This window comes from Carex rostrata, chromosome 20, assembly GCF_964058835.1.
Source record: "Carex rostrata chromosome 20, lpCarRost1.2, whole genome shotgun sequence".
Lineage (NCBI taxonomy): Eukaryota > Viridiplantae > Streptophyta > Magnoliopsida > Poales > Cyperaceae > Carex > Carex rostrata.
Genome location: NC_135937.1, coordinates 4,206,397 through 4,271,641, shown reverse-complemented (window position 1 = coordinate 4,271,641; position 65,245 = coordinate 4,206,397). Strand labels below are relative to the sequence as shown.

Below are 65,245 nucleotides of genomic sequence, written 5' to 3'. Positions count from 1 at the left end.
CCAGAGATTCACAAAAAGTAAAAGGATGAAACTCTTTCTTTTATAGATACTAGGATTAATTTTCTGTTTATTATACTTTTAGGACTAAAGACAAGTGTTTAGAAACGTGCGTCTTACTTTTGAGTACTTAATCCTCTTTATGTTATTTTTATTCCTCTTTATGTTATTTAAGAAAATATTGGCCGAAATGAACTTCTAAAACAAATAAGCCTAATCTAAACTACTTCATAATACTTAGGCAGATAGGCCCAAAGATCCTCCACCAGAGCGCTCAATTAGTTAATTGACAAAAGTTCATTAGATAAACGAATGCTATGTGTTATTTATTTACCATTCATTTTTGTTGCTAGTGAAATACATTTTTATTTACCTATGCATGTAGCCAAACAACTACCTTAATTGTCTTTCTCTGCCTTGAGACTTGAAAAACTACCTGGTGCTAGTTACTGCCAAAGTCTTCCACTAGGCTATCAATGCTCCACATCGGTTCCTAATGTCGTTCACCTATCTTCAATCTAAAAATCTAAACAATTAAATTTTATTCTTTTATCCTTTTGTTTTTGTATTGTTATCTACTTATCTTATGTTTTTGTGTTGTTGTTGTTGTTCCTGCCATCCGTGTTTATAAAAATATAATAAATTACCAGATTTCTACTCTATATATGATACATGAGTAACCATAATTACTGCTTAATGTCAGCTAATGCAATATTTTTTCCCTAATCAATAATCATTTAACTCAGTTACAAGCTTGATCATGTCACAAACCCAATTAATTAAACAACAAAGGACCCAAACGATGTACCTCTTACTGGCAACATACAAGCCCTGTACCAACACATAGTAACGGAAAATGTGACATTACAAAACTTTTCTAAAACAAATTTGCCACTCATTTTTGCAGCCTTTCAGTTTCTTAGCTAATTTGTGTTGGAAAAATATTAACTATCCAACTAATTTAAATCTGAAATTTAATCAATAAAATAAATAACAATTATATTAAAAATACAATCAAGAATATAATTAAAACTTATTATCTGGAGCTGTAAAATGCGGACCTAAGGCAACTTCCCGTCTTAAGCTTATGATTAATCGGTTAAGCTTGCCCCAAGTTACACTGGTATTCCTCTACCTGCGGGCACAACCGTGGTAGAGGTTGATGTAGCTTCTTTCAACAATGATAGCAGAATAATATGTTTTCTATAAAGAAAATATTTATTTGTGGGAGAATAGAAATTGAATTTATGAATTATAGAGCTAAGAGAAAGAGAAAGAGAGTATGTGAATTGTTCAAATAACATTAACACAATAAGTTTGTGCATTCATGGCAATTAAGATAATATTCATTCTAATATTACCGTTTTTATATTAAAAGAAAATAAACGGTCATTATGAATGAATGGTCAGCATATGCAAATCAACTCAAACAGAAATTGATTTTAATGCTTGCGCATGCTATTCTCAACTGCTTCAATTGATTAGAATAAATACAGAGAGTATTGATGCCATGCACAGCTCATAGTCAATATGTATTGAATTTGATTTTCTGAGGCAATGGATAATGATCATTTATGTAGAAACTAGATCAAAAGAATTAATTCACAATTAGCTCTATAAATCATAAAGTTAAAAACCATTAATATTAAAATAAATATTATTTAAATTTTGAGTTTTAAAATAAATTTCTAACAATTTGAAGATGTTTTGATGGTTTAACGCATAGACTTTAGACAGTTTTTTCTTTTTTTTTTGAAACTTTGATAGAGGCTATCAGATCAATTACATCTGTTTATTTGTCAGAACAACTTTAGACAGTTTTTTTTTTAAAATAAAACTGTTGTACACCCAGAACCATCATAATACCTCAATCAAATTTTCTAGACCAGATGTCCATGGAATATGTTGGCTTCAACATGCATAAAGTGAATTTGTTATTTTATTTCTTGCAAATTAATAAAAAAAAAATGAATGGTCAACCATTTGCTACAGCCTACAGGTAAAGCACCTCAAATGTACTAAACTATCTTCAAAGAGCACATGGTGACTTTCTATTATAAAACATGTTCTAATTACAATATAACAAAAAATAAACAAACTTTAGGTACAAAGCTCAATGGGCAACTTAGATGAAATATTTCGTATTTTGCGCAATTATTTATAATTTGCAAAAATATTCCCAAAATGATTCTAAAATTTCCGTCACGTTCTTATTTTTTTTTTAAATTAATCCAAATTTTTCCTAAATGCAATATAAAATTTAAAAGTTTACAAAAAAAATAAACATGACCTAAATACAGATACAATTCTTAAATCTTTCTACGTTTAATCCTCCTAAGATTGAATAAAGCATTGTCCCTAATGCATATACTCACAAAGAGAAAGAGAGGAAGAAAGATGAAATAGAACTCACCGAGTGGTACGTTCGTCGATGTCTTGGATCTTGGCATCCATTTCATCGATCATTTCATCCATGGCATCCAATCGAGTAGCGATGGTTACAAACTGCTTCTCCATGTTGTCACTCATGTTGTTCAACATTTCTTTGAGCACGTTAAGTGTTGGTTCGGTTGACGGCCATTGTTCGGACAATTTTCAAGTTGTCAAAAGGATCCTAGCTTCCTTATGACGTACATGTGGACTAGACCTTCAAGATATATTGTGATTCGTCCCTTGACGATTGCTAGGGGTGTACAAAAATACTGCCGACCCACCCGACCCGTCTGACCCGTCCGACCCAACCCGTATTTTACCGGGTTGAGATGTTACTGGGTCGGGTACGGGTTGAATTTTGACAAACCCGTTACTCTGGGTCGGGTCATAAATTTGCTCTTAATAACCCGTTTATATCCGGACCCGGTCTCAAATCTACGTTTATACATTTTTACCACATTTTTTTTTTGATTCAAAAGGCCCGTAGGCTTTCACTAACTCATTCATACAATCTTCAAAGCTATCTACATCCATACCTATTCCATCCATTCACCCTACCCAAATTTACTAGTGAATGTGCCTTAATCAAATCCTCATGCTCCATGTTGCAGTATACAACCCTGAATTTAGATTGTGACTCTACCCTATATTTCCAAGCTTGCCAAATTTCTAGAAAAGACCTCCAGTCAGAGATATTCGGGAGCCTTGCATTGATGGACATAACCATTTCCCTTGAATCTGACAAGGCCAGCTCTTCACCATTTGCCAATTCTTGTAAATTTTTGAAACCTTCTAGAATGGCTTGAGCCTCTGCCTGAGCCGGAGTGTGTGCCTGCACAGCCTTTGACACCCACTTGACCATATCACCATTCTTCAATAAGCATATTCCTATGCCTGCACGGCCCCCTTCATCCCAGGAACCATCAACAAAGCATGTGAAGTTGCATACCTGATCAGAGAGTAGGGAGCCATCAGCCTGTACCAGCAGCACTCTGGGTCGATTTTGTCGGGCAACGTTATTTCTATTTTATTTATGTTTGTCACTTTTATTTGTACTTTAATAAAAATAGTAAAAAGGTATATAATATATTTTCAATCAAAATTATAACTCGTTTAACCCGTCTAACCCGCATAACCCGTAATAACCCGTATAAAAAAAATAGATGGGTTGGGTTGGGTTATGGGTGGGTCAAGTAAAATTTTTTTTTAACCCGGTGTAATCGGGTTGGATTCAAATTTTAATAAAATATCATCAACCCGTCCGTTGTACACCCCTAACGATTGCTCGATTCCCTTCGTATGCATTTACACCAATAAGAGTAGCAATTTTCATTATCACTCCTATGAAGATGCTACTCTTTGCCTTGCTATCTGTAGCTATCTGGTGTATGTGATCAGCAAGAAACAAACCTACATCTAGTTGCAGCGTGCCTCTTAGAAGTATAAACGGTCGGATACGGATAAGATAATGATCAAATTATATCCGCAAACGTTATAATTTTTCAAATATGGATACAGAGTCTTGAATACAGATACAGATACAGATACAGATACAGATACAGATCAGATGATAAACAGATTTGGATACAGATCAAATATCGGACGGATACAAATATGAATATAATTCGGATAATTAAAAATAAATTACTAATATACATTTTAATAAAGTGTAACATCTAAATACAACTTCATTTAAAGCATATAGGATTAATAAAAAAACAAAAAAGTCTTGAAAGCTCCATCAATAATGCCAATTCAAGCGACTTCATCTTCTTCTAAACCATCAACATCTCGAGCTTCTACTTTTTTAACAAAATCATACATCGATGCTATACGTCCTAAATATATAAGTAATCAATCATAAGCATACATGTATATGTAGTTCAATAAATCATATATGTTTATTAATTATCATTATTCAATTGATTTATTGATTACCATTAATGAAGTACTCTGTCGAAATTGACACTGTTTATTTCATCTTAACATGTAGTGGTAACAAACAGAGAGATGGAGGTAACAAAAAAAATTCTAAGATCTGAGAAACTATTCTCTAAATTGCACCTATATTAAAATAGGTATGAATTTTGACATAACAAAAGAGATTACATGTTCTCTATTTCAAAAATTAAATAAGAAAAAAGTACATTTGTTGCGGCCTCTAATCCAATTTTGTATGTAAACTAAAGCTTTAACAGCCTTCGAGTCGAGCTTACTTCTATATGGATTGACTACACGACATCCTGTACTAAAAGCCGACTCCAATGCAACTGTAGAAACATGAACAACCAACACATCGCGAGCAATTTTAGAAAGAATGTGATACTCTTTGCCTTCCATTTTCCACCAACGAAGAACTTTAAATGGTTGACCTTTAGGACATTAAGTAGGTATTTCAAGATATTGATCTAAATCACACTTAGTATTCCATAACTGACTTATTTCTAACATGAAATAACATAACTCACCATCTTCTTCATCATCACTGAGATTGCCCGAGACATCACAGGGCATAGACTGTTTGTACCACTTCACTCAAAATATTTTTGTACCTCGATGCGTACTCTCCATATAACTCCCTCAAGACTTGGTTAAACTCAATCAATTCATTTACACTGCTATTATTATAAGTTCTTGGATAGTAAAACTCAATCAACCTCATCTTACAACGAGAATCTAAAAATAAGGCTATGGCTAATACAATATTTGATTGGTCCCAATACTTATCAAACTTTTGCTTCATGGAATTACTCATTGTAACAACAGTTGCATTTTCATTTCTAAGCCATGCCTCAATTTCAACTTAATTTCACAAAACAATTTAAATTAGAGGTTGGATATTATCTTGCCATCTGGAGATACTACTAGAGTGCTCCAAACACCTTAAACTTGAGTGTTGTATTAGGGTTGTAAATGCCCTATTATGTTACTATATAGAGTCACTACTAGAGTCCTCCAAACATGTTCAATTGGAGTGTTGTATTATGGTTGTGAACACCCTTTTATCTTGCCATATAGAGACATTCCTAGACCGCACCAAACACCTTCAATTGGAGTGTTGTATTAGGATTGCAAATGCCATATTATCTTGTCAACTAGAGACACCAGAAGAGTGATCCAAAAACCATCAATTGGAGTGTTGTATTAGGGTTGTAAATGCCCTATTATCTTGCCATCTGGTGACACTACTAGAGTGCTCCAAACACATTAAATTAAAGTGTTGTATTAGGGTTATAAATGCCCTATTATCTTTCCATCTGGAGACACTACTAGAGTGCTCCAAACACCTTCAATTGGAGTGTTGTTTTAGCAATGTAAATGCCTATTATCTTGCCATCTGGAGACATTACTAGAGTGAACGAAACACCTTCAATTGGAGTGTTGTATTAGGGTTGTAAATGCCTTATTATCTTGCTATATAAAGTTACTATTAGAGTGCTCCAAACACCTCAATTGGAGTATTGTATTAGGGTTGTAATATGCCCTATTATCTTGCCATCTAGAGACACTACTAGAGTGCTCCAAACACCTTCAATTAGAGTGTTGTATTAGGGTTGTAAATGCCCTATTATTTTGCCATCTGGAGACGCTATTAGAGCGCTCTAAACACCTTCAATTGTAGTATTGTACTAGGGTTGCAACTGCCCTATTATCTTTCCATATAGAGTCACACTAATAGAGTGCTTCAAACACCTTCAATTGGAGTGTTGTATTAGGGTTCTAAAGGACCAATTATATTGCCATCTAGAGACCCTACTCTAGTGCTCTAAACACCTCCAATTGGAGTGTTGTAAATGCCCTATTATCTTGCTATATAGAGTCACTACTAGAGTGCTTCAAACACCTTCAATTGAAGTGTTGTATTAGGGTTGCAACAACGCTATGATCTTGCTATATAGAGTCACTACTAGACTACTCCAAACACCTTCAATTGGAGTGTTGTATTAAGGTTGCAAATGCCTTATTATCTTGCCATCTGGAGACACTATTCGAGTGATCCAAACACCTTCAATTAGAGTATTGTATTAGGGTTGTAAATGCCCTATTATTTTGCCATATGGAGACACTACTAGAGTGTTCCAAAAACCTTCAAATGGAGTGTTGTATTAGGGATGTAAATGCCCCATTATCTTGACATCTGGAGATACCACTTGAGTGCTCCAAATGCCTTCAACTGGAGAGTTGTATTAGGGTTGTAAATGCCATATTGTCTTGCTATATAGAGTCACTACTAGAGAGCTCCAAACACCTTCAATTAGAGTGTTGTATTAGAGTTGCAACTACCATATTATCTTGCTTAAAATACCTTCAATTCGAGTGTTGTATTATGGTTGTAAATGCCCTATTATCTTGTCATCTAAAGATCCTACTCTAGTGCTCCATACACCTTCAATTGGAGTGTTGTATTAGGGTTGTAAACGCCCTTTTATCTTGCCATATGGAGACATTAATAGACTATTCCAAACACCTTCAATTGGAGTGTTGTATTAGAGTTGTAAATGCCATGCTATCTTGTCATCTAGAGACACTAATTGGAGTGTTGTTTTTAGGGTTGTAAATGCCCTATTATCTTGCCATCTGGAAACACTACTCGAGTGCTCCAAACACTTTCAATTGAAAAGTTGTATTAGAGTTGCAAATGCCCTATTATCTAGCCATCCGGAGACACTACGAGAGTGCTCCTAACACCTTCGATTGGAGTGTTGTATTAGGGTTGCAACTATCCTATTATCTTGCTATATAGAGTCACTGCTAGAGTACTTCAAACACTTTCAATTGGAGTGTTGTATTAAGGTTGTAAATGCCCTATTATCTTGCCATCTGAAGACACTACTAGAGTATTCCAAACACCTTCAATTGGAGTGTTGTATTAGGGTTGTAAATGCCCTTTTATTTTGCCATGTAGTGACATTACTAGGGTACTCCGAACACCTTCAATTGTAGTGTTGTATTAGGGTTGTAAATGCCCTATTATCTTGCCATCTGGAGTCACTACTAGAGTGCTCCAAACACCTTCAATTGGAATGTTTTATTAGGGTTGTAAATTCCCTATTATCTTGCTATATAGATTCACTACTAGAGTGCTTCAATCACCTTCAATTGGAGTATTGTATTAGGGTTGCAACAGCCCTATGATCTTGCTATGTAGAGTCACTACTAGAGTGATCCAAACACCTTCAATTGGAGTGTTGTTTTACAGTTGTAAATGCCATATTATCTTGCTATTTGAAGACACTACTAGAGTATTCCAAACACCGTCAATTGGAGTGTTGTATTAGGGTTGTAAACGCCCTTTTATCTTGCCATGTAGAGACATTACTAGAGTACTCCGAACACCTTCAATTGTAGTGTTGTATTAGGGTTGTAAATGCCTTATTATCTTGCCATCTGGAGTCACTACTAGAGTGCTCCAAACACCTTCAATTGGAGTGTTTTATAAGGGTTGTAAATGCCCTATTATCTTACCGTCTGGAAACACTACTAAAGTGCTCCAAACACCTTCAATTGAAGTATTGTATTAGGGTTTTAGCTACCATATTGTCTTGCACTACTATAGTGCTCCAAACACCAGTTGGAGTGTTGTATTAGGGTTGTGAATGCCACATTATCTTGCCATCTGGAGACACCAATCGAGTGATCCAAACTCCTCCAATTCGAGTATTGTATTAGGGTTGAAAATACCCTATTATCTTGCTATATAGAGTCATTACTAGAATGCTCCAAACATGTTCAATTGGAGTGTTGTACTAGGGTTGTAAATGCCCTATTATCTTGCCATCACACCACTAGAGTGCTACAAACACTTCAATTGGAGTGTTGTATTAGGGTTGTTAATGCCCTATTATCTTGCTATATAGAGTCATTACTAGAATGTTCCAAACATGTTCAATTGGAGTGTTGTACTAGGGTTGTAAATGCCCTATTATCTTGCCATTCGGAGACACCACTACAATGCTCCAAACACCTTCAAGTGAAGTGTTGTATTGGGGTTGTAAATGCCCTATTATCTTGCCATCTAGAGACACTACTAGAGTGCTCCGAACACCTTCAATTGGAGTGTCGTATTAGGATTGTAAATGCCCTATTATCTTGTCATCTGGAGACACTACTAGAGTACCCCAAATACCTTCAAGTGGAGTGTTGTATTAGAGTTCTAAATGCCCTATTATCTTGCCATCTAGAGACACTACTAGTGTGCTCCAAACACCTTCAATTGGAGTGTTGTATTGGGGTTGTAAATGCCTTATTATCTTGTTATATAGAGTCACTACTAGAGTGCTACAAACACCTTAAATTGGAGTGTTGTATTAGGGTTGTAAATTCCCTATTATCTTTTCATCTGGAGACATTACTCGAGTGCTCCAAACACTTTCAATTGGAGTATTGTATTAGGGTTGTAAATGCCCTATTCCCTTGCCATCTAGAGACACTACTAGAGTGCTCCAATTGTATTAAATTGGAGTGTTGTATTAGGGTTGTCAATATCGTATTATATTGCAATATACCAAACACCTTCAATTAGAGTGTTGTATTAGGATTGCAAATGCCCTATTATCTTGTCAACTAGAGACACTAGAAGGGTGATCCAAACACCTTCAATTGGAGTGTTGTTTTAGGTTTGTAAATGCCCTATTATCTTGCCATCTGTAGACATTACTAGAGTGTCCGAAACACCTTCAATTGGAGTGTTGTATTAGGGTTGTAAATGACCTATTATCTTTCTAGATAGAGTCACTACTAGAGTGCTCCAAACACCTTCAATTGGAGTGTTGTATTTGGGTTGTAAACGCCCTTTTATCTTGCCATATAAAGACAATACTAGACTGCTCCAAACACCATTAATTGGAGTATTGTACAAGGGTTGTTAATGCCCTATTATCTAGCCATATAGAGACACTACTAGAGTGCTCCAAACACCATCAATTGGAGTGTTTTTTTAGGGCTGTAAATGCCATATTATCTTGCCATCTAGACACATTACTAGAGTGCTCGAAACACCTTTAATTGGATTATTGTATTAGGGTTGTTAAAGCCCTATTATCTTGCTGTATAGAAAAACATGTTCAATTGGAGTGTTGTACTAGGGTTGTAAATGCCCGATTATCTTCCCATTTGGAGACACCACTAGAGTGCTCCAAATACTTTGAATTGGAGTGTTGTATTGGGGTTGCAAATGCCTCATTATCTTGTCATCTGGAGACACTGCGCGTGTTCTCCAAACACCTTCAATTGTAGTATTGTATTATGGTTGTAAATGCCCTATAATCTTGCCATCTGGAAACACCACCAGAGTGCTTCATACACCTTCAATTGGAGTGTTGTGTTAGGGTTCCAAATTCCCAATTATCTTGCCATCTAGAGACACTACAAAAGTGCTACGTACCCCTTTCAACTGGAGTGTTGTATTTGGGTTGTAAACGCCCTATTATATTGCCATATCGAGACACTACTAGAGTGCTCCCAACACCTTCGATTGGAGTGTTCTATTAGGTTTGTAAATGCTCTATTATCTTGCTATCTGGAGATACTATTAGAGTGCCCACAATACCTTCAATTGGAGTGTTCTATTAGGGTTGCAACTGCTCTATTATCTTTCTATATACTAGAGACCTCCAAACACCTTCAATTGAAGTGTTGTATTAGTGTTGTAATTGCCTTATTATCTTGCCATCTGGAGACACTTCTAGAGTGCTCCAAACACTTTCAATTGGAGTGTTGTATTAGGGTTGCACTGCCCTATTATCTTGCTATATACTACAGTGTTTCAAACGTTTGCAATTGCCCAATTATCTTGCTGTATAAAAGAGTGCTTCAAATACCTTCAATTGGAGTGTTGTATTACGGTCGTAAATGCCTTATTATCTTGCCATCTGGAGACACTACTAGAGTGCTCCAAACACCTTCAATTGAAGTGTTGTATTAGGGTTGTAAATGCCCTATTGTCTTGCCATCTGGAGACGCTATAAGAGTGCTCCAAACACCTTCAATTGGGGTATTTTATTAGGATTGCTACTGCCCTCTTATCTTTCTATATAGAGTCACTACTAGAATGCCTCAATCACCTTCAATTGGAGTGTTGTATTAGGGTTGTAAATGTCCTATTTTCTTGTCATCTAGAGACACTACTAGAGTGCTCCGAACACCTTCAATTGGAGTGTTGTATTAGGGTTGAAAATGCCCTATTATCTCGCTATATAGAGTCACTACTGGAGTGCTTCAGACACCTTCAATTAGAGTGTTGTATTTGGGTAGTAAATGCTATATTATCTTGCCATCTGGAGACACTACTAGAGTGCTCCCAACAACTTCAATTAGGGTGTTGTATTAGGGTTGCAACTGCCCAATTATCTTGCTATAAACTATAGTGCTCCAAACACCTTCAACTGAAGTGTTGTATTAGGGTTGTAAATCCCTATTATCTTGCCATCTGGCGACTCTAAAAAAGTACTCCAAACACCTTCAATTGGAGTGTTGTATTAGGGTTGCAACTGCCCTATTATCTTGCTATATAGAGATCCTACTAGAGTGCTTCAATCACTTTCAATTGGGGTGTTGTATTAGGGTTGTAAATGCCTTATTATCTTGCAATCTGAAGATACTACTAGAGTGCTCCGAACAGCTTCAATTGGAGTGTTGTATTAGGGTTGCATATTCCTTATTATCTTGCTATATAGAGTCACTACTAGAGTGCTTCAGACACCTTCAATTGGAGTGTTGTATTTGGGTCGTAAATGCTCTATAATGTTGCCATATGGAGACACTACTAGAGTGCTCTATACAGTTTCAATTGGAGTGTTGTATTCGGCTGTAAATGCCATATTATATTGCCATCTGGTAACATGACTCGAGTGCTCCAAACATCTTCAATTGGGGTGTTGTTTTGGGTTGTCAAAGCCCAATTATCTTGCCATCTAAAGACATTACTAGTGTGCTCCAAACAACTTCAATTGGAGTGTTGTATTACGGTTGTAAATGCCCTAATATCTTGCTCTATAGAGTCACAACACAGTGCTCGAAACACCTTCAATTGGTGTGTTGTATTAGGGTTGTAAATGCAGTATTATCTTGCCATCTGGAGACACTACTGGAGTGCTCCAAACAATTTCAATTAAAGTGTTGTATTAGGGTTGTAAATGCAGTATTTTCTTGCCATCTGGAGACACTACTCAAGTGCCCCAAACACCTTTAATTCGAGTGTTGTTGTAGGGTTTTAAAAGCCCTATTATCTTGCCTTCTGTAGACACTATTATAGTTCTCCACACACCTTCAATTGGAGTGTTGTTTTAGGGTTGTGAATGCACTTTTATCTTGCCATCTGGAGACACTACTAGAGTGCTCCAAACACCTTCAATTGGAATGTTTTATTAGGGTTGTAAATTCCCTATTATCTTGCTATATAGAGTCACTACTAGAGTGCTTCAGACACCTTCAATTGGAGTGTTGTATTTGGGTCGTAAATGCTCTTTTATCTTGCCATCTGGAGACACTACTGGAGTGCTCCATACACCTTCAATTGGAGTGTTGTATTAGGTTCTAAATGCCCTATTATATTGCCATCTGGTGACACGACTCGAATGCTCCAAACACCTTCAATTGGGGTGTTTTTTTAGGGTTATAAAAGCCCAATTATCTTGCCATCTAAAGACATTAATAGAGGCAGTCCAAACACCTTCAACTGGAGAGTTGTATTATGGTTGTAAATGCCCTATTAACTTGCTATATAGAGTCACAGCTACAATGCTCGAAACAACTTCAATTGGAGTGTTGTATTAGGGTTGTAAATGCCCTATTATCTTGCCATCTGTAGACACTACTGGAGTGCTCCAAACAATTTCAATTGGAGAGTTGTATTAGGGTTGTAAATGCCGTATTATCTTGCATTCTTGAGACACAACTCGAGTGTTCCAAACACCTTCAATTGGAGTGTTGTTTTAGGGTTGTAAAAGCCCTATTATCTTGCCATCGACACTACTAGAGTGCTCCCAACAACGTCAATTGGAGTGTTGTATTAAGGTTGCAACTGCCCTATTATCTTGCTATATACTAGAGTGCTCCAAACACTTTGAATTGAAGTGTTTTATTAGGGTTGTAAATGCCCTATTATCTTGCTATCTGTAGACACTACAAGAGTGCTCCAAACACCATCAATTGGAATGTTGTATTAGGGTTGCAATTGCCCTATTATCTTGCTATATACTACAGTGTTTCAAACACTTTCAATTGGAGTGTTGTATTAGGGTTGCAACTCCCCTATTATCTTGTTGTATAATAGAGTGCTCCAAACACCTTCAATTGGACTGTTGTATTAGGGTTGTAGCTACCCTATTATCTTGCTATATAGAGTCAGCACTAGAGTGCTTCAAACACCATCAATTGGAGTGTTCTATTAGGGTTGTAATGGTCGTATTATCTTGCAATCGGGAGACACTACTAGATTGCTCCAAACACCTTCAATTGGAGTGTAGTATTAGGGTTGTAAATGACCTATTATATTGCCATCTGGAGTCACGACTCGAGTGCTCCAAACACCTTCAATTGAAGCGTTGTTTTAGGGTTGTACATGCCTTATTATCTTGTCATATGGAGACACTACTAGAGTGGTCCGAACACCTTCAATTGAAGTGTTATATTAGGGTTGCAAATGCCCTATTATCTTGCTATATAGAGTCACTAGTAGAGTGCTTAAGACACCTTCAATTGGAGTGTTGTATTTGGGTCGTAAATGCTATATTATCTTGCTATATAGTGTCACTACTAGAGTGCTCCGTACACCTTCAATTGGAGTGTTGTATTAGGTTGTAAATGCCCTATTATCTTGCCATATGGGGACACGACTCGAGTGCTCCAAACACCTTCAATTGGAGTGCTGTATTAGGATAGCAAATGCTCTATTCTCTTGCTATATAGAGTTAGTACTAGAGCGCTCCAAACACCTTCGATTGGAGTGTTGTATTAGGGTTGTAAATTTTCTATTATCTTGCCATCTAGAGACACTACTCGAGTGCTCCAAACATCTTCAATTGGAGTATTGTATTTGGGTTGTAAATGCCTCATTATCCTGCCATTTGGAGACACTCCTATAATGCTCCAAACACCGTCAATTGGAGTGTTGTATTAGGGTTGTAAATGCCCTATTATTTTGCCATCTGGAGTCACGACTTGAGTGCTCCAAACACCTTCAATTGAAGCGTTGTTTTAGGGTTGTACAAGCCCTATTATCTTGTCATATGGAGACACTACTAGAGTGCTCCGAACACCTTCAATTGGAGTGTTATATTAAGGTTGCAAATGCCCTATTATCTTGCTATATAGAGTCACTACTAGAGTGCTTAAGACACCTTCAATTGTAGTGTTGTATTTGGGTCGTAAATGCTATATTATCTTGCTATATAGTGTCACTACTAGAGTGCTCCGTACACCTTCAATTGGAGTGTTGTATTAGGATAGTAAATGGCCTATTCTCTTGCTATATAGAGTTAGTACTAGAGCGCTCCAAACACCTTCGATTGGAGTGTTGTATTAGGGTTGTAAATGCCCTATTATCTTGCCATATGGAGACACTATTAGAGGGCTCCAAACACCTTCATTTGGAGTGCTGTATTAGGATAGTAAATGCCCTATTCTCTTGCTATATAGAGTTAGTACTAGAGCACTCCAAACACCTTCGATTGGAGTGTTGTATTAGGGTTGTAAATTTTCTATTATCTTGCCATCTAGAGACACCACTCGAGTGCTCCAAACATCTTCAATGAGAGTATTGTATTTGGGTTGTAAATGCCCAATTATCCTGCCATTTGGAGACAATCCTATAGTGCTCCAAACACCTTCAATTGGAGTATTGTATTAGGGTTTTAAATGTCGTATTATATTGCCATCTGGAGTCACGACTCGAGTGCTCCAAACACCTTCAATTGAAGCGTTGTTTTAGGGTTGTACAAGCCTTATTATCTTGTCATATGGAGACACTACTAGAGTGCTCCGAACACCTTCAATTGGAGTGTTATATTAGGGTTGCAAATGCCCTATTATCTTGCTATATATAGTCACTACTAGAGTGCTTAAGACACCTTCAATTGGAGTGTTGTATTTGGGTCGTAAATGCTATATTATCTTGCTATATAGTGTCACTACTAGAGTGCTCCGTACACCTTCAATTGGAGTGTTGTTTTAGGTTGTAAATGCCCTATTATTTTGCCATCTGGTGACATGACTCGAGTGCTCCAAACACCTTCAATTGGAGTGCTGTATTAGGATAGTAAATGCCCTATTCTCTTGCTATATAGAATTATTACTAGAGCGCTCCAAACACCTTCGATTGGAGTGTTGTATTAAGGTTGTAAATTTCCTATTATCTTGCCATCTAGAGACACTACTCGAGTGCTCCGAACATCTTCAATTGGAGTATTGTATTTGGGTTGTAAATGCCTCATTATCCTACCATTTGGAGACACTCCTATAGTGCTCCAAACACCTTCAATTGGAGTGTTGTATTAGGGATGTAAATGCCCTATTATATTGCCATCTGGAGTCACGACTCGAGTGCTCCAAACACCTTCAATTGAAGCGTTGTTTTAGGGTTGTACAAGCCCTATTATCTTGTCATATGGAGACACTACTAGAGTGCTCCGAACACCTTTCAATTGGAGTGTTATATTAGGGTTGCAAATGCCCTATTATCTTGCTATATAAAGTCACTACTAGAGTGCTTAAGACACCTTCAATTGGAGTGTTGTATTTGGGTCGTAAATGCTATATTATCTTGCTATATAGTGTCACTACTAGAGTGCTCCGTACACCTTCAATTGGAGTGTTGTATTAGGTTGTAAATGCCCTATTATTTTGCCATCTGGTGAAACGACTCGAGTGCTCCAAACACCTTCAATTGGGGTGTTGTTTTATGGTTGTAAAAGTCCAATTATCTTGCCATCTAAAGACATTACTAGAGTACTCCAAACACCTTCAACTGGAGAGTTGTATTATGATTTTAATTGCCCTATTATCTTGCTATGTATAGTCACAACTACAGTGCTCGAAACATCTTCAATTGGAGTGTTGTATTAGGGTTGTAAATACCTTATTATCTTGCCATCTGGAGACAATACTGGAGTGCTCCAAACAATTTTAATTGGAGTGTTGTATTAGGGTTGTAAATGCAGTATTATCTTGTCATCTAGAGATACTACTTGAGTGCTCCAAACACCTTCAATTGGAGTGTTGTTTTAGGGTTGTAAAAGCCCTATTATCTTGCAATCTGGAGACACTACTAGAGTGCTCCTAACAACTTCAATTGGAGTGTTGTATTAATGTTGCATCTGCCCTATTATCTTGTTAAATACTAGAGTGCTCCAAACACCTTGAATTGAAGTGTTATATTTGTAAATGTCATATTATCTTGCCATCTGTAGACACTACCAAGAGTACTCCAAACACCTTCAATTGGAGTGTTGTATTTGCAACTGCCCTATTATATTGCTATATATATAGTCACTACTGGAGTGCTTCAATTACCTTCAATTGGGGTGTTGTATTAGGGTTGTAAATGCCTTATTATCTTGCAATCCGAAGATACTAAGTATAGGTGTTGTATTAGGGTTGTAAATGCCTTATTACCTTCAATTGGTCAGACTCAATTTTTGTTTTCCCACCAATTTACATTGTTTAGGGAAAATTATGGGAAGAAAGGAAGGAACGTCTTGGGAAGAAACTAAGTATCCGAACCGGTCTACTATTTAGAAATGAAATTATGGTGGAACCCACCAGATCCTATTTTAAACTCAAACATCCAAACATGCCCTAATGTTATTCCATTGTGGGACTAAGCACATGAACCAAATCTAGACTGATTTTTTTTTACCAATATTTATTATTGTAATTATATATTTTAAATATTTATTTGTTTATAAATGTTTTTAAACGTTTATTTTTTGTAAATGTTTTTAATTTTAATTTTCTTATTTTTTAATTACATATTTTAAATGGTTGTTTATAAATATTTATTTTTTAATATTTTTAAATAAATTTTCATAACTGTTTAAAATGTTTATTTTTTTAAAAGATTTTTAATTATTGTTTTCTTATTTTTTTATAAATATTTTGTTATTTTATTTGTACCCATTTTTGTAATAATTTTTAGAAGAAATGTTTCTATTTATTATTATTATTATTATTTAATCGTATTATTATAATTTTATTAATAAAAAATGTATAAATTAAAAATCAAGCAAAATATTAATTTTGTATTAATCAATGATCAGTTTGTTAATTTAATTTTAAATAATTTAGTGGTGATTTAACTAAGGGAAATGGAAATATTATTATTGTTTAATTGATTTAATTTAAATAATTAATAATTATTTTATTGATGTCAAGTACTTTAGAAAGAAAATAGGATTTCCCACAACTATTACCACAATACAACTGAATACTCATTCAATACATTTCTATAATTATTTATGTACATACTTATAAGTATGGATTCCCGTAAATAAAAAAAGTGGGTTCCCGAACCTGTCAAATTCCATCCCACATAATTCCATGACAAACGAACAGGCCCTATTGTTGTCCTTAGCTCACAATAGAGTTCTTAATTTGATGAGTAGGTTATAAACTTGATAAAAAAAAAAAACAGCTTGGGTGAAAGAATTGCATAGTGTTCCTCAAAAAATAAAGAACGAATTCCATAGTATATCCTTCGTTTGTTGTAATTTTTAATTATCATGTCTAACTATTAAATTTTAAGTTAGTTTAATTATTAACATTAAATTATGTATATCATATTGAAAATAATGAGTATATTATATCGTCAGAAATATACAAGGTAGAAGAGTATTGAAGTCTTTGCATGTTACAATATATATTTTACTTGTATTAAGTCACCATTTTTAATTCTACTATTTTACTGAACAAGTTGCTCTTTAATAAGAATTTAATTTTTAATCTCCCACCATTTTTAAAGAGGTTGCCGAACCCAAAATTTTTATTAATAGGAAATTAATTAAATAAATATTATTATTATGAACGAAATTGAGTTTTTTCGAGATATAGGAAAAACGTGATAGTTTATAATGTTTTTTGGACGTTATAGACTATCACGATCAGATTAGCCATTACTCTCCTTTGGATGTAATTAAAGAGAACTTGATAGTCTATAACGTCCAAAGCAATGTTATCAGAATCAGACCGGACATCGAACCGCAAAGCTTCAGTTCAACGGTTTACTAGCTGGATTGGTGGTTCAACCGATTCAATTGCTGGTTTTTTAAAACATATATAACTTATTATTAGAAAATCAAATTGTTTATTTATTTTTGCGTATTTTAATAATAGAAGTTCAACATTCTGATTATGTGATACTTTCACAAGTAGTCTCGTACATACACTTGAAGCAGCCTCATACAACAAAATAAAAGTTTAATATTTCTAATATAAGAGATGCAAAGTCATTTATCATGAATCATGATCAACATTTTATGAAAAATTATTTTTTTCTTGTCTTAGTAAATTTATAATTTCATCTTGACCCAACCAATACATACCAGTCACCTGTATAGATGGAAAAGGAATTAACAATAAAAGTTCAATTTCTCTTTCTTTTGTTTCTCTCAGCACTTTTTCCAATTAAAAGTTAACTTTTCATTTGATTTTTGAATGATTTCTCTTTGCTTTATTTTTGTTTAGAATTGATACACATGAGAAACTAGTGTTGTGCTCTCGGGTAGGGTACGGGTACCTCGGGTAAATCCGGGACCGGTAACGGGTAGGGCGGGTACGGGTAGGTCGGGTAGAACTGGTACGGGTAGGACGGGTAATTTTTTAAAAAACTATACCCTACCCGTTTTATACCCATGCCCGTCTCGGGTAACGGATACCTCGGGTAGGGTACGGGTATTTTTTTTTTCTGTTTCATAGAAACGGACGGCCCAGATTTACTCTCAGGGTGCCTATTCGGGAGGAAATAAAAGGTTGGATTTGGAATTGGAGGGACCCTACAATCCCTTAGGATGGTAGCAGATTTATTTCCCTATTCGGGAATCAGGATAGCGCAGGGGCTAGTGTCATTTGTGCTTTGAGATTTGTGCCAAGTTAAAAGAATGATCCTTGACCATCTATTTCAATTGTACTCAGTCAGTTAACCTGAGGGGATCTGAATTCGGTTAGGGGGGAAATTTGAATTTCAAATTTTAAACGGGTAACAGGTACGGGTTAAATGGGTAAAGGGGTTCGGGTACGGGTACACGGGTGCGGGCACGGGTACAACGGGTACGGGTAGGAGGGTTTCGGGCATGGGTAGGCGTGTTTCGGGCACGGGTACGGCGGGTATGGGTTCGGCGGGTTTTTTTTCCAAAACGAGTTGTCCGGTCCGTCTCAAATCCGTACCTGTCTACCCGTCTACCCGCTTGTACCCGGGCATGGGTACGGATACCTCGGGTAACGGATACGGGTCAGGCAAAATGGGTAGTACCCGTTCGGGTTTTAGCATAACTCTAAGAGACATGACTGACTACATGAGCCATAAAGTGAGTTTCTAAAGAAACATTGTAGACCAAGTTTATATGAAGATTACCAAAAAGCAAAGAGATCACATGAGTTTATATGAAAATTGTGTCTTTTCTACTTTAAACCGGTTTTTTCATAAATTGGTTCATCAGTTTTAAATACAAGCCGGTCGGTTCAACTATTTTTTTCCGGTTTAGTAACATATCCGATCCATTAAGTGAACCAAACCTGACAAATGACATTTAGTAACATATCCGATCCATTTAGTAACATATCCGATTTTTTCCGGTTTAGTAACATATCCGATCCATTTAGTAACATATCCGATTTTTTCCGGTCGAACCAACTGGTCCAGAGAACATTATAAACTATCACGTTTTCTCCGTATCTCGAAAAATCTCAATTTTATTTTTCATTATCGATATTTATTTAATTAATTTTCTATTAATAAAAATTTCGGTTGCCGAACACCCTCATAAAGATCGTTCTCCAAACACACACTGGAAAATAATAGATTAGAACCTTATAAAAATTATAAACCCATGGGTATAGCCGAACGGGCCTAATTGTTATTGGGTCATTATTGGACCGTTTTTGGGTATTCGGATCCATTGCCTATCAAATTAGAAACCCAGTAATCTATCTAAAATTCCTTCCATGCCCGACCCAATAGCTTCTTCGATCCGACCCACGTACCCGTCTTCCCATTTACTTCTCCCTCAACAGTCTACAGGATGTTATTTTCTCTTTTCTTCGATTCAAAGCTTCATCAATGGCCATAGCGATTGCCATTTTGTCACTGCCTTTCGCGACTTTCCTTTTTCTCTCTCTAACCGTAATATCTTCGAGGCGAAATCGGAAGAAATCCGTCGGATTCTTTCATCCATACACCAACGATGGCGGAGGTGGAGAGAGAGTGTTGTGGTGCGCTGTACGAGCCGTACAACAGGAGAATCCAGGTTTAGAGTGTGCTGTGTTCAGCGGGGACGATGCCTCGCCTGAGAGCCTCTCCATCCGCGCTCGAGACAGATTCGGCGTAGAGTTATTGCGTGCACCTAAGGTCCACTGAATAAAAACTTTTCTTGCATTTCTTATATTAATGTGGCGTAATTCAAGGCCGAACTATTCAATCGTTGTCAAACCCCTTCCCACGTTCTAAGCGTGCACTAAGATCCTTTTTTTTATAGCCCTGTGTATATTGCTATGTAAAGATTTTAACATTTTCCTAAATTTAGACACTACAGCTATAAAAAAAAAAGATAAAAAAAACTTTTCAACTGCTAAAAACCTTGAGAAACCCATATTTGCTTCAGAACACACCCTGCATCCCTAACTTAGCATCTGAAGAGTGGCAACTGTACCATTGCTTTCTGCAGAGCCCATTTTCAGCAGTTTTTCACAATTCTCCTTATCAGCATGGGTTTTCAAAACACAAAATCCTACCCAGAAAAGAACAACCCCTGGTAACACAAGAATCCATTTTGTCATACAAAGACTTGACACAATGTACCAGAAACAAAACAACTTCTGGTACCACAATGTACCAGTATCAACTCTGATGCACAGAGACACCACACTGTGGCTTTCACATAAGCGATTTTTCAGCTTCAAACACAATTGCACAAATTTACACCTCTTCCATATCCAGCAGGGTTCTTCAGTTCTGTCTTCTAAGGAGAGTGCACTCATAGGGCCCACCCATTGGATTGGTATCATATCCAGATCTTCAGGTTTCCATCTGTTGAGGATGGAAGCCACCTCTGGGTTCATCATCCCTGCCCACAATTCCACCATAGAACAAATTAGAACAATAGGATTTCTCACAGATTTCACTTTGGCATCAGTAAAGTGCAAACTATTTCTATTTTTCCAAACAATCCAACATATAGCACTGACAAAACTAAGGAAAGCTTGTTGCTGGTAGCCCGGTAAGCTTAATGCAAATTGGATCAAATCCTGAAAAGAATCCCAATGTGTGTAGTAGTTATGGCTTTCACCCATTGAGCACTAAGATTTTTTCTTAAAACAATGTCAAATCTTTAAATTCTAGATGACACCGGACTTCGTATATGTCTAACATTCAACGTAACAATAACTTTAAACCAATGCAAAATTGTGGTCTAGTTTACTAAAATTAACTCTGAAGGTTGAGTTTTTTTAAAGGTCGGCTCAATTAAAAAATATATAAAATTCCTACCTAATAAATTCATCAAAAATTAACTCTGCAAAATCAAGTGTTTTATTTTTTCTCATTTAACAATAGCTCCTTAATGAGATAGCTATTTAATTTCTAGGTTATTCGCTTGTTCAAAAGGAAGTGGATTGATGAGAAAACATATCCCCGGTTTACCATGATCGGTCAGAGCCTTGGGTCAGTTTATCTCACATGGGAAGCATTATGCAAGTACAACCCTGAATTTTACTTTGACACAAGCGGTTATGCTTTCACTTACCCATTAGCCCGTTTATTTGGCTGTAAAGTGATATGCTACACTCACTACCCAACAATTAGTTCTGACATGATTGCGCGGGTTACTGGTCACAGCTCTATGTACAATAATGACCCTCTAATTGCCAAAAGGTACGACTGCATTTATTTTGTTATTCCTCATTGATTTATTGTGTTTTTGTTGGGTTGAGACATAGTTCTTATGTATGCTCATCTGGTACTACTGAGTCTGTAGTGACACATTTGGTGGTAGCAATAAAACACAAGGAAAACCAACACCTGTTAACACTACAGTATTGGTAGGAAACCCTGGTACAGTAGTCTCAAGTCCCTCATAGGGATTAGCTTTCTGGGTAATTAAACAGATAACAGATCAACAGAGGCCCTGCAAACTATTTCAGAAAAAAATTTAGAATTGGAAGATGGCCGACTGACAAGGTATAATTCCTCTCTTTATGATGACAGTGTGTGGCTATCAAGGTGTAAAGTAGTATATTACTCGATATTCAGTTGGTTGTATGGGTTGGTGGGGTCCTGTGCTCATCTGGCAATGGTAAATTCATCATGGACTGGGTCCCACATAGAGAAGCTTTGGAAGATACCTAGTCGTACCAGAAGGGTCTACCCACCTTGTGACACCTCATCTTTACAGGTACATGTTATGAAACTTCATTCTTTGAAATTATCTGTGGGGTTACATAATACGATCAGCAGTTAAGGTTTTTTTTCTTCTCTTTAGTACTGTTTAGAGTAATTCTTAGATTTCTTATTGTTGAACCAGATGCTTCCTTTGGAAAGGCCTGCTGACCCGCCTATCTTTATATCTGTTGCACAATTTCGGCCAGAGAAGGTTTGTTCTCAGAACTTTTTATGTTTTGAAATCAATGTTTCTTATCTTTGGCAGAGCTTTAGTGTCCATGTTTGTACGCAACACGAACATGAAATAACAGGATAAAACCGTTCTAAATTTCATTTTAATTCGTCTCTCTTGGTATGCATGAATGGTACAATTCCAATAGAGGACCTTACTGATACACACTTAAGACCATAATAATTCATCTCTAACTAAACATATAAATTCCAGGCTCATGGGCTCCAGCTAGAGGCATTTGCACTAGCTCTGGAGAGACTTAGTTCAGAGTCGGAGTCAGGTATAATTAAAAAGACACCAAAGCTACAGTTTGTTGGCAGCTGTAGAAATAAAGATGATGAAAATAGGTTGCAAAAGCTTAAAGAGAGAAGTACTGAACTACATTTGGATGATTTTGTGGAATTTCATAGTAATGTATTGTACAGGTACTTTTCTGAAATTTTGAAAATTCAAGGATATTTCTAATGAGAAGATATATTGACAACCTTATTTCTTTGATAATTGTGACAACCGGTAAAATAATTATCACAATTGAAATGGTAAATATGCTCTCTACAGTTTAGATAGGTTGTGTATAAAAAATATGGTGCTACTTGGGAATTGTTTGATCACCGATCAAGCGCTGGTTAAAACTGAACCATCAATTTTAAACTGTTTGATGGAACCAATTAGTTCTCAAACTCCACCAAATTTGATATACAACCTTTCTAAACTACAGAAAAAGGTCTCTTTAATTTTACTTTTATTTTTTGTTTTGGTAAACTTCGATAGGCTGTTCATGGTTGTCAAATAAGTTTTCTGTCAACATAACCTATTTTATCTTGAATATTCACCTTTGTGATTCGTATGTTAATGTCACTGTTATTTTTTCCTAAAGATGTTAATTTAGAAATAACATAGGTTTTGACTATTTATATCAGGGATTTAGTCAAACTTTTAGGGGGTGCTATAGCTGGGCTTCATTCAATGGTTGATGAGCATTTTGGAATTAGCGTAGTGGAATACATGGCTGCTGGTGCCATTCCAATTGGTGAGTTATGCTAAATTCCATGTAATACTGCTATCAAATTAATCAGTTTTAAGTGGTGATGGTACATACCAGTGCCAAAAAAACATAACAAAATAGAATCACCACTTACAAACTCATAAATCGTTTTAATGTTAATTCTCCAGCACATAATTCGGCTGGTCCTAGGATGGATATAGTACTAGAAGAAGACGGACAACAAACTGGGTTCTTAGCCAATACCGTAGAAGAGTATGCTCATGCAATTATAAAAGTTCTGACGATGTCAGACACAGCTAGGCTGAGGATTGCCTCTTCAGCCAGGAACCGTGCACAGAGGTTCTCTGAGCAGAGATTTGACCGGGATATTAAGGATGCAATTCGACCACTTTTTGTGGGTGCCTAAATGGTACAACTTTTTAATATTTAGATACTAAGGTGGTGTGGGAGTGTGCATTAGTTGGGTGGTCATTGTTTTAGAATTGATTGTAGTTTATAGGTGACTGAGTTAGCAACAGGCTCTCTCGCTGTATTATTTTTTTTTAGCTTTTTGTGCTTGTTTTATTTAGTTTTTTCGCGGGAAACCTACTCTTAAGGCCCTGTTCGGTGCGCTACTGTGCGCTTGGGAAAAAAAAAATTCACTCAGACTGAATTTTTTTTTTCCCACGAGCACAGTAAAAATCAGTTCAAAACCCATACCCATTCCTCAACCCATTAAAATGCCGAACAGGGCCCAAGTGATTTAGCTTAAGAGTAGAATTTTGTATTGAGCAGACAGGTGACAATAATTTATCTTAATAAGCTTTGCCATTTCCATTTTGTTCCAGACAATAACACAAATCAGTGAATCTGTTTAGCGTGTTGAGCTATGATGATTTTCTTGGAGATTTTCTTTTTCTCGATTGCATTGGTAATCTCTCTGAGTATTTTTCTTGGAACAAAAGCGTAATTTTGATGAACAAAATTTGAAGGGATAACTTGCTCTAACATGCGTGAAAATTTAAAGTGATATCATATACAACGACACTTCCTCCAACTTGTAAACAACCAACAACTTCACATGCTCATTAGAAAAAACCACACGTGCATGTTACAGTACAAACCATAGAAAAGCAATAAGCGACGCACGTAGTAGCACTTCAAAAATAAAAAAATATGTACATACAGCAAGGGACTAGAAGGTAGAAAGTGCTCACTTTACCCAACTACTAAAATTTCACACACGCTAAAACAGCGCAATATTCTCAGTACTCAGCAAACCAAGAAACCCATTGGAAGCAAAGACTATCTCTATTATTAATGTAGGAAAGGGATCTGCAAGGGACTTGCCACATAAAGCACCCAAGGAGCACTACAAATAACAACCAGGGCACGCCATGCAGTTTTATTGTGAAAGAAGAGGTGAGTGGCGATCATTGGAGGTAACAGAGCAGTTAAGAGGCATCAATGCTGGGTCCCGGTATGCAGTCACCAATTTCTCATAGAAGTCCCTCATTTCAGGACTATTCTCGTCACCTCTATCTTTCTTTATCAATGCCTGAAATAAGAACAGTTCTTATTTTTGGACCTGCTGGTTGCAAACTTAGGTAATTGACATTAGGCATTTTAGATAAATTTTTAAAGACAGATTACCTCAGCTGAGTAAGCTTGGAAAATGGGTGAAAAGCGCTTCTTACAATACTCATTAAACAAAAGTGTGAGAATCGGTAAGGGAACAATCAAACTTGATGCAAGAGGAAGCTTCTTAAGACCAAAAATTCCAATTGTGATAATGTGCATTAGCACAAGGGAGAATATTGTTGTATTGTGCACTATCGGCCAAAATCTGCCACCTGTATCATACTTTGGCGAATATATGTTCAGGAGCTGTGTCAAGTACAAAAAATAACACGTTAGTATAACAAAACTACTGTTGGTGACTACTTAAAGCCAGCAAGAAATCTTTCAACATTGCCAACTTTTTTAATTTTAGATTTCATGTTTTCTCTCTCTATGGAATGGCAACAGCTCCAAAGAGAAAATTTCCAAGTAGTGAGCTAAACTAGACAGAGATGAGGCTGGTTATAAAAGGTAAAGAGTCAGGACTTCTAAAAAATTCGGACACTGGATTTGAAAGTTTTCAAGTTCGGATTTTTTATGTCGGAATTAGACATCATAGTCATTCTATTGAAACCACCTGCAAGATAGCAAGTATAGTTCATTTTACATGGCCACCTAGATTATCAAACATCATGTATGTAACTGAATAATATTAAATATGTCACATGCCCCTCCAAAGAATCAAATATATCATGGATACGTCTCCCTAATATATTATTCAAAAAATTTCAAATAAGCCCTCATTTAATCCTCATTCATGTAGAGATAAACAGTATGGGAAGGTTGTTTGTCTTCTTCTTTTTTTAAGTATATGGGAAAGGAGGGGCACAAGACATTTTTCATGCTATAAAGGAATATATATTATATTTCTTTTGTAGGGTGAGCATGGTACTTGTTGGGAAAACTTGATGTGGTAGTTTGACATTTCACAAAGGGCACAAGTGACATTAGCCATAAAAAGAAAAAGAAAATATACTATAAAAAGGCAAAAAGTGAACCTCTAACCTGGTTACGATAAATAATGTAGCCAAGACCGAAGTAAACCAGAATAAATGGGAGAATAAGGGGGGCCAGGATAAAGTACGTCAGGCCTAAGAGCCCAAATAAAAGAATTCGAGGGATTTCACTGTGGTAGGATATAGACGGTTCATTTATCTTCTCATTGGATTCTTTTTTGGAACAGGGGCAAGTAAAAAGATGACTCAGCAGCACCATTGTTTGTGTCAGCTCAGAAGAAACACTCGTCCATGATGTCACCACATATGCGATAAAGAATGATGCCTGAACATTTCAGTTTTGTTATTGAAGAACATTTTTTACATGCATAATTAGACTATTATATCATAATGCTACACAAAATAGTAACTGAAATATCATCAATTTCCATTTTGGTCACTAATATAAATTTTCTCGTTGTGGTCTTAAATGCCAATTTAAATAAAATTTGTCCCTGTCATCATCTCTGAGTCAAACAATACACAAAATTCTAGTCCACACAGCGTTATGTGTTATTCACCAATAAAAGAAATACAAGGTGTTGAGTGCAGATGTCATGTCACTAGTTTAACTTTATCAAGACCTTTTTCAGAAAACAAAGACATATGAAACCCTAAGCTTAATATTTTTCCATAAAAGAGGCGTACCTGGGCAGGTACAACAATTGCCAACAAAGCAGGAATATTTTTTGGGTCTAGAAGCAGTTCGAGCTGGCTTGTAACTGACCCTGTAAGCACATTAGCGAAAAAGATGCTCCAAATGGTGAACCAAAGCATCTTCCCACAAGCACTTTTTTCTATCTCGCTATTGGCTATGTAACCTTGCATAGTCGAGAAGAGTTTCATCAATGGAGGGATCTGGGATGAGAGCAACTGAAGAAGAAGACTTGGGAGGTACCCTGTTATAACTTGACTTACAACAGCTCTGCAATAAAATTTGATATGATTGATCAAATTAAGGGTTTTGGCTATTAATACAGGTACGACAAGTACTGAACCCAATCAGTCGTAGATCTAAGACTAATGATCTCAGTACTAAACCTAATGTCCGTATCAATTTCAAATACTAAAATGGTTTTCAGCAAAAATTTAAACGCAGGCATCTAAGCATAAGACAGATATCAAGGACCACACTTGCCGACCAATTAAAATTATTCTGCTAGTTTTTTAGGTATCAACATATAGAAGATTAGTGCAAAGATATGACAACACCGACAAAAAGAAGAAAGTAACAAAAACACCATTTTCAGTAAAAACACAAAAGTTAAGACTTTCTCAAGCACTGATCATGAATAACTTACATTTTGAGGACATTTTTCAGAAAGGGAAGCCAAATCTCAAGCTGTTCCAAGTAGGTTAGGCCTTGAACAAAGGCTGCAACTAGGAGGAAGATTATTATGAGAAAAAATGATGCAACAAAAACAATGAACTTAGAGATCCATCTTTGCGTGAAGGACGTAGAAAAGAAAGGCCAATACACGTCACGGGGTTCAGGGGCCGGCTCGGTGACCCACTCTGTTGGGTTGTCCGATTGCGGAATATTGATGCAACTAGCCGCACCAAACCGGGACTTGAAACAGACAAAAGCAGCAGGAATTTCCTGGAAAGAAAGGTCAATAAAGCATTAGTTTTAAATTGAAGGGCCAGGATAGTTGCAGGTGATATACGGAATAATAAATGACATAGTTTTTTTCAGTCTTGGTTACTATTTTCTACCTTAGCTTATACAGGGACTAAACTCAAGTAGATATACAGTGTGTTCGCACTGTATCCTGGTACAACAGATTATCATTTCCTTGTTATTCAAGTGAGAAAACATAGTTGTTGATTCATTGGGCAACTTAGAGTTTAGAGTTTAGGGTTTAGAATTTATAGTTGTTGATTCATTGGGGAAGTGGGGTGTCCGTTCTATTTGACATGTCAACATTCTTTTCATTTCCTTGATAATTTCTTTTTCTGAGGCAAAAAAAAAAATCTGTGGCTTGGACATTTAGTTTTTGGTTCAATTAGAAATTGCTATGTTTTAGTTAACATTTTGTGTTGTGATGTAGACTTCCAATAAACTGAAATGATAGAGAGAAGTTCATATTTCAGAACTCATTAACATTGTAAGCTCAAATAAACAAGGTTCCAATTCCCTAGGTTTTGTGTACAAGTGCCAACATTCTTCTTTATCTGTTGACCCAACTTGGTTGAAAGAAACATAATAACTCAATATATGAATAATTAAGTTTCATTCTCAGTGTGTTTCTTCTCTGGTAAAATTTGCAATCATGGCTAGAAAGATTTAGTTCAGGAATTTGACCAAAACAATCCACGCCCTTCATGTAACATGGACGGTGTATCAGTGTATGTAATTTTTGTGACTGCCATAATACTTGATTAAATCGTATGAGAAATATATTTTCAGTGCCTGATTGCCTAAACAAGTAATCTAATATGAGATTACTAAAAGCACAAAAAAGAATGAATTGATAAAGGCTATCGTAGTATTGAATGATCTAGTTAATTTCTACCATACAAAATGGGCTTTCATAGTAGGACCTTGTTATATTATTTTTATTATAATCTCTTGGTGTTATTTGTGAAGCCAGTGTAATGAAGTTACATTTTTCAACTTATGATTTTTAATCAACATAAAAGTGATACTTGCCTCGCCAGCCATAGTGACTTCTGATTGATGTAACCTGACATTCTCTTCCAAATCTTCAAGCTTCTTGCTGTAGAGTATCACAGGGTCCTTTTTGACAAAACGTCTAAAAAATCCACCAGTACCAGCACCACTACCCCCATTTTGTGAAGTGCGTGGTAAGGATTTAAGATGGGTCAGCCTCTTATATGCATTTTCGGCATCATTCTGGATTGAAATTGATTACTGTTATGTCACTATTAACAAAATCTGAAGAATAGCAACCTGTGGGTAAAAAACACTAGAATATCAAATATAACCCTGCAAATCAAGAAAAAACCTTTTTCTTTTCTAAAAACTGGCTGTAAAATTGTAAAGATAACAAGAGGGGAGGATAGTATGGTTATCTTTTCACGTACATCAGGAAAACAGGGACACGGGATAATTTCCTGTGCTTTATAGGGCATAGCTGATAATTCTGTTTTGTACAGAAATATGTAATATTCTGGGAATTTTGCAGAGGTACAAATGAAATTGTACTGGGTCAAATTGACTTACTATGAGGTGACGTAACTTGCTAGTTTGGTGAACAACTACATGGGATAAATACGTAGATGGATAGTAATCCATGAAAAACCTCTCGACAGTGTTACTGATAGAACCACCACTACGTACTGGTATACCCCGTACCAGTATCGTAAAATGGTGGTGCATGGGTTTTGATGCCATAAAGTGGGACAGCCTCTTAGCTGATATGTACTTGTATTCCTGGCATGAAAAAGATGAATGTGATGAGAATTAGTAACTTTTGAAAATTACGGCATACATGTTCCCGTTCTTGCAAATAGCATCCAAAGTTTCTCATATTCAAAACTATCAAATTTGTTGCAGCAGAGAAGACGTTTGTATTACCATTGCATCCCTTTCTATCATTCTTAGTTATTGCAAGTGAGAAGCAGTACCTACCATTTCTCATGGGGCAGTTTCGTCATTGCAGCTTTTTTTTTCCTTTTAACAATTGGCCCTTCATGCAAATGATACCCGCAAAGATGTTTCATTGTTTGCAAATACGCATGGTGTTGGACATTGTTCCAGATATAGTAACTATTACAAGAGGAACTTTCTTATAGATAAGAGAGACAAAAAACTATTGTGAAATTAACTCACATCGTATAGTAGGTAGCAAACAAATGTAGTGATAATATAAGCTGCCGAAAAATGAAACCACAATCTGCCAAAAATAAAAGCACATCATTAAATAAGAATTTTCAACTTACATAAGATTCTTACTTAAAATTTACTACATTACAATTGGCCTGCTTGCAAGTCAACACACAGAAAAAACCAAACCCACCCAAAATATTTTCAAATACAATTCAAACTGAGCTATAAAAGGATATTTCTGGCTAGTGCATATATGACCATCATAGGCTCGTAGCACTGAAAATTGAGATGTTATTTTTTGGGTCTGAATTTCCCTGCTCTACTTCTTTATTCATGCAACTAAGTGCGGTCAGAACTTAACCCAAAGAATACAAAGAAATTTAGGTTTGATGGAATTGACCTATTGGAGCCATTGTCTACATTTGAAATGCTGAATAGATCAATGGACTTATTTGGCAAATCTGAGAAGTCATCAATGCTAAGCTGATCACCTAAATAGTTCACAGGGACCAGTACAAATATTCCAATAATTCCAGCTACTGAAAATACTCTCAAACTGCATTAAAGCATACAAATTAGAACAGAAAGATATTAAATATGCAAGGAAAAATTTATTAAAAAGCACATATTTGACCTAATGGGCAATTTGGTAAGACGAGTATCCTACAAATAAGAAATAACTAACCAAAAGACGAAAATTCTCATGAAAACAACGCCATCAAGACCGGATGAAGCGAGAAGGTCCTCCTCTGACAGCCGCCACGCAGCGCGGACCCACCCAACAGAGGGCAAAATGTTGTCGATGCTGAAGTGGGCCCGGGTTTGAGTCTCACCGTCGTCCGCTTGCCTAGCAGCGGCGAGGAGACGAGGCGCATAGATACTGAGGTTTCCAGGCTGTTTGCGAAGGATCGAGTAGAGCGCGAAGAGGAGTACGGTGAAGAGGAGGTTCAAACCTACCGCGGTGAGTAGAGCTGAGACTATCATTTCATGTCAGGTCTAAAGAAAGAAATTTTAGGAGTTCAAGAGGTTTTTGGTTCAATGAAAGACAAGAAAAGTATCAATCAGTCTCTGTTTCTCTTTTCTATTTTTATTACTTAGAAACAGGCTACGTGGCTCTGAGAGGTGAGCTGAAAGTCTGAAAGTGTTATTGACATGTCGGCAACTTCTACTTGACATTAATTACAACAAAAAAAACAAAAAAATATTAAGAGTAAAGATACTGTTCCTCCCTTTTTAGTCCCCTATCTGTCCCCGCGATTAATGGTTTATGGTAGTTAATTAATGCAATCATTAGTAGTTCCCCACTAACTATAATTGAAAATCTTTCCCTGAACTTTAAATTTTCCTTCTCCACGGCTTTCTTCTCCGAGTCTCTTTCTCGGCGTGGTGCACCGTCGAGATCCAACGAGGAGAGTGTGGTGCACCATCGAGATCTAGCGAGGATAGCGTGGTGCACCTTCGAGATTCGACGAGGAGAGCGTGATGCACCATCGAGATCCGACGAGATCAGGCGAGAAGAGTGTAGTGCACCATCGAGATCCGGGCGGGAGAGCGTGGTGCACCATTGGAGGGGTCCATGCTAGCCCAACGAAGGTTGTCAAAGTGGAACATATGAATACTTTATTAGTTAGATATGAATACTTCATTTGTTAGATATGCATACTTAGATATGAATACTTCTTGGAAGAGGTGGGGTGAGAGAGATGAATCTGACTTTGAATTTTGAATTGTATATTATTTCAAACATGTATGAATACTTCGTAATCGCCAGTATGAATACTTCATTTGTTTAGATATGAATACTTCTTTATTTAGATATGAATAATATATAGATTCGCTGTAGTGGTCTCCAATCTTGGCAAATGTCGCTTTCAGGCGGTTACGGTCCCCAATCCAGACTGTCACAAGACATCAGCGGTCCCCCTGGTCGTTACTGGTCCCCTCCAACTTGTGTTTACATATGACGAATGGTTCTGATAATAAGTATGAATACTATAAATCAGTAGGTATGAATACTATACGTTTTGACTATTAATAAAATAGCATTAATCTTGCTCTTTGGTAGTAGTTAGCACGTTTTAACTATTTTTTTGTCTTTTAGTGCGGGGGGCAGATAGGAGACTGAACTAGGGGGACTGTTAGTCGATCCCAAACATTAATTAAACTTTTTTTAGAGTTTAATCCGAACAATATCTCTTTTTTTTTAGTAAGAAATGAATATTTGCTTTTTTTAATCTGAATTTCTAAGTTCAAACTTTCCTTGTTCGAATTCATAAGTCACTATTTCTCTTAAATCAAATCTCTTTAAAACATTTTTACCTCCTTAGTTTTCAAAAAGATTATTTTTCTTAATCCGATTCTACCAACTAACAATACCCCCATTTCGTCCTCTATCTATCCTCCGCACTAAAAGATAAAAAAAAATACAACGGAGGACCACTAACTGATGCGCACATGTGGTAACTGCCGAAAATGAGCAAGGACTAACGCAATTTTATTCATCTTCAAAACGTATAGTATTTATACCTACGAATTTAAGTATTATTACTTATTATCTATAATATACGTCAAATGTAAACACAAACTGGAGGGGACCATTAATATTGGGGACCAGTAACAACCATGGAGGCCGCTGACGACGTCTAACAGACTGGATTGGGGATTGCAATAGTCTGAAAGCAACATTTGTCAAGATTGGAGACCACTATCGCGAATCACAATATCAGCGAATCTATATATTAATTATTAAGTATTTATATCTAAGTAATGAAGTATTCATTTGACAACATGAAGTATTAATATATATAAGTATTCATATGTTGACAACATAAAGTATTCATATCTAACTAATGAAGTCATATGTTGACAACATGAAGTATTCACATCTAACTTCATGAAGTATTTATACATGTACGAAATAATTTATATAATTCAAAATCTGACACATCTTCCAAGACACCTATTCAATTCATTTAAAAAGTTTTTTTTTTTATAGTAAGCATTCACACCTGATACTAACATTATTCATACTTGAAGGTATGAAGTATTCATATCTAATTAATGTATATATAAAATATTCATTTGTTGACAACATGAAGTATTCATATGTTGCACTCTAACAACCTTCGTTGGCTAACATGGACTCCATCCGACGGTGCACCACACTCTCCCCGTCGGATCTCATCGGAGACGAAGTAAGATTGTGCCAGATCACACTGGATCTTCTCTTCGGATCTCGACGATACACCACGTGAAGGCCGTGAAGGCTGAGAAGAGACGGAGGCCGTGAAGGCTGAGAAGAGGCGGAGGCCGTGAAGGCCGTGAAGAATGCGAATATGATTTTGTTTTTTTGCTGATCGGGAGAGAGAGAGGATTCAAGACAATTATTAGACAATTAGAGCGGAAAGACTGTTAGAAGACTAGAAGTAGGGGATAATATCTTTACTCTATCATTTAACCCTACTTCAAATTTAATTCCATTGCTGGACATCCTCGTTGGATTTGTTCGGAAAGAGTAAGAGAAACTTTTAATTCGAATAACAAGAAAAAAGAGTATTGATTTTGTACCATTTAAATCAGTACAAATGATATCTTATTGAATTAATTGAAATAATATTTGCTCGGAAAATACAAGTCATATTCTTGGCTAGTATAACATCAGTGTCATTTCAACCTATATAACATTAACTCTAAAATCTATCAAATTGACTTCAAACGGTGAATCCAAACCGTTCAAACCGATCTACTTCATTAGTTGTGCATTTACATGCAAAATTTATAACTTTTCGAATTTATTTAGTATCAAGTCAAGTGGTCAAATGTGTGAGTTTTGAAGTTAATTTTAATACATTCATTTTTTTATATTTTTACTGCTTGATTTGATACTAAAATAACTCGAAAATATAAAAAAAATTGTATGTAAACACATCACTCATAATGTAAATCAGTTTGAACGGTTTAAATTAGTCATTCGAAGTCAATTTGATAAATTTTATAGTTGATGTTATATAGGCTAAAATGACACTGATATTATATTAGCCAAACTCCTCCAAATTTGCATATATATATATATATATATATATATATATATAGATGGGCTATGGTGCATTGCAATGCATAGGCCATGGTGTGCATTGGACCATAAATCACCGATTCAAAGTCCAAATGACCGATCCAAACCGTTCATCTTGTTCTCCATATTAATATGTGCTTGGAGATCAAATTTTACATTTTTTGGAATTTTTTTACTATTTATTAAGCCACTTTGAAAATCGCTGATCCAACGGTGGCTTCTGATTTTACTGTTCCAAACAGTCACCGTTGGATCAGCGATTTTCAAAGTGGCTTAATAAATAGTAAAAAAATTCCAAAAAATGTAAAATTTGGTCTCCAAGCACATATTAATATGGAGAACAAGATGAACGGTTTGGATCGGTCATTTGAACTTTGAATCGGTGATTTATGGTCCAATGCACACCATGGCCTATGCATTGCAATGCACCATAGCCCATCTCTCTCTCTCTATATATATATACATATAGAGGTTGGCTAAGATCAAAGTGGTAGTTCCTAAGCTTTGGTGCTACCAATTCGTTTTTTAATTTTCAAAGTTTAAAACGTTGATCCGAACCGTTCAAGTTGTTCTTCATATTAAATTGTGCTTGGAGACCAAATTTTACATTTTTCTAAATTTTTTTACTATTTATTAAGCCACTTTAAAAATCGCTGATCGAACGGTGGCTTAACAAAACAATAAAATCAGAAGCCACCATTGGATCAGCTATTTTCAAAGTGACTTAATAAATAGCAAAAAAATTCAGAAAAATGTAAAATTTGGTATCCAAGGACATATTAATATGGAGAACAAGATGAACGATTTGGATCGACGTTTTGAACTTTGAAAATTGAAAAACGAATTGGTAGCACCAAACCTCAGAAACTACCACTTTGATCTTAGCCAACCTCTATATATATATATCTCCCTACCTTATTAAGGAGCTTAATGTCTAGATCCTGCAAGGATTGTGATTAAAAGTTAAATTTTCGGAATTAATATCAGCCATTCAATTTTCAGATCACATACAGCAGAATTTTCTAAATTTTACTCTTCAACACATAAGACCCCACTGTTCGCGCCACATAGGATCCCTAAAAACCTAAAACACTTCCTGGCGCTCCCTCTTCACCCCGTTCTCTTCCTTCCGCTCCGTCTCTTCACCCCTCTTGCCTCCTCTCACTTCCACGCTCCTTCTCCCTCTGATTTCCGACCAGAAACAAGCAGGGGCTTTCGGTAAATTTGGTAACAGTAGACAGATTCCCTGGCCTGAACACCTATGGTGTGATACCGGAGCGCCTCGACTTTGCATCGAAGGGTCTCAACTCACCGCACATCCGAGTTGAGAAGAAAAAGAAATGAAAAAAATAGGGAGAATTAATTATTCTCTGGGTAAATCCGCTTTTCAAGCATCATATCAATATTCTATTTGTAGTTTGTACATGTATCATGTGTGGTAGGCAACAGTTGGGAAAATTGAAAATTCACAGTTTGGAGGCAGCAAACTCTTTGACCGAATTTAAATTCAATTGATTAAGATCTACCAAAGATGATTAAGTAATAAACAAACAGTGGCTGGAGATGGAGATGGAGTTGGATGTTTTTTTTTAAACGGGAACAAACACAGTTACAAAACAGACTGTCAGAATAGAGAACTGCTGGTTCCTGAAATTTGTCAGTTACAAAACCACCTGTTCATCATAGTCCCTGAGACATAAAAATTCTGAAATTAATTAGACATAAAGTTCAAGTATTTATGGTCATTTCCATATAAAGAACTCCAAATTTGGCCCAACCAATTGCTCTCAGAAAAAATCACAATTCAGACTGTCAGAATAGAGAACTGCTGGTTCCTGAAATTTGTCAGTTACAAAACCACCTGTTCATCATAGTCCCTGAGCCATAAAAATTCTGAAATTAATTAGACATAAAGTTCAAGTATTGATGGTCATTTCCATATAAAGAACTCCAAATTTGGCCCAGCCAATTGCTCTCAGAAAAAATCACAATTCAGACTGTCAGAATAGAGAACTGCTGTTTACCAGCAAACACTCCTTCAAAAAACCTTTAATCATAGCATGTTATTCCTTTAGTGAGTATGAGGAACTTCATCTGAGCCGAAGCATCAGGTTTCTTTTTCTTTGAAAAGAAGGGATTTATCTTCAAACAACCTAAAAATGTTAATGCTTACTCCATAATTTAAGAAGACTCCAATTTTTCTAACCGTCTTTTTAAATCTGTTTAGATAATTTTGATGATGGCGAATGCAGCTACAATGCATCATCATATGATAATGCTAATACATCCGACCCATTTGATTTTTAACTCTCGATTTTTAAATTTTAGAGAGAGAAAATGTTAGCGAGGGTTCCATGTCAAATGAGATCATACGTACAGGCCAATATAAAAATTGGTGATATGTATCGCATGGAACACTTCCGTGTCGAACCCCTTCCATTGGATGGTCTCAAATTCGAGAACTATAAACTCACGAATGATGATTTCATGATTGCTATTGATGAAAGGCGAACCACTCTTGTTACTCTTCAAGTCGATCCAAATTTTGCAATTTACCCAACGCCACAACCCATAGATCAAATTAAGGCGATACCACGCGGCAAATATCTCACAGGTAATTAACTTGTGACTACCTATTTAATTAAATATCTTAATCTTAATCTTAATCTTAACTATCATTACTAAACTATATAATTGGCAACATATATTGACTTTGTTTTAGATGTTCTCGGTCAAGTGAGTTATGCTCACCAAGTGAATTTCGTCGAATGGAGAGGTCGAGAACTTGTGCCTTCCGTTAAGATATATCTATTTCATCCGACGTGAGTAATAATAATAAACAACACTTACTAATTATAATTTGAATATTTCAAATCAAACATTAAAGGTTCACATAATTGCTTACAATGTTTTCAATGTTTAGAGGAACTGTCATTCCATTGTTGATGGTAGGCAAACCCTTCGAGAACAACCCGGGAGTCCTCCAAGCTATTGAACAAAAGTCTATTATTTTCGTCACTCGGGTGAAAGTACTTGTTGATACACCATGTATGTAACAAATTTATATCTTTTATGTTTATTTGAAATTTTAAAAACTAAATTTAAACTAAATAAATAAAAATATTTTACAGATAATCATTTGCTTGCCACGGATATTTCCACTGTCCATTTTAATCCGCAGATGCCAGAATACGAAGAGTTGAGACTTAGGTACTTCTAAAATTAAAATATCAAAATACTCTGTCTTAAATTAATCAATATTAATCAAATTGAAGTTCCTTGATTAAAACAGTTTGTTTACTATGTACAGGCTCAACATGCCGTGAGGTGCTACCAAATTTGGTGTCAGGCTGTCAGCGTATTGAAATTACTTACTTCAGTACTTTTAGGTTGTTTGTTTTGTTTTAGCTTTGTATGTTTATGGTTTTTATTAGAGAATGTTATATTTTTTTATTTCTATATTCAATTCAGAAATAATATCTTTGATTTACATTCAACGATATTTATTTTCTCTATTTTTTATGAAATTTTTTTTTTAGTAAATTAGGTTTTCTACTACATAATTTGCTCCCGTTGCTGTGCACGGGCACGATTACTAGTATATATATATATATATATATATAATATTAAATCGAATGAGGACCGAACAAATGAGTAATGGGCTTCTCAAGCCCTTCTCCTGGGCTTGAATTTTTTTTTTTTATTCGATCCTGGGCTTGAATTACATGCTTGGTGATGAGTAAACCATTATTTTAGTCAAACAATGCTAATCACATTTGACTATTGTAATCAGTTGTCAACACTCAACTGTTCTTCCCTTCACTCTAGTCCCTAACTCCCTATTCCCTAACACCTGGAACGAGATAGTATTATTATTAGATTAACAATTTCTCCAGTCTTCCCCATGGAGGCTTCCCTCTTCTCCTACGCGTCGCTCTCTGTCCTCTCCTTAATCCTCTTTTTCTCCATCAAGTTCATTATCTCCAGTAAAAGCAAAAACAGACGCCTCCCGCCCAGTCTTCCTTCCAGACCAATCATAGGCCACCTCCACCTCTTTAAAAAGCCCCTTCACCGTACTCTAACCAAACTCTCCTCCATTCATGGCCCAGTGCTTTATCTCCAGTTCGGGTCCCGTCCCGTTCTCCTCGTCTCGTCCCCTGACATCGCCAATGAGATCTTCACTACACACGATATCACCTTCGCCAATCGTCCCAAATTCCCCTCTGCGAAGCACACCTCGAACAATTACACGACCTTTGTCTCCTCCAGCTACGGTCCCAACTGGAGGAACCTTAGACGGATCGCTACTATTGAGGTTCTCTCCAGTCACCGCCTCCTCTGTTCGTCTGATATTAGATCTGACGAGATTCGCTGCCTTGCTCGGTTCCTCTTTTCGAATTCAGCGAAGAACGAAACTTTTACTAAGGTTAACGTGAGATTGATGCTGTTGAGGTTGTGTTGAATGTGATTATGAGAATGCTCGCTGGAAAGAGGTACTCCCACAATATTCCATTTTTTTTCTTAATCTTACTAATGCATTGTTAAATTAAGAAATTAAGAATTGGTGGGTAGGACTGGGGTCTGGTGAAAAAAAAAAGTATTAGAAAAAAATAAACATAAATTATTGAGAGTCTTCCCCTCTTTTTAAAGAAGACTGGCGGTAGAAAAAAGGAAGAATCTCTCGTCCTCTCTGTCTCCTCTTTCTTTTATTATTCTTTACATCGCCCCTGGAATTATGGGGAATTTATCCGATTCCGAAAATGGGACCATTATGCATTTCTGAGCAAGAAAGGTATCACCCCCGGTGAATTTTAGTCTTGTTATTAGTTTTTTTTATTGTTGGTTTAGAAATAGAAATAGTGGAATTATATTTCTATGTTGGGGCAGAATCATTTTTTTGTACAAAATTCAGTTGGACAGACAGATGGTTTGTTCTTTTGCCTCTTTTTGCGAAATAGTTCGAGAAAATTGTTAGCTTAGTAGAGTTGCAGAAGCAATCGTTTCAGATAAGCATATTGAATCAAGGGGCATTTTGGTATTATATTTTTCGGAATAAATTGGGAAGATGGAGAGCTTGGGAGATTTTGCGGAGGACCTATATGAAAACTCGAATTCTGAATTTGATGAATTCAGAAGCTGTTGTGCAATTGATGAAGAAGGAGACGAGATTTGGGAGGATACTGACGAATCATTTGCACATGTTTCAAAAGAACTATTAGATGAATTTGCAGTAAAATTGTTCTTTAAAGGGGTGTCCGTTTGTGAGGAAAAGGAGAACGGGTCAAAGGTTGCCGGAATTGGGGTGGTTATGGAGAGGGGAGGTGGAAGTGGAGTTGCGGTAATTGAAGTTCAGAAAAAGATGGATTTCTATGTGGAGGAATTGGTTGCTGAGCATCTCGCCTTGTTGGATGGGATTCTGGTTGCTTTGAAGAATGATGTAAAAAGGATTTATGCTTTTACTGATTCAGAGAAGCTTTACTTTCAGATTGCTGAGACCGAACTCCTTGATGACAAGCTCTTGGTAGGCCTAGGCCACCGAATTCTAGAGCTTGCAGAATAACTGGACGACTTTGATCTAACCCTAGTACCAAAGCTCGACCTAGCAAAGCCCCTCCAACTAGCACAGGAGGCAATCGGCATTTACAATCCTCCTATTCTCAATTTTGTTCCCAACAGGGAACAGAGAGTTGGCTACTGCCCATACACTAGCTGCTCAGCCCGTTTGGACCCGGTCCAGAGTTACTGTGGACCAGGCTCTTCTGATGCATACCGGTTTGAATGCCCCGAGTGTAGGAGGGATTACTGTGTCAATTGTTTGGTGCCATGGCATGCAATGGTTACTTGTGAGGAGTATTGGGATTTATTGTCAGATGAAAGAGAGGGTGGGATCCTCTCATTGCGCAATTCGGCACAACTTGATACATGGAGGACGTGCCAGCAGTGCGGCAATAGGATCGAGCGATCTGCAGGAGGCAACCGCATGACTTGCTGGTGCGGGCATGAGTTCTGCTACTCCTGCCATGCAGATTACCACCATGGGAACCAGACATGCCAATGCGACACCTACTATGTCAACTCGCAACATGACATGCGAGCCCTGCATCCAAACCCACCTCATCAAATGGAGATGTGGTCATGGGACTCTTTTGACTGCATACCGACAAACACTATGGAGGGTTACTCAGAGCAGGAGAGGGCTCAGCTGCAGCTGATACAGCAGTTCCTGTCCGGTGGTTTTAACCTGGGCGACCACCCGTGCCAGGACCCGCCACCACTGCCACGCTGCGCTGAGTCGTACATAGACACCATGAAGGACCTCCACCAGCTGCCTTGGCTTGAGAGGTTTGTGTCAGTGATCAGTGACAGCTATAATGAGGAGTATATTCAGTGAACCAAAGAAAGAAAGAAAGAAAGAGAAAGTACAGAAAGAATTGTGACGGATTATACTTTAGAATAATCTGTTTTTTTTTTTTCCTATTTTTCTTTGTTTTTTTTTTCACTTTATTTTATAAGACCTAAAATAGTATGTAGATCTGAGGTAGTCACCATCAAAAACCCTTTTGGTATAAGCATCTAGCTTTACAAAAAATGTGGGAAACCCTTTGGTAAGCATCTAGCTGTTACAAGTTTAATATTTTGTCTCAAAAAAAAGAATTGGTGGGTAGGACCGTAGGAGATTCGATTCCCTAAACAATACACAGTTTTAATGGAATAGTGCACATTTGTGTGGATTCTGATAATTTGGTTTTTGATTAGGTGACATATAGAGCTTTAGCTCTCAGGAACTGATGTAATTATTTGATTTCAGTAATATGAAATGGTTCTTGGCCTTTTTTAAAAAAAAAAATAGTGCACGTTTGTAATTAATATATGGTAGGAATGAGGCCTAAACAATACTATTCCCAATCAGGCATTTTCCTGTTGATCCAAATTGGCAAATTCCACTTTTCTTGTTCCTACAAAGCAAATTATCTAATACCAAAACCCAGCTATGCTTATCCTGACCCGAACATATTTCACTGGAAAATATGCTCTTATGTGGCAATGCAGTTGTTATGTTTGGTATACTTAAACAGCTAATGTTATTTCTAATTCCAGAAGAATACTAGTAATTATACTTGGTTATTTGTTTGATCTATTACCTGTAAAAGCCTCTCATTTGCATTTTCCAATCCAATACATGGTAAATATTAAATCAGACAATCAACATACACAAACAAAAGTCCATGGCATAAGTTTAAGTATGATGGTTTTTCTTGGACAACTTTTCAAGGTACTATGGCGAAAATGCAGAGGACTCAAATAATGCAAGGCAGTTCAAAGAAATGGTGGAGGAGGCGACAGCCTTGGGGGGTGCTTCAAATCTCCAGGATTTCTTGCCTATTTTAAGATTGTTTGATTTTGGTGGGGTCCAGAAGAGAGCTGCAAAGCTTACGGCAACAAGGATCAAGTTGTCACAGAGGCTCATAGAGGAGCACCGCCAGAGGGGCAAAAGTGAGGGATCAAATAAGAAAACAATGATTGCAGATTTATTGGAGCTACAGCCAGCTGAACCAGAGGTCTACACAGATACTGTTATCAGATCTCTATGTGTGGTCAGTGTTTTCACTCTGATTAAATACAAGATATGTTGGTAAAATTGGTTCTGTAGTTCTACAGTTAAGCTTATCAGGTTAATTTATTATCCCAAATAATTTAATAATGCAATTTTATATTAAATGTTACATGGTGTTTAATCTTTGGATTGTTGTTAGCTAAGAGAAAAAGAAAGTGTACTGTTAGTGAAGCCATATTTAGCAAAAGATTAAGAGGAATTAAAAAAGCAAAGCAATCTTCCCAACTTTGCACATGGTCTTTTTTTTTAAACTCCAATCTGGTTAATATTTGTTGTTAAATTGATACCCTTCATTTACCACTAAATAACTAGTTGAAATTTGACATCAGAGCATACTGCAAGCTGGAACAGACACATCTGCCAACACTATGGAATGGATTATGTCCCTCCTGCTCAACAACCCACAAGTGTTGCATAAAGCCAGAGACGAGATTGAAAAAACTGTCAGTCTTGATCGCTTGATAGAAGAATCTGACCTTCCAAATCTCCCTTATCTACATTGTGTAATCAACGAGACACTTAGGCTCTACCCGGTGGTCCCCCTCCTTGTGCCTCACGAGTCATCCAAGGATTGCTTGGTTGGCGGTTATAGCATCCCGGGTGGCATGATGCTATTTGTCAACGTGTATGCCATGCAGAGGGACCCAAACATATGGGAGGAACCGACAAAGTTTAAGCCAGAGAGGTTTGAGGATGGGAAGGCCGAAGGAAAATGGATGCTTCCATTCGGGATGGGCAGGAGAGGATGTCCCGGGGAGGGGTTAGCGAAAAAGGTTATGGGGTTGACAATTGGCACCTTAGTACAATGCTTTGAGTGGGAGAGAGTTGGAGTAGAGGAAGTGGATATGACAGAGGGTTCTGGAATAACAATGCCGAGAGCAGTTCGTTTGGAGGCCATGTATCGGCCTCGGCCTAAAATGATTCCTATGCTTCAAAAGCTTTGAATTGTTAGTTCTTCGATGTTATTCTGTATTGTAACCTGAAATTTTTGAACTTTTTAGATACTATAGCCTAAAATGATACCTGTGCTTTAGATACAATAGTTGATTTAAATGATGGAGGAGATTAATAAATGGAAGTTCTGTATTTTAATTAACTTCATTATTTGACTGTGTAATATATTTTGTTAATCAATAAAAAAGATAAGGAATTGGTCCTTATGTTTTACTAAAAAAATATTTATCTGAAGCAATGTTAAGTGCCAAGCAGTAAGCAACATAACGAAGCTTTTATTGCAACATTTTTCGGATTACAAGTCATTTTTTTATTTCTTTTGAAGTTTGCTCTGTTTTAGTTCAAATTGCAATAATGATTTCACCAGCAAATGTCGAACTTTTTTGGCATTTATATTGTTGTAATGTGCTAATTAATGAGTGGATGACAAGTAAGATTAATTCGATGTTTAATTTTTTCTAGGTTTTTCTAACAAGTACGATAACTGTTAAACTGTACTATGGAAGTCAGGTCATCAATGGGCCACAAGGGGGGGCATAGAGCTTAGGCGCCAAAATCTCCTTTCATGTAAACGAGCAAAATAGTTTTGAGTTTTGATTAGTGAAAACTCGGATTTTTCATTGATTTGAAACAAATTTCAAGTAAAGTTTATTTATCCTGAGCATGAGCGTATGTTTAAAACATCGCATCACTACGGTCATTTTTCTGTATCTTAAGTTCCGAGAAAACGATGAAAGCAATTCGGAAAGTTGTGTAATTATTATGTTTCAGTCAATGAAACAGGCTTCTGCCTTTTCTTTTTCTTTTTCTTTTTTTAAAATTCGGAAAGTTGTCATTGACTCATTTCCTTAACGGGAAGGAGGGCAATTTGGAGATTTAAGTAAATTATTGAACTTTTTGGTATTTGATATAAAATGAATACAGGAGAGTGCAGAGAGAAGACAGACGGTGAAGAAAACAAAAAAAAGAGAGGGCAGAGAGAGAAATTCATCTACCTTCGAATTAATTTTGTATAAAATTAAATAATAAAAATTATTTAAAAATAAATACAATAAAATTAATTTATAATTTTTTTAATTTTGACGCTTGAATTTATATTAAATTAATTTAAAAGATTAAAAAATTTCACATATAGATGCATCACTCGTAATGTAGATGAATTTTAATAATTTGAGTTCGTTGTTTGAAGCAAATTCGATAGATTTTAGAGTTATTTTTATAAAAAGACTTGATGAATTTAAGATCACTCTAGTTCTACTCAAAGATCAATTTATTTTATTTATCACGTTGATAATAATGATTACATGGTTTTTTCATAACTAGTTATTTCTGCTTGTCATTTTAATTATTCTAAACACCACTCGTTAACTATCCTCTGTCTATCTCTCGTTTAGTTTAACTATTATTAAATTCTAAAGCATTACAAAAGTATTTATTCAAAGAAGTACAAGTCCATTATTAAATTTTTCCATGTAGACCCCAAATTACCTACTACAATTGAAGTAATTGGTTTTACCACATAAACCTGATTAATCGGTTTAAAATCATCGTACAATTTTGACATTTCATTTAACCCAATTAACCTAATTTGCACAATTAACTATATTTGGAGCTGCTGCCACGATATGCATATTGCAAAATATGACACACTTAAAATTATACAACAATAAAAATTAACGGACCCCAATCGATCTATGCTAAAAGTTTATTACAGTACCATTTAAAAATTTGCACAATTATCATAAATTTTATCACAATTAATCGTACCATTTAAAAATCTTACAAAAAATGCACAAAAATTATACTAGGCTAAAACTGAACTCTACATTCACTGAACTTAATCTCGCAGTTTCCCCCAAATTCGGTTTCGTTTCCATGAAAATAAAAAAGTTACGATAAGTTATCTTGGGAAAAAAAGAAAGGTAGATTTAGTGGTCTTCATGCTTTTCATCTCGTAGTCATTCTTTTTACCGTTGGAGTGCAGAAAAAGAGCATCTCAAATTGAATTCGGATCCCCTTAACTAACCCAAATTTTTTATTCTGATCCGGACCGTCCAAGCTGTTCTGACACGGATATTAAAGGAGTCATGTGCGTTCCACTACGAGCAGGATTGCCAAGAATTTCTGATGGGACAGTCAGGATCAAAACTAAAAAATTGATTACTTGAGAAAATTGAATTACTTTAGGTAGTGTTCTAAAAAATTGCTCAAACTCATAATTCGCTCATAACTCATTTGCTAATTGCTCGTTTTAACTTGTTCATTTACAACTCGAGTTGGTTGTCTCATTTAATAAATGAGATGAGTTTAAGCCAGTATTGTAAATAACAGTATGCGGTCGTTGGACTAATATGGAACAGCCAAGCGATTAATTGGGAATAATCGGGAATAATCAGCTATAATCGGAAATAATCGGCTGATTAGTTGGTAAAATTCATGACAGTTTGGTCACCGCTAATGACTAATCGGCTGATTAATCGACCTAAACAGACGTTTTTTACAACACTGGTTTGAGCATACCTAACTCGCTCATTAACAACTCGAATTTCACAAAATTTGTCACAATAAATTCCATGCCCCTCAAGTTCTAAATGACTCCTAAGATATCGTTTGGATTGTTTGGTTTGTTAATTTTCTTGTTAATTATATTTGAATTGTTTGTATTTAGATTCTTACTAGTTTATAATTATAACTAAGAAAAGTGAGTGGTCTAAAGAGATATAAACAAGTTATGAGTCAATTCGAATTGATAATGAGGTGAATTCGAGTTGGTTTTATAGCTCATTATTATCATCCTAATTTAAGATAACTCGTTCATTAACTTATTGAGTTGAATATAAATTAAAGGTAACTCGCTCAAACTCGACTCATTCTAGACTTTTAAGGACAGTCTGATGGCTTAAACTAAGAAAAATGCTACAACGTCATGGCGTTAAAAGAAGTTGAGGAATGAAACGAAAACAAAAATAAATACAATTTGACTGGGAACTTTTTTGCAGTGGGTGTTACTGTGCTTTGAAGAAGGTACAGTGATATGGGAATTTGGACTAATCCCAATTAAAATCCTCGATTGGATTAATCCAACTGTACATATTTCAATACAAAATTTTTGGATTATAATTCTGAAGTCAGACTTCATTTTATTGTTCCTAATCTCTCTCTCTCCTCCAAAGTGGACTCTCTCCCTCCACTATCACATATCTTTTACACTCTGATCGGAATAAAAACTAACGAGAATAGAATTCAATTCAATTAAAAAGAAATGAAATAGATTGATTTGGAATTGAATTTTATTGATCGAAACCAATAAGTATAATGAAAGAATTCAATATTGACCAGTTCAGAAAAAACCAACCAATAAGCTTAATTTACAAATAATGCCATCCATCTCGATTGAGAAAAACAAGAAGATAGAGCGCTAATTTCACCATGGCAGGAGGAGAGATAGGCTCCAGTACACAGATTTGATGGAGAGACCGAAGGAAAGGAAGAGGGGTTTAGCACACTTTCTTTGCTCAAGCACGGAGAAGCTTGGCAGTGAGGCCAAAAAGAAGGAGAAGTCGAGAAGATCGACGGTGCACGCGGGATGCGAAAGGAGAGAAAGATGAGGGTAGGTGCGTATTTTCACCGAGGCGAAATTGTTTCTCGCCAAATCTCTACTCTTTTGACACGATTTCTTCGTGTGATTTGTGTCTCTTGAAATCGCGTCGAATGAAATCATTTCCCTTGCTATCGCTAATTTCGATCACGAACGCGACACGATTTTTATTTCCATTTTGCATTTTAGGGTTTGAGGTCTCTTTCCGATTTATTTTTCTTTTGTCTCTCATTGTCTTTCATCATTTTTTTAATTTTTTATTCAATCTTCACTTTTACGGCAAAAGCGACTTCTCTCCTTTCTTCCTCTATCGCAACTTAATGCAGAGGCGAATTCATACAATGAATGGGTAAATTGACACCATTCATTTTCAAAAAAATTTATATTTATACTCTATTTTAATATAGTTTAAACTAAAATATTATGGATAGTGTGAAATTAGCCTCCATTCGTAGTAGAAAAATTTTATATACTTGACACCCATTCACATTTGAACCCCATAGTCTGAAAATCTGGCTCCGCCCATGATTTAATGAGATAGGGTTATATATATCAGTGTTGTAAAAAATGGTCTTAATGGCCGTTTAATTGTTAACGGCTGCCAAATCATTATGAATTTAAACGGAGCGAATAGTTCCGGATACGGATCCGGATAATTTATTAAGATGGACAAATTCCCCGGATTCGGATACGGATAAAATCCGGATTGGCTAAACGGATCAAATATCCGCACTATCCGAAACCAAACCCAATTTCAATTTTCCTCTCTTCGCGCTCCCGTGAAACAGCTCTGCATGCCTTTGTTTATATATGATATGTTGCTTTGAACAATACTCTTTGTGAGACTATTCAATACTACTTGATATACCGGACAATGGGGCCAAGCCCAGTCTATGGATTAGTATTTATATTTAACTATTAAAGTATATTGGGCCAAGCCCAGATCAAAGATGTAATTTGAACTCTCTCCCTCTTTCTAAAGAGCTTTAAAGACTAAGGATTAACCACTACACCACATCAATCTTGTGTTATGATTCTTTTATTTTTTTTCTAGAGAAGAACTAGGGTGTTCTTAAGCTCACCAAAGTGTTTGGTGAGCTTGACTCCAAAACCCGTCAAATCGGTTTCAAATGACGAATCCGAACCGTTAGAACCCGTCTATTTTACGTGTGATGCGTCTACATGTGAAATTTTTTAACTTTCGAATTAGTTTAGTATAAAGTCAATTGGTCAAAATTAGAAGGTTAATAAATTAATTTTAGTGCATTCATTTTTTGAACATGTTTTGACCGCTTGACTTTATACTAAACTAATTCGAAAGTTTAAAAATTTCACATGTAGACACATCACACGTAAAATAGGCGGGTTCCAACGGTTCGGATTCGTCATTTGAAACCGATTTGACGAATTTTAGAGTCAAGCTCACCAAACAATTTGGTGAGCTTAAGAACACCCTAGTTCTACTCTTTTTTCTATATATTATATCAATACATTATTTCCCCATCTCCTTTAACTTATAGTTATCATTAATATTTAATTTTTTAATTAATATTTGTATCTTAGAAGTTTATATATCTTAATTATCCGACCATTATTTGTTTTATATCCGTATTCGAATCCGTATCCGTATCCGTTTAAGGCGGATTTGGTTTTGAATTTTGATATCCGTTTACTATTCGTATCCGTATTCGTATCCGCTCATTATCCGACGGATGCGGATATGGTATCAGTATTATCCGCTCCGTTTTCACCCCTAGTACAAATAGATAAATAGGTGAGAATAGATCTTACAAATTATATAGAAATAATTTGTACCAATTTTAGTTATAATTTTTAATAGAAATGTTTCATCTATTTAATATTATTATTTAATCTATCTTCCACAACTATTTTCATGGTACAGTTGAACACTCATTCAATATATTTCCACAATTATTTCCATGCATACTTATGAGTATGAGTTTCCGCAAATAAAAAAAATGGGTTCTTGAACCCGTCAAATTCCATCTTGCATAATCCCCTGACAGAGAAACATGCCCTAAGATTTGAAATATGTACAAATATAATTCAGAATATTTTGTAGTTTTATAATTAAGATAATATATAAAATATTTATTATATAAAAATAATAAATAAAATTTCGTAATTTAATGAATAATTTGAGATAAATATCTTATAGTTTGTATAATTTTCAGAAGGTGCCGAACAAAAATAATTTAAATGTAATGTATATATTATTAAATATATTAAAATTTATAATAGCACGTGGGCTCCTGCCTACTTACATCTCATTTCTGCACATGCATAATTTAAACTCTTATCTTTCCGTAGGACTTCTGTCACTGTTAATTGCATTAAGGGGCAGTGACATTTAGAATTTTTATTATTGGAATAGAAGTTGCATGGACGGAAGGAAAAAAGCAACATGTTGATATGCAGGCAAAGTAGCACAACCGATCGGTCTAAAGATCTCAATACATGCCTACCCGCGTGGGTGCGTATCCTCTGAGATATCTCAACTTTTGCGTGACCGACGTGTCCGGTGCCTATTCGGGAGTGATGTAGGGGTCAGTATTATGTGTGCTTTGAGATTCGTGCAGAGAGTATTTAAACGGTTGGGATTTTCCAAAAAGTCACGCAAAGTTTGAGATATCTCAGAGGATACGAATTCTACCCGCGTTGGGTAGTATCAAATTAAACATGTAATATCAAATCCAAAATATTTTCATCTGTAACATCCATGGCGGATTCAGAATTTATGTTAGACTAAGTACTAATCGAATTTAAATATATTAATATATTGGATACACAATTACAACTACTTAGTTCCTATAACTATATTTATTATCAAATATGCTATAATCACTTAAGAGGTATCTCTTGTCCTTTCCAGAGTCGACTGTGGTCAACTAAAGCACCGCCGAAGGTCCGGGTGTTCATATGGGTTCTCATTAAGAATAAACTTTTGACTAGAGCAATGCTTCGGAGAAGGGGATGTCGGGTACCTGATGGATGTGCCCTATGTGGGAGCAATATGCTCGAAACAAGCAAGCACCTGTTTTGGGAATGCTTAGTTTCGCAACAGGTTTGGGTATCCTTGATCACCATATCTAATCTTGATGTTAATACAGTGGGGGTGACTAACCACATCCAACTTTGGAGTGCAGTACAAGCTTCGGCGAATAGTAATTCGAGGAAAATTTGGAAGACAGCCTGGGCTGCGGGATTATGGGCATTGTGGCGTGAACGTAACAACAGAATTTTCTCTGACAAAAGAAAATCAGTCAGGATCTTGGTGGCTGACATAGTGCAGGAAATAACAAGATGGCTTCAATACTGTTAAATTCTTTGAGGGACGATGGAGTGCACATGTAATTAAAATTACAGTGCCGGTGGTATTTACTTTTCTAGAGGCGTTGTAATTATGTAGTATTTCATTTAAATTTTCAATCAACATCAACTTTTGTAAATAATTTTTATCAATGCAAAACAGTAGGGCTGGCAGTTGCCTCCTTACCATCAAAAAAATATGCTATAATCATACGATCGATATACACAACATTTAAACATTTTTCGTAAGCTAATTAAAAGTTCGTTTGACACAGTTCAAAATGAGACTATTTTTAACCAATTAGCAAACTGAAGTCAAAACTTAAATAAAATTTAACAAAAATATATGCATTAAATAATAAAAGGCATAAAAAAATTCGGCCGGCCTATTTTCTTAAAATTGTAATGATAGGTCTCACCATCAAATCTTTTGTGTTGTCTTCTTTTCATTCATTCATTCTATTTATGAAATAGAGCATCGCAGATTTTAAAAAAAAATATGAAGGATTGACCAAAACTCAGAAGGAATCGGTTCAAAAATCAAAATCAGAGGTAAACACTACATCGTATCAGAGATAAGCACAATAAACAATTAATATTAGATAAAAAAAAATTCAAATTAAAAAATAAATACCTGTCTACCTCAAGTCCTCAATACCTTCGTGAATTCGCCAGTGCCTAACACACTCATTTATTGTCGATATTTTGGAACCGAAATGATCCAAAATTCTAAACATGTGAAACGTCTTACGTCTAGCATTTCAGTAGGTTTAATGCCACAAATTTATCTATTTTGAAAATTACAGATAAAAAAAAAAAAAAATCAGTCCATACATCTTGTCTGAACAACGTGTGGCAGGAACTTGATCTTAAAGGTCATTTTCTCAACAAAAAAAAACAAAAAAACAAAAAAACAAAAAACAAAACAAAACAAAACAAACAGAACCAAACCAAAAAAACAAAACACTGTTGGATAGGACTTAGGGGATTCAAATCAGCTGAAATTCAAATTCATGAACAGTACCGCTGAAATTCCTAGAATTTCAAATTTAACCCTTCAACTTTTTCTGTACACGGATCTCGGAACAGCTGATTTTTCTGTGCACGTCTCTCGAAATAGTTTAACGGTTGGATTCAGAATTTCAGAGTTACTGTTCATGCATCTGATTTGAATCCGGACTTAGGAGAAACCGGACAACTGGCGGCCGAAGCTCCTTCAAGTTCTAGACGTCTGTCATTTCACAAAAAAAAAAAAAAAGTTCTAGATGTCTGATTGGGAAGCCTTTTAGACCGGGCTCAAAAAGAAGTCCGATCCTCTGAGGTAACAGAAATTTAGAGTTTAGATTCTAACATCCGATCATAATACTGGCCAATCCGGTCCGACATTTAATGCACAGGTATCTTTAATATTCGTGCCAAAGAAGATCTGACCATCCTGATCTAAACTCAAAATTTATGTTACCTCAGGTAATATGAATTCAAAAGGCAAAGGCGCAAAGCCTATCTTTTTCCTAAAATATATATATATATATATATATATATATATATAGAGTTAGGCTGGGGTGCTATGGATAGCATAGTGGCCTCTATGCTACGGCTCAATATTCGAGTTTCCAAAATCCAAACGGTCGATCCGAACCGTTCATCTTATTCTCCATATTAATATCTGTTTGGAGACCAAATTTTATAATTTTCTGAATTTTTTTACTATTTATTAAGCCACTTTGAAAATCGCTAATCCAACGGTTTTACTATTTTGTGCAGCCACCGTTGGATCAACAATTTTGTAAAATACTTAATAAATAGTAAAAAAATTCAGAAAAATGTAAAATTTGGTCTCCAAGCAGATATTAATATGGAGAATAAGATGAACGGTTCGGATCGACCGTTTGGATTTTGGAAACTCGAATATTGAGCCGTAGCATAGAAGCCACTATGCTATCCATAGCACCCCAGCCTAACTCATATATATATATATATATGAGGAGTTTGGCTAATATAACATTAGTGTTATTTTAGATTATATAACACCAACTCTAAAACTTATCAAATCGACTTTGAACGACTAATTCAAACCGTTCAAACCGATTTACATTATGAGTGATGTGTTTACATATAATTTTTTTTATATTTTCGAGTTATTTTAGTATCAAATCAAGCGGTAAAAATATTACAAAATGAATGTATTAAAATTAACTTAAAAACTCACACATTTGACCGCTTGACTTAATACTAAATAAATTCGAAAAGTTATAAATTTTGCATGTAAACGCACAACTAATGAAGTAGATCGGTTTGAACGGTTTGGATTCACTGTTTGAAGTCGATTTGATAGGTTTTTGAGTTGGTGTTATATAGGCTAAAATGACACTGATGTTATATTAGCCAAACTCATATATGAGATAGGCTAATGTGCTTTCGGTAGCATATGGGTCGAAATACACACGGTTCAAATTTGAAATTTCAAAATTCAAAAAGTCGATCTGAACCGTTCATCTTGTTCTCCATATTAATATGTGCTTGGAGACCAAATTTTATATTTTTCTGAATTTTTTTACTATTTATTAAGCCACTTGGAAAATTGCTGATCCGACGGTGGCTTAACAAAACAGTAAAACCGTTGGATTAATTGCATCTCATCTCCACTTTCCAAACTGTCAGCATCAATTGCATCCACAGGTACATGCGAATAATCACGTACCTGTCTACGGACCCGACTGGTACTGGGTCGGGGTCTAACTGGTAAATCCACAGAGTTTCGACTGGTACTGAGTCGGGGTATAACTGGTTGATCCACAGAGTTGCTACCGATACTGGGTCAGTGTCTCATTGGTACATCCACAGAGTGTCGATCGGTACTGGGTCGGGATCTAACTGGTATTGGGCCGGAATCCACAGGATTTCTACTGGTACTGGGTCGGGATCGAGGTTCAGGAATCTGACTGGTACAGTTCGGTTCCAATTCTACATATAACTCCAGAATTGGTAACCTTTGTGAAAAAGACGACACAACTCCTAACATGAATTCGAACGATTGTTGGTCCATTACCGGTACTAATTGATAGTCACGTTGTCCATCGGTGGACATATTAAACCTGGCTTGAATTTCCAGATTTGCTTGACTGGCATTGTACCCAACAAATTTATAAATCTCATTCTGAAGATAATCAAAATTGTGGTTCACGGTTATCGGTATTGAGTATTTAGCTCGGGTACTGTAAAGGACCCCGTCATCATTGTATTGGATTTCCCCTCCAATAAAAATTTTCGCACAAATGGTTGTCATTTTTAGTTTCGATTGGTCTGGCAATTTAAAAAATAACAACATATAAGTAATTAAAACTTGTCTGGACCTCTAAAAATTATTTTATATCATTTTACATTTTTCTAAATTATTCTAGACCATTTTGGATATTCCTAAATTATTCTACACCGTTTTGGAATGTTCTAAAAAATTCTAAATTATTTCGACAATATTCTGAACCGTTTAAAATGAACTAATTAATTATATTATCAATTAAAATAAATAAAAAATACCTGAATCGAAGAGCCGATTGATCAGAAAGTCAGAGCTCCGTAAGGATTCCTAAAACAATTCTAAATCATTTTAGAATTTTTTTTGTCATATTCTAAACTATTTTGGAACCTTGGTACCTACTACCAAGTTTTCAAAAAAAAAAAAATCCGTAATTTGTTATTAATTTTGAGTATTTATAAAAAAATCAGTATTCTTTATCTGTTTTGAATATTTTCTGAATTCAATAAAATTGATTATAAAAAAATAATAAACTACAATTTATAATAAATTAAATAATAAGTAACATTCTTTCTCCATTACTTTTGATTTATATTTTTTATAACAATAATGAACAATTTGTCAATTTATTTTATTTATAACAAGTTGGTTAAAAAAAAATTGTGGTACATATTGAATAACAGTAATATATGCAAATATTACGGTCATAATATGTTGTATTTTAGTTGGAGATCATATTTTAACTTCTTCTTCTCCAACAAAAAAATTTCAAAAATCGAAAGTTAAAAAATTAACTTATATAATTTACAAATTAATTATAAAAAAAATTACCTTCTTTTCTTCCGTTCGTATCTCAAACAACGGTTTTTTTTTCTTCCTTTTCTTCCGTTCGTCTCTCAAACAACGTTTTTGTTTTTATTTCTTTCATCTCTCCGTCGGATTGATATATATAGAGCAGATGTTAAAATATTTCCGGTATACCAAAAACTGAACCAAAATTGCTGTCTGGTACACAGTTAACCGAATCGTGCTTTCCGCTTCACAGCTAACCGAACCAACCCTTGGTCCGCTAAACCGTTAACCGAACCCACTAAAACCAGTTAACCGTTAACCGGACCGAAACCAAATTTCCGGTTAACGGTTAACCGGACTATTTCAAAGGGTCCAGTTAACGGTTAACCGGTTTGGGTAGATTTAAAATTTCACAGCCGGTTCGGTTAATTTTTAAAATTCAATTTATATTTTGGATAAAAATAAAAAAATCGGCTATCTTTCTACTCTAGTACTGTACGAATTAGCCAATGAGAAGTCAAAGTTCAGGCGTTACTGTCCATTTAATTATTATTCCCGATATCTATTAAAAATAATTAACTAGTTGAAATAGGTCCGTTTAGCTGTTTACTCTACTCATATTGTATTCAATGGATATGAATAATTTTTTTTTCGTTAATTTATTAGATATGAGTATGGATAAAGATTATTTTTTCGTTAAGTAAATGGATATGGATACGGACAAAGACTATTTCATATCCATTAGGTAATAAATAATTTCATAAAATAAATTATATAAAAAATATAAATATTATATTCAATTTATTTATTTTTCTGTTTTCCGCTGTATTCACCTAATTAAACTGATGAGAAAATTTATACCATCTTCATCACAGTATTTGATATTATTAAATGAGAAAATGTGTGTCTTGTAAGAAGAATATTATGTTAAACATATTATTATTTTTATTTGAATGTTTGGTTATTTAGTTGACAAATTGAATTTGTTAGAAGAGATTATGTTTTTATTTTTATTTTTTGCTTTATAAAAATTTGATTGTATATTTGTATTTTTATTTTTATATTAGTTATTGTGATTGTATATTTATGACATGATAAATTTTGATAGTTTATTTGTAAAAATAATAAAATAATTATATTAGTATTATTTGTTATTTATCCGTTATTATTTTATTATCATTATTTTGAATGAACAAAATTAAAGTAAGATAAGACATGTTGATGCTCACGATTTCGATAGTCATACCAATGATTTGGAGGAGATCTCCCAAAAAGTATTTAGTACTCATTTCAGTTAACTCTCCAGTATTTTTCTTTGGTTGAGTGGTATGTACTTTCATGGTGCCCGTTTTTCCAATTATGAGGCATGGCTAAGTGATCCTACTCGTATTGGACCTAGTGCACAGGTCTAGCCAATAATAGATCAAGAAATATTGAATGGTGATGTAGGAGGGGGTTTCCGAGGAATACAAATAACCTCTGGCTTTTTTCAAATTTGGCGAGTATCTGAAATAATTAGTGAATTACAACTCTATTGTATCGTAATTGGTGCATTGATTTTTGCCGGTTGGTTCCATTATCATAAAGCTGCGCTAAAATTAGCTTAGTTCCAAGATGTAGAATATATGTTGAATCATCACTTAGCATGGTTACTAGGACTTGAGTCTCTTTCTTGGGCGGGATACCAAATTCATGTATCTTTGCCGATTAACAAATTTCTCGATGCTGGGGTTGATGCTAAAGAGATATCACTTCCTCGTGAATTCATCTTGAATCAAGATCTTTTGGCTCAACTTTATATCAAGGTTTTAACGAGAGAGCAACCCCTTTTTTGCCTTGAATTGGTCAAAATATGGGACTTTCTTACTTTTCGCGCAGGCTTAGATCCAATAACAGAGTTATGGTTGAGTGATACTGCACACCATCATTTAACTATTGCCATCCTTTTCTTGATTGTTGGTCATATGTATAAAACTAACTGGGATATTGGTCACTCATGGCCTTAAAAACATTCTAGAAGCTCATAAAAGTTCATTTACAGGACAAGGACATAAGAATCTTTATGAGATTTTAACAACTTTATGACATACTCAATGTCTCAATTATCTTCTAACCTAGCCATGTTGGATTTCTTAACTATTATTATAGCTCATCATAACGGATATAAATAAAGTTAATTTTTTAGTAAGTATAAAAATGCTTCCGCACTATCCGTATCGTAATTGACATCCCTAAGTTGAAGCAATGAGTCTAAAGTCAAAACAATTAAAATCAGAGATATCCTTCCTCCCTAAATAAATCAGAAAGCTCTCCGACTCCCACACCCTTTCAGAAATCACCATGGAGCCTCTCTACTTGATAGCAATCTCCCTTCTCCTCTCCTCTCTCCTGCTCAAACTCTTCCTCGCTCCAAAATCAAAACACACATCCAAGCTTCCACCATCGCCACCATCCCTCCCAATCATCGGCCACCTCCACCTCCTCAAGAAACCCCTGCACCATTCGCTTTCCCAGCTCTCAGCCCGGTACGGCCCCATTCTCTACCTTCGATTCGGGTACCGACCAACTCTCGTCATCTCCTCGCCTCAACTTGCTGAAGAGTGCTTCACGACAAACGACTTGGCATTCGCAAACCGACCTAGTTTCCCTTCGGTAAAAGAGGTTACAAATAACTATACTACAATTATTTTCTCTAAATACGGTCCATTGTGGCGCAACCTCAGAAAGGTCGCCACAGTGTACGTTCTTTCGAACCACCGCCTTCTTTCATCCACCTCTTCTAGGAATGATGAAGCACGGTATCTCGTCCGTAAACTCTTCGTCGGATCGGCGGATAACAAGTTGGCTTTCCAAAAGGTAATTTGACTACATATTTTTAGTAGAAATCTTTCCAAATGTTGGTTCTAGTAGTTTATTAATTGAATTGTGAACTAGATAATTGAGAATAAATTTCTCATTATGGTACTGTGAAGAGTTTTTCTAATTTTTAAACTGTAGTTCGATAAGTAGGTAGGTAAAAGTTGATTTGAGACAGATCTTGACGGATAAAGACCGAGCTGTTTTTCACTTATTATTTCTATTGTGTACTGATTCATTTTGAAAGGAAAACTGTATATTTTTAAAAATAATAGTTTTTCACCCTTTTAAAAATGGACCATTTGAAATCAATTTACAAGTCCAAACTGACTAAATCCATAATTTCTCATCTATTCCAATAATTTTAATAAAAATATTATTTCAACTAGACATCAAATGTCAGCAAAGTCATGCTTGAAACAAACCGAATCTCCATTAAAATAAACGTCATGTTCCAATTTTACTTTCTTCTCCTCCAGACACAATTATTTATCCAATTCAAATTAAATGGATGGACTTCCTTCTACAAAATATTATTATTTTATACTAAAATATATAACAACTTAATCTTAAGATTTTTCCTTGTAATTTGATACTAATAAGTTAATTTCTTTTGAAGATATATTTTTGAATTAATTTTACATTATCTCTTATATATCATTCAATTTGGTTGTTGCTGGTTCTGTCATTAACTTTATATGTATGTGCATTTGTTAGAAGTAGTTGAATAGCAATTAATATCTGATAGAATACTTACCTTATGAGAATATGCGTATTAACTGCTTTCGCATGTGCCCTTAAGCTGCAGCGCAAAAATAGTGGTGAAATGTTTCTTAATTAACAGATCAAGACACTAAATTAACAGGTGAATGTGAAAGTAATAGCTTTCGAGTATGTGCTAAATGTTGTCATGGGATTGACTGCCGGGAAGCGGTACTATGGTGAGGAGGCAAAGGATTGGGATGAGGCGACACAATTCAGGCAACTGATTGAAAAGGTAGCAGCACTCGCTTCTGGATCGAGATTGGTTGATTTCTTTCCTTGGTTTAGAATAGTGAACTCTTTACTGGTGCATAGAGAACTAAAAGCGGTGGTGAAGAGAAGAAATGAGTTTTCTCAAGGACTTGTTGATGAAATCAGAAAGAGAGTCGATGCTCAAAAGAAGAAAACTATGATTGGAGATTTGTTGGGGTTGCAAGACAGAGAGCCTGAGGTGTACACTGATGCTTTGATTAGATCGCTTAACCTGGTTAGTTTTTTCTTTTCAGATTCTTTATTTTTTTTTTCATTTTTTAAATTTCTTTTTTCTTAGATTATTATCCTTTGCATGTTTATCTCAATGTTTAAATAAAAAAATAAAAAATCGTGTCAAATGTTTCTGGGGCAGGTTTTAGTTCAGTGTCAATAACGTGCAAACTTCTTTTGATAGGGACTTGTTTTGACAAGGGACTGTTATCATCTGTAACTCATGTGAGCTGACCTAAATATATTTAATACCATTAGATATGCATGTGCTTGATGTATGATTAAGAAGCTTGATCAAATGTAGGAAATTTGTGAACTTATCAAAACATTTAACTTGGTAAGTATTTTAAATTTTATAAGTTCAGTTTATAGTACTTCTAGCTTCTGTTGTTATACACTAATTGATTTTGTTTTCCTGATTAGGAAATTTCTGTGCCAACATAATGCCACAAATATTCTTGTGTAATATTTCTGTGATATTCACGTATGGTTTACTGGGAGTTATTTGGTTGGTCTATTTGTTGAAAGTGGGAGCGAAGTTTGCCTTTTAATCCAAAGTCTATGGTCTACAACTTGCAATGTTAAAAATATACCAAGGAATTTTACACTGCTTTCTGATTTTGTTTTGGTAAAAAAATGAAATGGGGGAGGCTTTCATGATACAAATTCATAAACTTACGCCATCTTTAGAGGCACCGAGCCATTTATTGGTAAATAGAAGGCATTTTGTTTATTATATCATAATCACTTGATGTAGTTGCATAAGCTGATCTTCTGAAGTTAAAATCGACGTGCTTTCTTACTCATACTTGCTCATTCCCTGTAACTGCTACGTTTACCTCTTTATTGCAGAGTTTATTACAAGCAGGAAGTGACACATCATCTAACACAATTGAGTGGGCAATGTCGCTCCTATTAAACAACCCTCATGCGTTAGCAAAAGCCCAGCATGAGATTGACACGGTTGTGGGAAGAGAGCGTTTAGTGGAGGAATCAGACGTCTCCAATCTTTCATATCTCCGAGCAATAATCAATGAGACACTTAGGTTACACCCAGTTGTCCCTCTAGATGTTCCCCACGAATCTGCTACAGAGTGTTTCATTGATGGGTACAGAGTACCAAGCGGGACGACACTGCTGATCAACATACATGCAATTCACCGGGACCCGGCCATATGGAAAGACCCGACAGAGTTCAGGCCAGAGAGGTTTGAAAATGGGAAGGCCGAAGGGATGTGGTTTCTACCATTTGGGATGGGGAGGCGTAAGTGCCCAGGAGAGGGACTCGCAATACGAATGATCGCACTCGCATTGGGGACCATGATTCAGTGTTTCGAGTGGGAGAGGATTGGAGGAAAAGAGGTAGATATGACTGAAGGCCCTGGTATTGTGATGGCAAAGGTAGTTCGCTTAGACGCTATGTACCGACCCCGAACTGAAATGATTGCACTACTTGTGGGACTTTAGTTTTTCTGATATTTAGTGATTGATTTGGATCTTTCACACCCTGTTTGGATGGAGAGTAGAGGAAGGAATGGGAGGTAAAGAATAGAAGGGAATGGAGTGGAATAGAAAGGAAGATTAATATATTTAATCTCTTCTCATTTAAATGATTAATGAGAGAAAATAAATTTAACTTTTTTTTTCCGTTTTATTTCTTATTTGGTTCATTAAAATTTAGGAGGTTAATGAGAAATTCGGTGACTGTTGTAGGTTTGAGAAAAAAATCATGTATGTGAATTATACATGTAAGATATAGGGTTGAACATTTGTGTTATTTTTTCTAAAAATATTTGTAACAAAATTTATTTCCATCCGTTACACCTCAATTTGGGAGGAAAACTGATTCTATTAATTATAATGATACAAGGTTAAACATTTCACTTCTTCTACCCTTCACCTCCGACATAATTTATCAACCAAACACAATTCAACAGAACTTTTGTTTCTTTCCATTCCCTCCCTTCCTCTACTCTCCATCCAAACAAGGTGTCAAAGGAACACCTCCTTAGTTCATTATTTTAATTTTAAACGTATATAGTTTTAAAATCGGTAGAAGTCAGGGGCAAAGCAAGAATTTTGAGTGGGGGTTGGGATGGGGATTGGGGGGCAATACTTTCTCATGTATTATCTGTGTTGCATAGATACGGGTACGGGTATCGTATCGGATACGATACGGATACGGCGATACGGTAATTTTCAAAAATGAAGGATACGATACGGCTATTAATATTATTTTTTTAATTATATTTATAATTCAATTTTTATATTATATAAATTAAATATAAAAAATTATGGGTAAAGTTTGATACAAGAGCTCAAGTATACAATAAATATTATAGTTACAAAGGTTTGACAACAAATTTGTAGTGGCTTAGTGGAAGAGTCGTTTGCTGCTTTGGTCTGAGGTCCCAAGTTCGAATCGGATTAGGCGCTAGGAGATCAAATTTTAGCATGCGGTTCATGCTCGGTGTATGGGATGCACTGGTCTATGCGCGGTGCACGCCTGCGAAACGCGTCAGAGCCGTATCCAGCTGTATCAGATCCGTATCCATCCGTGTCAGAGGCGTATCCCAGCAAGTCAACCCGTATCAGAGACCGTATCGACAGAGTAAGGATACGCCACATAAGTGGATACGCCACATAAGTGGATACGCCAGCTGGCGTATCAGAGCCGTACACGGGTACGGTGCCTAAAGTGGCGTATCGGGGTAACATAGTGTATTATTGATCACTTATCCGGAATACTATTCGACTATTTATGGATTATGGGAACACAACAGTGTACATAGATAAAAAAAAATATATATAATAATAATAATTTATGTAGACGTTTTTCAAAATGTCTGTTTTGAATTTTGAACTGATTGTAAATTTAAGCAGACGGTAGTCAAGATTATTAAATAAATTCTACGGCAAACTAACACTAAAATTACTTGTTATCATTTACAATGAATTATAAATTTAATGAAGACTTCCGCTCCCGCTACAATTATTGAGAAATTAAAAGCGGTTTATATCATAGCAAAACAGTATTACTGATTAGCATTTTTGTCAAGCACATTTTCAGACGGGTACATTAGATTATGTTTTCGTTATTTATTATCATTCCTGAATTATACTTCTTAATTTTATTATCACGAGATTAGAGTCTAATGCCCAATTATAATAATCCATTTTATTAGTAGCCCTCTACTCTCACCACAGAAATGTGTATTTATGGGCCGGGCCTAATATTTTAAAAATAGAGAAACTAGGCCACCTTCTAGGAGAGCAAGAACAAGGATATATATATTGACAGAGTTAGATTAGCTTAATACAACGCACCATTAACAGATACAAAATGAAAAAATATATAAATAATGCGCTGCATGAAGTAAAATCAGCTTTGTCAATATATTTATCCAGAGTAGTTCTGATGCTGTTAACAAACACAGTCAGTCAGTCATGACGCCTATAACCATTTCCTGTTAACAAAACCTAGAATCCTGCTGCAAAGCGACGATTCATTCCAGATTTCAACATCGTACTGTGAAAATATTGAGAATCTAAGTCCATATTTTTTTAGAAATAATTTAAATTTGAGTTGTCAGCTACAACCTTGCTTTCATTCTGGGTTTAAGTAAGAGACATGCAATTTATTGAGGACTTCAAAGCAAGTAATCAACATTCAACCACTCAGGTCCACCTCCTCTCCGGTAGCCAGAATCGGGAATTCATTTGATGGTCCCTGCCAGATTGAGTTCTTCATCTCAGATCAGGACCTGATCTTTTAAAAGAGAAAATCGGGTACAGACGTACAGTGAGAAGTTCTGGGCAGCTATACTGCCAGCTTCGATCCAGATCGTGTAATCTGAAATAGTAGACGGAGGAGATCTGCTACAGCCCTATCCAAAAAAAAAAAAAAGGTAGCCCAATCAAGACAGGGGCTCCATGGAGAAATGCTTCATACAAAATTTAATTCATAATTAGGCTAAAAGTAATCACTCACAAAGAACTGCACCTCAACTGGATATAAAAAATGGAAAAGAATGCCAAGTTGCAGTTTGAAGTCTCTGCATTGGCGCTAATATGATGCACCAGCTTTGATCCCCTTGATACCAAAAATGATATGTATTTGACAGAGAACCAGAGATTGGAGAACGCTGCGCACACGAGAACTTGAGAATAAAAATGTCGCATTTTCTTTGTCAATAGGTTACTCCTGTGCAATTGAATTATATGACTCACATTTTGATATACTCATTAAAATTTTAATTAAATTCCATAGATCCATGTGATATGTCAAGCAACTATTAGACATAAGTCAACAACAGAGGACCCGTATCTCTCAGATTTTTGGGTTGTGATGGACGTCAATCCACATTTCATTCCGGTCATAATTTTGGTTTTATTTCGTTATAAAATTAATTATTTGGATATTGAGGAACTTTTTTAGACTGCCATTCCGAAATGAATCGGGGCGGCTCGCCGTGTTATCGAATCGGATTCGGTCCGATGAACGGAGGGGGCCGTTCTATTTGTATTAATAACTTCAATATTTGTATAGATTAAATGCACATATATTTTGATGTGGATTAAAAGATACTGATCTAACATCGGATCAAATTTGATCGGATGTCAATCACCACCTCCACTCCTTTTGAAATAGATTTCTTCATTTTATTGTTCCTCGTTGAAAAACCTAAACCGGAAACAATTTTAGGAAATTGAGATCATGACTCTTGATAACTAGAGTCTAAGTTGCTAAATGACAAAAAAATATAGAGATGTTTTATACTGAATATAATAATAGCTTCTAATTGAGATAACCAAGAATATAATACAACATTACAATTTATCTATTGAAGCACTAGTGTTTATTTTTTTTTTTTTTTTTTACTTCTGTTCAGTTTGGGGATGTGTTGTTGTTATTGATTGATTAATAGTGGACCCATAAGACTACATACAATACTTGGTTCACTTACTATTTAACTCCATTGAATATTTAGTATCAGCAAGACTTTTTTATTAGGAAAGATATTAAAAATTTACATAGGTAAGGTCAAGTAGATATTAAAAAGATGCTCGGATATTGATATTGTCAATACCCTACTAGAGTGGTGGATCGAATCAGAATGGTTCGATAAACATCGAATCAATTAGTCTGATGTCTGATCGAAATCATTCAATTCAAATTAAGATTTGTGCAAATTTAAGATACGTGAAAATTAAGTAGGCATAAATTTTGATGCATATTAAATGGCTCCAACCGGATATTAAAAAAAACTTGATCTGATGTCATGATGTCTTCATTCTTATAATTTTTTTTTTGGAAAATAATGGTATTACCACTGATTTCATAGAAATCAAGCATACTTGATTTGGTACCCAAAATAGGTACCAAAATCAAATACGATAGGTCTTACAACAATTCTACAGCAATAGACATAAAAGTATATAAGTAAAAAACATAACCATAGCAAAAACTAATTGTCCAACAAAATGAATACTAAGCAAGCAAAAAGCTCAAGAATCAGTCATGTCCTAGGAGACTAGTCATCCAATAAATCATCATCCGTCAGTTCGTCTCCAGACATAGGATCTGGGTGGCTACCAGCTCCAAGAGCTTGGATTGGCTCCTCTTCCTCCTCCAGTATCAGATCTGGAAGGTCCTTAACATCACATAGAAGCATTAGACTTAATTTCAAGTATGCATTTTCAGATCTAGATTTACACCAAAAAGTAGCTAAAGAGATTATCTTAAATCCTAATGATTTAGCGGAAATGGGATTAGTATTATCATTAAAAATAACTTTATTTCTTTCTAACCATGCATTCCATAAGATAGCTCCTCTTAACAATTCTACAAGTAATCTATCCTTTAAGGAGATAGAAGCATCAAGTAACCATAAATTATCTAAATAATTACATTCAAAGGTGAATGAATTGTATGTTGCAGTCCAATTCCAAATCAATCTACATAAAAACAATGTATAAATAAATGGTCAGTGCTCTCATATTGGTCACAAAATGCACAAGTAATAAAATCCCCTGGCCAACCCTTGTGTGCCAAGTTAACCTTAGTTAGAATTTTATCTCGTCGAACGAGCCAAAGAAAGATTTTGATTTTTAAAGGCATGTGAGAGTTCCAAATGGTATCATATGCAGAATTTGGGATACCACCATACTCTAACCATTTATAAAAAGAATGAACAGTAAAATGATCATCTTGTGACCATCTCCATATCAATCTATCCTCCAGATGAGAAGACAAAGTAAAGTGTTGGAACTTGTGATGCAAGGCAATCAATTCAGTCCTATATATACCAGTTATTTGCTGTTGAAAAGACAAACTTAAATGAGAATTAGAAAAAGCCCCTGCTACAGAAATAAACCAATCAGTAACAATAGAAAAAAGGTTTGGAAATTGATGTTTTAAAGTATGTTCACTACACCATCTATCTAACCAAAAAGAAGTTGTATTTCCATTACCTATCTCTTTATTTAAGCCTAAATTGATAACACATGATCCCTTAGAATTGATCGCCAAAATGGTGAACAAAGAGAAGGAGAAGTTTTAGTGCCATATTTACTAAGTAAAATATTTTTCCATCTACCAAAAACAGTATTATCTAGAAATCGATACCACCATTTAGTCAGAAGGGCCTTATTCATAAGCTTAAGGTCTAAAACCCCCAAGCCTCCTTGATCTTTACTTTTGCGCACAGTTCTCCAAGAGACTAAAGAGTATTTTTTTTTCTAGTAGAGTTACCCCCATGCCATAAGAATTTACGTCTAATTTTATCTATTTTATGTCTAATTTTAGCAGGTAATTTATATATGGATAACCAATATAAAGGAATAGTAGAAAGAACAGAATTTAGAAGAGTTAACCCCCTAAAGATAGTAGAGAGTTTTTCCACCCTTGCAGTCCTTTTTCAATTTTGTCAATTAAAATTTGCCAATCGATATCATTTAGGGATTTGTTAGTAATAGGAACACCTAAGTAAGTAAGAGGTAAAGTAGAAATCTTACACCCTAAAATTGAAGCTAATTCATCAATGTCAGTACCTGATAAGTTGAGAGGATACATCTCACTTTTTTCGTAATTAATTTTCAAGCCAGATACATTCTCAAAAGCTACTAATAGCCATCTAATATATGTTAAAACTACTTTATCAGCCCTAAGAAAAAGAAGAGTATCGTCTGCAAAATGTAAATTCATAACATTTCCTAGATTTGAAAAGTTTTCCAAACCATCTACAAATCCTCCTCTATGAGCTTGTTGAAGAATTTTGTTTAAAACATCGGTTACAAGAATAAAAAGGAAAGGGGATAGGGGATCGCCCTGTCATACCCCCCCCCCCCTTTGACAAGAAAAATATATGCCCAAAGTACCATTTAAATTTACACAAGTTCGATTATCTTCTAAAATCAATTTGATCAAAGTAGTAAATTTTTCCCCAAAACCCCTAGCATGTAAAATTTCAAGTAAAAAATCTCAATTAACATGATCAAATGCCTTTTCAAAATCAAGTTTGAAAAGAACACCCTTTTGTTTTTTAATTTTCACTTGATGAAGAACCTCATGTGCACATACTACATTATCCAAAATTAATCTACCTTTAATGTAAGCTATTTGAGAAGAATATATTAAAGAATCCATAACTAAAGCTAATCTATCAGCTAATAATTTTGTAATTAGCTTAAAACTACAATTAATGAGACTAATAGGCCTAAAATTTCTAACTATAATAGCATCCTCTTTCTTAGGGATTAAACAGATGGAAGCAAGGTTAAACTTGGAAACATCCAATATATTATTATAAAAGGCTGTGAATATCCTAAGTAGATCATCGTTAAGAACATCCCAAAATGATTGACAAAACTGGAAGGACATACCAT

At 35.5% G+C, this 65,245-nt stretch overlaps 5 protein-coding genes, 1 long non-coding RNA gene and 1 pseudogene across 9 annotated transcripts; 6 read left to right on the top strand and 1 right to left on the bottom strand.

Annotated features, from left to right (window-relative positions):
• Window positions 1-19,553: 19,553 nt before the first annotated feature.
• On the top strand, window positions 19,554-24,069 carry LOC144572325 (GDP-Man:Man(3)GlcNAc(2)-PP-Dol alpha-1,2-mannosyltransferase-like). Of its 2 annotated transcripts, none has more exons than XM_078321856.1 (7): window positions 19,554-19,987; window positions 21,222-21,508; window positions 21,842-22,028; window positions 22,158-22,226; window positions 22,461-22,672; window positions 23,168-23,277; window positions 23,421-24,069. In XM_078321856.1, exons 1-7 carry the CDS (start codon window positions 19,700-19,702, stop codon window positions 23,657-23,659), a joined length of 1,392 nt encoding a protein of 463 aa, XP_078177982.1. In that variant the 5' UTR covers window positions 19,554-19,699; the 3' UTR covers window positions 23,660-24,069. The 2 variants fall into 2 exon arrangements, with proteins under 2 accessions (XP_078177982.1, XP_078177983.1); XM_078321857.1 differs by having other exon boundaries at window positions 19,849-19,987; window positions 21,409-21,508.
• Window positions 24,070-24,381: 312 nt separating this feature from the next.
• Window positions 24,382-30,813, bottom strand: LOC144572316 (hyperosmolality-gated Ca2+ permeable channel 2.3-like). Of its 2 annotated transcripts, XM_078321847.1 has the most exons (10): window positions 30,326-30,813; window positions 30,041-30,196; window positions 29,644-29,707; window positions 29,035-29,244; window positions 28,501-28,704; window positions 27,149-27,447; window positions 26,496-26,772; window positions 25,858-26,133; window positions 24,886-25,119; window positions 24,382-24,790 (listed from the first exon to the last, which is right to left on the bottom strand). In XM_078321847.1, exons 1-10 carry the CDS (start codon window positions 30,622-30,624, stop codon window positions 24,638-24,640), a joined length of 2,172 nt encoding a protein of 723 aa, XP_078177973.1. In that variant the 5' UTR covers window positions 30,625-30,813; the 3' UTR covers window positions 24,382-24,637. The 2 variants fall into 2 exon arrangements, with proteins under 2 accessions (XP_078177973.1, XP_078177974.1); XM_078321848.1 differs by lacking the exon at window positions 28,501-28,704 and having other exon boundaries at window positions 30,326-30,736.
• Window positions 30,814-36,201: 5,388 nt separating this feature from the next.
• Window positions 36,202-36,887, top strand: LOC144572146 (uncharacterized). Its single transcript, XR_013517688.1, has 4 exons — window positions 36,202-36,326; window positions 36,435-36,534; window positions 36,636-36,760; window positions 36,844-36,887. It is a non-coding gene; the product is annotated as an uncharacterized LOC144572146 (long non-coding RNA).
• Window positions 36,888-37,536: 649 nt separating this feature from the next.
• LOC144572317 (cytochrome P450 81Q32-like) lies at window positions 37,537-42,507 on the top strand (annotated as a pseudogene). The gene is made up of 3 exons (XR_013517713.1): window positions 37,537-38,205; window positions 40,986-41,307; window positions 41,657-42,507. The product of XR_013517713.1 is annotated as a cytochrome P450 81Q32-like (transcript).
• Window positions 38,778-40,344, top strand: LOC144572324 (uncharacterized). Its single transcript, XM_078321854.1, has one exon. The coding sequence runs from the start codon at window positions 38,778-38,780 to the stop codon at window positions 39,270-39,272; it is 495 nt and encodes a 164-aa protein (XP_078177980.1). The 3' UTR covers window positions 39,273-40,344.
• Window positions 39,546-40,344, top strand: LOC144572322 (putative E3 ubiquitin-protein ligase ARI10). Its single transcript, XM_078321852.1, has one exon. It carries the CDS (start codon window positions 39,546-39,548, stop codon window positions 40,101-40,103), a length of 558 nt encoding a protein of 185 aa, XP_078177978.1. The 3' UTR covers window positions 40,104-40,344.
• Window positions 42,508-55,536: 13,029 nt separating the features above from the next.
• Window positions 55,537-58,861, top strand: LOC144572318 (cytochrome P450 81Q32-like). Its single transcript, XM_078321849.1, has 3 exons — window positions 55,537-56,113; window positions 56,979-57,362; window positions 58,211-58,861. The coding sequence occupies exons 1-3, from the start codon at window positions 55,598-55,600 to the stop codon at window positions 58,823-58,825; spliced, it is 1,515 nt and encodes a 504-aa protein (XP_078177975.1). The 5' UTR covers window positions 55,537-55,597; the 3' UTR covers window positions 58,826-58,861.
• Window positions 58,862-65,245: the final 6,384 nt, after the last annotated feature.

Bases quoted from the DNA above. Each gene is read 5' to 3' on its own strand.
- LOC144572325 (XM_078321856.1), top strand. From the start codon at position 19,700: ATGGCCATAGCGATTGCCATTTTGTCACTGCCTTTCGCGACTTTCCTT. The intron at 22,673-23,167 runs GTACTTTTCTGA...TATTTATATCAG, and splicing joins CATAGTAATGTATTGTACAG to GGATTTAGTCAAACTTTTAG. The intron at 23,278-23,420 runs GTGAGTTATGCT...TTAATTCTCCAG, and splicing joins TGCTGGTGCCATTCCAATTG to CACATAATTCGGCTGGTCCT.
- LOC144572316 (XM_078321847.1), bottom strand. From the start codon at position 30,624: ATGATAGTCTCAGCTCTACTCACCGCGGTAGGTTTGAACCTCCTCTTC. The intron at 28,705-29,034 runs GTAAGTCAATTT...ATTTCAATCCAG, and splicing joins GCAAGTTACGTCACCTCATA to AATGATGCCGAAAATGCATA. The intron at 24,791-24,885 runs GTAATCTGTCTT...TTCTTATTTCAG, and splicing joins TCCAAGCTTACTCAGCTGAG to GCATTGATAAAGAAAGATAG.
- LOC144572324 (XM_078321854.1), top strand. From the start codon at position 38,778: ATGGAGAGCTTGGGAGATTTTGCGGAGGACCTATATGAAAACTCGAAT.
- LOC144572322 (XM_078321852.1), top strand. From the start codon at position 39,546: ATGGTTACTTGTGAGGAGTATTGGGATTTATTGTCAGATGAAAGAGAG.
- LOC144572318 (XM_078321849.1), top strand. From the start codon at position 55,598: ATGGAGCCTCTCTACTTGATAGCAATCTCCCTTCTCCTCTCCTCTCTC. The intron at 56,114-56,978 runs GTAATTTGACTA...CTAAATTAACAG, and splicing joins ACAAGTTGGCTTTCCAAAAG to GTGAATGTGAAAGTAATAGC. The intron at 57,363-58,210 runs GTTAGTTTTTTC...TCTTTATTGCAG, and splicing joins TGATTAGATCGCTTAACCTG to AGTTTATTACAAGCAGGAAG.